The sequence below is a fragment of the Hyla sarda genome, chromosome 2 (assembly GCF_029499605.1).
Source record: "Hyla sarda isolate aHylSar1 chromosome 2, aHylSar1.hap1, whole genome shotgun sequence".
NCBI classification, from domain to species: domain Eukaryota; kingdom Metazoa; phylum Chordata; class Amphibia; order Anura; family Hylidae; genus Hyla; species Hyla sarda.
In genome coordinates, this window is record NC_079190.1 from 500,964,935 (window position 1) to 501,034,309 (window position 69,375).

The 69,375-nt window shown below is 43.6% G+C and overlaps 1 protein-coding gene across 3 annotated transcripts; it reads left to right on the forward strand.

Annotated features, from left to right (window-relative positions):
• The first annotated feature begins 6,048 nt into the window (after positions 1–6,048).
• LOC130357220 (cilia- and flagella-associated protein 251-like) lies at positions 6,049–60,649 on the forward strand. 3 transcript variants are annotated; one of them, XR_008889137.1, is made up of 15 exons: positions 6,049–6,090; positions 6,175–6,255; positions 26,763–26,794; positions 31,445–31,480; positions 35,261–35,314; positions 50,483–50,545; positions 52,085–52,117; positions 52,629–52,667; positions 52,826–52,879; positions 53,040–53,708; positions 53,830–53,877; positions 57,605–57,653; positions 58,420–58,464; positions 58,828–59,018; positions 60,509–60,649. XR_008889137.1 is itself a non-coding variant. In XM_056559825.1 (14 exons), the coding sequence occupies exons 2-14, from the start codon at positions 6,226–6,228 to the stop codon at positions 58,829–58,831; spliced, it is 1,146 nt and encodes a 381-aa protein (XP_056415800.1). In that variant the 5' UTR covers positions 6,049–6,090; positions 6,175–6,225; the 3' UTR covers positions 58,832–59,023. The 3 variants fall into 3 exon arrangements, 2 of the variants coding, with proteins under 2 accessions (XP_056415800.1, XP_056415801.1); XM_056559825.1 differs by lacking the exon at positions 60,509–60,649 and having other exon boundaries at positions 57,615–57,653; positions 58,828–59,023; XM_056559826.1 differs by lacking the exons at positions 58,828–59,018; positions 60,509–60,649 and having other exon boundaries at positions 58,420–58,469.
• Positions 60,650–69,375: the final 8,726 nt, after the last annotated feature.

Consider the following 69,375-nt stretch of genomic DNA (forward strand, 5'->3'; position numbering starts at 1 on the left):
GGCACCATCACTGACATCATACCATTTGTTTTCTTCCTGGAGCGTGTCCTGCGAAGAGTGCTGGGTCAGGCTGTAGATGAGCTTGAAGAGGAAGAGTTGTGGTCACCATCACCACCAGATGATGCCTTATCAGCATCGCTTGCTGGACCTGCGGCAATGCTGGAAGAGGATTGTGAGGAAGATGAGTAAGAGGAGGAATGTGGCTTTGAGGACGAGGAGGAAGACCAACCACAACAGGCATCCCAGGGTGCTCGTTGTCACCTATCTGGTACCTGTGGTGTTGTACGTGGCTGGGGGGAAGGTCATACCTTCAGTGAGATCACTGAGGACGAGGAACGGGACATGAGTAGCTCGGCATCCAATCTTGTGCACATGGGGTCTTTCATGCTGTCGTGTCTGTTGAGGGACCCTCGTATAAAAAGGCTGAAGGAGAATGACCTGTACTGGGTGTCCACGCTACTAGACCCCCGGTATAAGCAGAAAGTGCCTGAAATGTTACCGAATTACCTCAAGGCGGAAAGGATGCAGCAGGTCCAAAATAAATGAAAAAGTATGCTTTACACAGCGTATAAGGGTGATGTCACAGCACGGGAATGGGGAATCTAACAGGGGAAGAGGTGAAAGTAATCCTCCTCCTCCCACGACCACGCCGGCAAGGACAGGACACTTTACAGACGTGTTGTTGATGGAGGACATGCAGAGCTTCTTAAGTCCTACGCATCGCCACAGCCCTTCGGGGTCCACCCTCAGAGAACGACTTGACCGACAGGTACCAGACTACCTGGCCTTAACCGCAGATATCGACACTCTGAGGAGTGATGAGATGAGCTGACTTGGGCTAAAAATGGTCCACACGCTGCTGTATTTTACCTCTGAATGCCGGATGACTTGCGTGACTTATGCGCCACAGACTAGAGTTCAAGCCGCAATGTTTTAGGGCACTTTCTGCCTGGGAAACAAACATGAATTTTTCTGTCCACTGCTACAGCAGCAGCTGCAACAATACCTAATTCTTCAGGCATGTGTACATGCCAAATTTTTCTGGCCTCTGGTGCTGCACTGTGGCTTCAAAACCAAACCAAAAAAAAAAGGCACATAACAGGGATTAAACTGATAGGAATAGTGCTACTTAACACACCACTCCTATCTGGTGGCACATTACATTGCACGCGCAGTGCCCCAAATTTGAAGTAGGAGGACCAACCAAGCATCTTTTTACATCTCTTGGTTCCTAAAATCAATGCCATATACACGTCCCCTGATAGGGGACGTAACAGGGATTAAACTGATAGGAATAGTACTACTTAACACAACTTAAGCATGTTATTCCAAACAATTTAGGAATGTTAGATGATTTATGCCCTTTATGGATTAGAACCAGACTCTGCATCAACTATCTAATTTTCCATGGGAGTTTTGCCATGGATCCCCCTTCCGGCATGCCAAAGTCCAGGTATTAGTCCCCTTGAAACAACTTTTCCATCACTATTGTGGCCTGAAAGAGTCCCTGTGGGTTTTAAAATTAGCCTGCCTATTGAAGTCTATGGCGGTTCGCCCGGTTTGCACGTTCCCGAACATTTGCGGAAATTCGCGTTCGCCGTTTGCGAACGGAAAATGTTATGTTCGCGACATCACTTGTCATAGACCTATTATCACTTCTGTATAGACCAGGAATATTAGGAGATAGATAGATAAATAGTAATAATCCAAAAGACAGCGGCACTCCAATGGATGAATCAAGTGAGGTTTATTGCACAAAAATGTGAGGCAACGTTTCGACTAGCTCACCTAGTCATTATCAAGCCATTGAGCTAGTCAAAACGTTGCCTCACGTTTGTATGCAATAAACCTCATTTTATTCATCCATTGGAGTGCCGCTGTCTTTTGGATTACTACTATTGGGGTTCCTGACCCGGAGCGGACACAGCAGGCACAAGCCTTTGTCGGGACGTGCAGCCTCTTTGTTTGGACTGTAGAAAGATAAATAGATAAATGGATAAATAGATAGATAATATAGATAGGTAGATATAGGTAGCATTTACACAAAGCAAAAATAACTAAAAATATATCGAAAATGTGAATTTCACAAATATAGGACGAATATACGTCCATAGATTTGCGAAATATCACGAATTCGAATATGGAATATGCCATATTATTATAATTTTTTTTTTTTTTTTTTGTGGGATCTGATAGGTACCCTTTAAGTATTTAGACATTGTTCATTATGCAGTATAGAAAACTCCAAAAATTCCTCAATATATTTGTAATGTAAAATAAAAAAAAAACTCATGGGGGTAGTGGTACCTGGGACAAATGGGAATCCTTGAAGGAAGTGGGAATCACAAGGTATTGGAGACAACATGGGAACTGGATCAGAGTGAAAAGGAGGTAATGATTACATCACAGGAGGAGGGGGGTGATAAAGTGTGTGTAGCTGATGTACGGGCAAAAAATCTAACAGTGCGAGGGGCACATCTGCCTTGGTCAGCTTGGGAGCAGATAACACAGCTGGTGCTCAGGGTGTAGGCTCAAAGCAGTCAGATCTAGTGCCATGAGGCACCATCATGTAGAAGTGCCTTTACAGCCAGGCACAGTGCACCTCTTTAAAGGGGTACTCCACTGGAAAACATTTTTTTTTTTAATCGGTTATACAGATTTGAAAATTACTTCTATTAAAGAATTTTAATCCTCCCAGTACTTTTCAGCTGCTGCATGTTCCACAGGAAGTTCTTTTCTTTTTGAATTTCCTTTCTGGCAGACCCCAGTGCTCTCTGCTGACACCTCTGTTCATATCAGGAACTGTCCAGAGCAGGAGAGGTTAGCTATGGGGATTTGCTTCTACTCTGGACAGTTCCTATAATAGATAGAGGTGTCAGCAGAGAGCACTGTGGTCAGACAGAAAGGAAATTCAAAAAGAAAAGAACTTCCTGTGGAGCATATAATGGCTGATAAGTACAAATCTGTTTAACTTTCTGGCACCAGTTTTTTCCAGTGGAGTACCCCTTTAACCCCTTAACAACACAGGACGTATATTTACGTCCTGCGCCGGCTCCCGCGATATAAAGCAGGGTCATGTTGGGTTGGTCCCGGTGGCCATCAACGGCCGGGACCCGCGGCTAATATCGGACATCACCAATCGTGGTGATGCCCGGTATTAACCCTTGATCGCTGCGTCTGAAGTGAAAGTGAAACCTTCCTGGCAGCTCAGTCAGGCTGATCGGGATCACAGCGGAGGAGGGTCCCTACCTGCCTCCTCGCTGTCCAATCCCAGAATGACTGCTCCGTACCTGAGATCGAGGCAGGAGCAGTCGAGTGGCGATAACACTGATCAATGCCATGCTATGGCATAGCAGTGATCAGTGTAGGAAATCAGTGTGTGCAAAGTTATAGACAAAGCCAAACCTATACAAGTAGAGTATCCTTATAATCATATGGACCTACAGAATAAAGAGAAGGTATAATTTTTACCAAAAAATGCACTGCGTTTTGTTGCACAATGATTTTTTTTTTTGTTTCACCGTGAATTTTTGAGTAAAATGACTGATGTCATTACAAACTTGAATTGGTCCTGCGCCGGCTCCCGTGATATAAAGCAGGGTCATATCTGGTCGGTCCTGGTGGCCATCAATGGCCGGGACCCGTGGCTAATACTGGACATCACTGATCGTAGTGAAGCCTGGCATTTACCCTTCAGGCGCAGCGATCAAAGTTGATCGCCGCTTCTGAAGTGAAAGTGAAACCTTACCTGCAGCTCAGTCAGGCTGATCGGTCAGTATGGTCAGGAGGAGGGTCCCTACCTTCCTCCTTGCTGTCCGATCGCCGAATGACTGCTCCATGCCTGAGATCCAGGCAGGAGCAGTTGAGCGGTGATAACACTGATCAATGCTATGCAATGGCATAGCAGTGATCAGTGTAGGAAATCAGTGTGTGCAATGTTATAGTCCCCTAAGATAAGTGAAAATAAAGTGTTAATAAATGTGATTTAACCCCTTCCCTAATAAAAGTTTGAATCACCCCCCTTTAAAAAAAAAAACTATGTAAATAAATGTAAATATATATGGTATCGCTGCATGTGTAAATGTCCAAACTATAAAAATATATCATTAATTAAACTGCACGGTCAATGGCGTACGCGTAAAAAAAGTTCCAAAGTACAAAATAGGGTATTTTTGGTCACTTTGTATATCATAAAAAAATGAATAAAAAGCGATCAAAAAGTCAGATAAAAAAAATGGTACCGATAAAAACTTCAGATCACATCGCAAAAATTTGCCCTCATACCCTCCCGTATGCGATAAAATAAAAAAAGTTATAGGGGTCAGAAGAGGACATTTTTAAACGTATTAATTTTTTTTGCATGTAGTTATGATTTTTTCCAGAAGTACGAGAAAATCAAACCTATATAAGTAATTTTGGTTTCACTGTAGACTTTTGGGTAAAATGACTGATGTCATTACAAAGTAGAATTGGTGGCGCAAAAAATAAGCATCATATTATGGATTTTTAGGTGGAAAATTGAAAGAGTTATGATTTTTAAAAGTAAGGAGGAAAAAACTGAAAAACGTTGAGTCCTTAAAGGAGATCTGTAGTGTTCTGAGCTTATCCCTATTCTAAGGATAGGGGATAAATTATAGATCACGGGCAGGGGGGGGGGGGGGGGGTGCTCCGAGCGCTGGGGCCCCCCGCGATCTCCTGTATGGCGCTGGGGCAATGTACAGGAAAGGGGGCGTTCCTTCACCGCATGATGCGGCAGCCGGTATGCTGGGAGTTGAAGTTTTGCAACAACTGGAGGGCCACAGTTTGAGACCCCCTGATATAAATAAATAATATATATATATATATATATATATATATATATATATATATATGTATATATATATATATATATATATATATATTTCATCTAATATTCAAAGAAAAAAATATTTATGGATACAATAACTCATATATAGAGAGAAGAAGAAAAAATGAAGAAAGGAGAAAAAATGAACAGAAAATACAAAACGATGAAGGAAAATAAGATAAAGAGATTCCCCTTTGGCTATGTAAGTGTTTTAAACCTTTTAGCTGATATCCAAGGTTTCCAGATCTTTACAAAGAACTGTTGTGCGTTGGTTTCTGTACGACATTTCTCCATTAAAGGGGAACTCAGGAACATAAGTACCTATCCTCCTCTCCACAGGATAGGGGATAAGTGTCTGACCATTGGGAACCCCCGCGATCTCTGCTCTGTGCATGGATTACTGTTGACCACCACACGAAGCGTTGGCCGACACGTCCCTCCATGAAGCTCTATGGGAAAGATACACGAGCGCGGTATATCCAGCTCTTCAATAGAGATACATGGAGGGGGGTGTCGGCCACCGCTCTGTGCAATAAATGGGGGCCCAATACTTTATGAGGGCAATGTAGGGGGGATTTACACAATATGGGGGTAATGAAAGGGGGTCTAATTATATATGGGGGCAATAAAAGTGGGCCTTATACTATATGGGGGCAATGTGAAGGGGTTTTAAGCAACATGGGGGCAATGAAAGTGGTCCTAATACTATATAGGGGCAATGTTGGGGGCCTAATACCATATGGGGGCAAGGTTTGGAGCCTAATTCCATATGGGGACAATGTTTGGTGCCTAATACTCTATGGGGGCAATATTTAGGGCCTAATACTCAATGGGGGTAATGTTTGGGGCCTAATGCTCTATAGGAGGCAATGTGAGGGGGCCTTATGCTATATGGGGGCAATGGAAGGTGAGGCTTATGCTATATGGGGGCAATGTAAGGGAGAAAAACACTATACAGAGACACAAAGTGGCCTAATACCATATGTGGACAATGTATGGGGGCAATGTGATGGGACCTAGTACTATAAAGGGACCCAGAGGGGACTAAAACTATATGGGGCAGTGTAATTTATATTAGTGTAATACATATACATTGTATATACTGCACAGTGTTATATGCTATCTACAGGTCAGTAGTGGATGATGAGAGTGATGATGTCATAGAAGTCTGGACAAGATGACATGGTATAAGGAGCTGCGGCCCGGAATGTTCTTTGAGGGTTCTACTGTATGTAGAGGAGGAGGTAGGTCCACGCTGTCTGTCCCCCCTGATCCGCCATTATTCAATTTTTAAAAATTAATTTCTTCATTTTCTTCTGTGAATCCAGTGACAAAGCGATTTTCAAGCAATTTGCAAGTGATTTTAAGCAATCAAAAAAATGGCGCAGATTTCCAGCAAGCCCATGGAGGTAAGTCAGATGATGTCCAGAAGGAATGTCCAGAGCGGGGTCACACCTTGCGGCCATTTACCTGCCTGAGCCCCCCCTCCCCCCCTCCAGACTTACCTATAGTCAGCAAAAGAAAAAATGCATCAAATCTCGTAAAATAAAAACTTTATTTCCTCCCGATCCAGCACAAAGGTTCTGGAGACGGCCCGGTCTGTTTACAGGCTGTCATGATTACCGGCCTCAGCATCATGTGACCTTGTAATATTACCGGCCTCAGCAGCATGTGACCTTGTATTATTACCGGCCTCAGCATCATGTGACCTTGTATGATTACCGGTCTCAGCATCATGTGACCTTGTATGATTACCGGTCTCAGCATCATGTGACCTTGTATGATTACCGGCCTCAGCATCATGTGACCTTGTATGATTACCGGCCTCAGCATCTTGTGACCTTGTATGATTACTGGTCTCAGCATCATGTGACCTTGTATGATTACCGGCCTCAGCATCATGTGACCTTGTATGATTACCGGCCTCAGCATCATGTGACCTTCTAAATAACCGTTAAGTCATGTGACCGCTGATGGTTGGGGTCACTTGCTGCAGTCTCTACACTGAGACAATACTACCAATAATCCCCAGGGGAGAAATGATCCCGCTACACCATGACCACATACTACCACCCCCTGATGGCTGCATAATACCCCCATACTGTTACTGGATACAAAACAGTGACAAAGCCATTTCCAAGGGATTAGGAGAAAATGTCGCAATGTCCAAAGCGGGTGAAGTGAATAGAGGCCGCGGAGTCTCCATTCTGATCGGACAGCAGGGTTATATCCACCAATCACATACTTACATTTGGTATGTATAGAGCTGGGGGTTTGGTGCAGGGCGGATGCTTCTCTTTGGGGACATCAAGTTGTCACATATATATATATATATATATATATATATATATATATATATATGGGGATATTTATGGCGCCGTCTAATAGGAAGATTCTCTGTGTTTCCCATAGCAACCAATCACTGCTTAGCCCATAGCAACCAATTACCGTTCTGCTTTCATTTTACCAGAGGAATATATTACACAAAAGCTAAGCTGTGATTGGTTGCTATGGGCTGAGTGGTAATTGGTTGCTATAGGCTGAGCTGTGATTGGTTGCTATGGGCTGAGTTGTTAATGGTTGCTATGGGCTTACCTTTGGTTGCTATGGGTAACACAGTGACACTTATAAGATGGAGCCATAAATCCCCCCATAGTTTTTTCCTTTGTTCTATTTATTGTGTTTATATAATGTGAGATTTATCTTCAGGACCTTCTGGATTGTTCCATTATATACAGTTTGGGGGAAGATTTATTAAGCCTTGTGTAGAGGAGCGGGGGAGGCATTGCCATAGCAACCAATCAGATTCCAGCTTTCATTTTCATAAGGTCTCTGAATAATTAAACCTTGGTTACTACCGCACAAGCACAAGGTTTAATAGATCTCCCCCATTGTGTTGTTTACTTTATAATACAATATATTTACAGCAAAGACACAGATAGATAGATAGATAGATAGATATGAGATGGATAGATAGATATGAGATAGATAGATAGATATGAGAGAGAGAGATAGAGATAGATATGAGATAGATAGATAGATAGATAGATATGAGATAGATAGATAGATAGATAGATAGATATGAGAGAGATAGATAGATATGAGATAGATAGATATGAGATAGATAGATATGAGATAGATATGAGATAGATAGATATGAGATAGATAGATATGAGATAGATAGATATGAGATAGATAGATATGAGATAGATAGATAGATACCGTATTTATTGGCATATAACACGCACTTTTTAGGCTAAAATTTTTAGCCTAAAGTCTACCTGCGTGTTATACGCTGATAAGCCGCTGCAGTTCAATGATTTAGATAGATAGATAGATAGATAAATAGATATGAGATAGATAGATAGATATGAGATAGATAGCTATGAGATAGATAGATAGATATGAGAGAGATAGATAGATGTGAGATAGATAGATATTAAATAGATAGATAGATATGAGATAGATAGATATGAGATCGATAGATATGAGATAGATAGATATGAGATAGATAGATAGATGGATATGAGATAGATAGATAGATAGATATGAGATAGATAGATATGAGATAGATAGATAGATAGATATGAGAGAGATAGATAGATAGATATGAGATAGATAGATAGATATGAGAGAGATAGATGGATGTGAGATAGATAGATATTAAATAGATAGATATGAGATAGATAGATAGATATGAGATAGATAGATATGAGATAGATAGATAGATGGATAGATATGAGATAGATATGAGATAGATAGATAGATAGATATGAGATAGATAGATAGATATGAGATAGATAGATATGAGATAGATATGAGATAGAAAGATATGAGATAGATAGATAGATATGAGAGAGATAGATGGATGTGAGATAGATAGATTTTAAATAGATAGATATGAGATAGATAGATAGATAGATATGAGATAGATAGATATGAGATAGATAGATAGATAGATGGATAGATATGAGATAGATATGAGATAGATAGATAGATAGATATGAGATAGATAGATATGAGATAGATAGATATGAGATAGATAGATATGAGATAGATAGATAGATATGAGATAGATAGATATGAGATAGATAGATATGAGATAGATAGATATGAGATAGATATGAGATAGATATGAGATAGATAGATATGAGATAGATAGATATGAGATAGATAGATATGAGATAGATAGATATGAGATAGATAGATATGAGATAGATAGATAGATACCGTATTTATTGGCATATAACACGCACTTTTTAGGCTAAAATTTTTAGCCTAAAGTCTACCTGCGTGTTATACGCTGATAAGCCGCTGCAGTTCAATGATTTAAAGTGGGCGCTTTAAATCAATGAACTGCAGCAGCTTTGCAGGTCCAGAGGCCGCCACCGCTGCCGGCTTCTCTCCCCCTGCCTGCCCTGGGGTCTAGAGCCCTGCTGCCGGCCCTTCTCTCCCCCTGGCTATCGGTGCCGCTGCCCTTTCTCTCCCCCTGACTATCGGTGCCGGCGCCCCATTGCCGGCGCCGATAGCCCGGGGGAGAGAAGCGGTGCCGGCAATGGGGCAGCGTCGCCGATAGCCAGGGGGAGAGAAGGGGCAGCGGCGCCAATAGCCAGGGGGAGAGAAGGGGCAGCGGCGCCAATAGCCAGGGGGAGAGAAGGGGCAGCGGCGCCAATAGCCAGGGGGAGAGAAGTGGCAGTGGCGCCAATAGCCAGGGGGAGAGAAGTGGCAGCGGCGCCGATAGCCAGGGGGAGAGAAGGGGCAGCGGCACCCATTGCCGGCGCCGCTGCCCTGTTGCCTCCCCCATCCCCGGTTGTATAATTACCTGTTGCCGGGGTCGGGTCCGCGCTGCTTCAGGCCTCCGGTGTGCGTCCCCTGCGTCGTTGCTATGCACTGCACTGCATGGCGCATGACGTCAGTGCGCCGCACCGTGCAGTGCATAGCAACAACGCAGGGGACGCACACCGGAGGCCTCAAGCAGCGCGGACCCGACCCCGGCAACAGGTAACTATACACCCAGGGATGGGGGAGGCAACGAGGCAGCGGCGCCGGCAATGGGTGCCGCTGCCCCTTCTCTCCCCCTGGCTATCGGCGCCGCTTCCCCATTACCGGCACAGCTTCTCTCCCCCTGGCTATCTGTGCTGGAAATGGGGCGCCGGCACCTATAGACAGGGGGAGAGAACGGGCAGCGGCACCGATAGCCAGCGGGAGAGAAGCGGCGGCAGCAGGGCTCTAGACCCCAGGAAAGGCAGGGGGAGAGAAGCGGGCAGCGATGGCCTCTCTCCCCCTGCCTTTCCTGGGGGTGTATCGGGGTATACACATGCACACACACACACCCTCATTTTACCAAGGATATTTGGGTAAAAAAAATTTTTTTACCCAAATATCTTTGGTAAAATGAGGGTGCGTGTTAGATAGATAGATAGATAGATAGATATGAGAGAGAGATATGAGAGAGATAGATAGATATTAGATAGATAGATATTAGATAGATAGATATTAGATAGATATGAGATAGATAGATATGAGAAAGATAGATAGATAGATATGAGATAGATATGAGATAGATAGATAGATATGAGATAGATAGATAGATAGATAGATAGATAGATATGAGACAGATAGATAGATAGATATGAGATAGATATGAGATAGATAGATATTAGATAGATATGAGATAGATAGATATGAGAAAGATAGATAGATAGATATGAGATAGATATGAGATAGATAGATATGAGAGAGATAGATATGAGAGAGATTAATAGATATGAGATAGATATGAGAGAGAGAGATAGATATGAGATAGATAGATAGATAGATATGAGACAGATAGATAGATATGAGATAGATATGAGATAGATATTAGAGAGATAGATAGATTTGAGACAGATATGAGATAGATAGATATTAGATAGATAGATATGAGAGATAGATAGATATGAGATAGATAGATAGATAGATATGAGATAGATAGATAGATAGATATGAGATAGATAGATAGCTATGAGATAGATAGATAGATAGATAGATATGAGATAGATAGATAGATACAACCAAAGAATAAGTTGGCCAGCACTATTGATTCCAATCTATTGTAAAGACAGGTGCAGGCTGCTGGGCTAAATATACAGCAACAGGAGAATACAGCAACACACTGCTAGCACAAAGATATAGATGAAACATGAGTATATAGATAAAACATGATTATATAGATAGAACATGAAAAGCTATACAGCTGTAATGCAATAAATGAGGATATGAAACTATGAAATTATGAGGTACTTAGCTTGCAAATTTGGCGCCAAATAGCGTGGACCGTCCCACCACGGTAAGGTGACCTCATTCTGGGACGGACCCTACACTATGATTATGCCTCTGTGTGAACAGTACAACAGGCATTGCAAGGTCTGAAACATCCAAGGCCCCTAATATACACCTAATAGAGGTGGATGGGGTGTATGTGTAATACAACCAAAGAATAAGTTGGCCAGCACTATTGATTCCAAACTATTGTAAAGACCTGGCTTACAGGTGCAGGCTGCTGGGCTAAATATACAGCAACAGGGGAATACAGCAGCACACTGCTAGCACAAAGATATACATACAACATGAGTATATAGATACAACATGAGTATATAGATAGAACATGAAAAGCAATACAGCTGTAGTGCAATAAATACTATACTCATGTTTTATCTATATACTCATGTTGTATCTATATCTTTGTGCTAGCAGTGTGCTGCTGTATTCTCCTGTTGCTATATATTTAGCCCAGCAGCACCTGTAAGCCAGGTCTTTACAATAGTTTGGAATCAATAGTGCTGGCCAACTTATTCTTTGGTTGTATAACACATACAGGGGAGTGGCTACCTCCATGTTGGCTCATGCACCCCACCCACCTCTATTAGGTGTATATTAGGGGCCTTGGATGTTTCAGACCTTGCAATGCCTGCTGTACTGTTCACACAGAGGCATATTCACAGTGTAGGGTCCGTCCCAGAATGAGGTCACCTTACCGTGGTGGGACGGTCCACGCTATTTGGCGCCAAATTTGCAAGCTAAGTACCTCATAATTTCATAGTTTCATATCATCATTTATTGCATTACAGCTGTATAGCTTTTCATGTTCTATCTATATACTCATGTTTTATCTATATACTCATGTTTCATCTATATCTTTGTGCTAGCAGTGTGCTGCTGTATTCTCCTGTTGCTAGATAGATATGAGATAGATAGATATGAGATAGAAAGATATGAGATAGATAGATAGATATGAGATAGATAGATATGAGATAGATAGATAGATATGAGATAGATATGAGATAGAAAGATAGATAGATATGAGATAGATAAATAGATAGATAGATAGTGTAGAACAGCACATCCCTTTTCCTTTGTATAGGTTTCGTTTGTGCACAGGACCGGACTGGCTCACCAGGATACTGGGATAATCCCCGGTAGGCCGTTCTCCCTGTGGGCCAGCAGTGGCCGGACTGCCGCCCAGGGCCGGATCTATAATTATTTAGGCCGTTTTAGACTTGCAGGAGCGGCTGATGACATCACAGGTCTGACGCCGGCAGCATGTAATGAGGTCACTGCACCCTCTGTATGGGACCTCAGAGGTCACCAGCGCGCTCCCCCTGTCTCATAGGCTGCAGTCTGTGGGGAGAGAAGAGGAGAGGACACTGGAGGAATGTGTCCTGGGAACCATGCTGGGGAGACTGCAGAGCAAGATGGAGACTGGCAACTCTGAGTGCAGCTCTGGAGGTGACTATAGTATAAGACAGCAGAATAGTAAGTGCAGCTCTAGAGGTGACAGGAGGATAAGACATGATGTAACAGCAGAATAGTAAGTGCAGCTCTAGAGGTGACAGGAGGATAAGACATGATGTAACAGCAGAATAGTAAGTGCAGCTCTAGAGGTGACTGGAGGATAAGACATGATGTAACAGCAGAATAGTGACTTCAGCTTTGGAGGTGACGAGTATAAAATATGATGTTAAATCAGACTACTGAGTGCAGCTCTGGAGGTGACTTGAGTATTAGACAGCAGAATATTAAGTGTAGCTCTAGAGGTGACTAGAGGAAAAGGCATGATGCAAGAGCAGAATAATGGCTGCAGTTTTAGAGGTGACAGGAGGATAATACATGATGTAACAGCAGAATAGTGAATGCAGCTCTGGAGGTGACTGGTGGATAAGAAATTAAGTCACAGTAGAATAGTGGCTGCAGCTCCAGAGGTGACTGTAGGAAAAGACATGGTGTAACATCAGAATAGTGAGTACAGATTTGGAGGATAAGAAATTATTTTACAGCAGAATAGTTGCTGCTGCTCTAGAGGTGATTGGAGGATAAGGCATGGTGTAACAGCAGAATAGTAAGTGCAGCTCTGGAGGTGACTGGAGGATAAGGCATGATGTAACAGCAGAATAGTGGCTGCAGCTCTGGAGGTGACTGTAGGATAAGACATGGTATAACAGCAGAATAGTGGCTGCAGCTCTGAAGGTGACTGGAGGGTAAGACATGATGTAACAGCAGAATAATGGCTGCAGCTCTGGAGGTGACTGGAGGATAAGACATGGTATAACAGCAGAATAATGGCTGCAGCTCTGGAGGTGACTGGAGGATAAGACATGATGTAACAGCAGAATAATGGCTGCAGCTCTGGAGGTGACTGTAGGATAAGACATGGTGTAACAGCAGAATAATGGCTGCAACTCTGGAGGTTACTGTAGGATAAGACATGGTATAACAGCAGAATAATGGCTGCAGCTCTGGAGGTGACCGGAGGATAAGACATGATGTAACAGCAGAATAATGGCTGCAGCTCTGGAGGTGACTGTAGGATAAGACATGGTAAAACAGCAGAACAAAGGCTGCAGCTCTGGAGGTGACTGTAGGATAAGACATGGTGTAACAGCAGAATAATGGCTGCAGCTCTGGAGGTGACTGGAGGATAAGACATGGTGTAACAGCAGAATAAAGGCTGCAGCTCTGGAGGTGACTGTAGGATAAGACATGGTATAACAGCAGAATAATGGCTGCAGCTCTGGAGGTGACTGTAGGATAAGACATGGTATAACAGCAGAATAATGGCTGCAGCTCTGGAGGTGACTGTAGGAGAAGACATGGTGTAACAGCAGAATAAAGGCTGCAGCTCTGGAGGTGACTGTAGGATAAGACATGGTATAACAGCAGAATAATGGCTGCAGCTCTGGAGGTGACTGTAGGATAAGACATGGTATAACAGCAGAATAATGGCTGCAGCTCTGGAGGTGACTGTAGGAGAAGACATGGTGTAACAGCAGAATAATGGCTGCAGCTCTGGAGGTGACTGTAGGATAAGACATGGCATAACAGCAGAATAAAGGCTGCAGCTCTGAAGGTGACTGTAGGATAAGACATGGTGTAACAGCAGAATAATGGCTGCAGCTCTGGAGGTGACTGTAGGATAAGGCATGGTGTTACAGCAGAATAATGGCTGCAGCTCTGGAGGTGACTGTAGGATAAGACATGGTATAACAACAGAATAGTGGCTGCAGCTCTGGAGGTGACTGGAGGATAAGACATGGTATAAGAGCAGAATAATGGCTGCAGCTCTGGACGTGACTGTAGGATAAGACATGGTATAACAGCAGAATAATGGCTGCAGCTCTGGAGGTGACTGTAGGATAAGACATGGTATAACAGCAGAATAATGGCTGCAGCTCTGGAGGTGACTGTAGGATAAGACATGGTATAACATCAGAATAATGGCTGCAGCTCTGGAGGTGACTGTAGGATAAGACATGGTATAACAGCAGAATAAAGGCTGCAGCTCTGGAGGTGACTGTAGGATAAGACATGGTATAACAGCAGAATAAAGGCTGCAGCTCTGGAGGTGACTGTAGGATAAGACATGGTATAACAGCAGAATAATGGCTGCAACTCTGGAGGTGACTGTAGGATAAGACATGGTGTAACAGCAGAATAATGGCTGCAGCTCTGGAGGTGACTGGAGAATAAGACATGGTATAACAGCAGAATAATGGCTGCAGCTCTGGAGGTGACTGGAGGATAAGACATGGTGTAACAGCAGAATAATGGCTGCAGCTCTGGAGGTGACTGTAGGATAAGACATGGTATAACAGCAGAATAATGGCTGCAGCTCTGGAGGTGACTGGAGAATAAGACATGGTGTAACAGCAGAATAATGGCTGCAGCTCTGGAGGTGACTGGAGGATAAGACATGGTGTAACAGCAGAATAGTGAGTAGTGAACAGTAAATGCAGACACACACACCTTACCTTTTCAATCTGTCTTCTTCCTCTGTGCAGTAAGGCTTAACCCCTTAAGGACCAGGCCATTTTACACCTTAGGACCAGAGCGTTTTTTGAACATCTGACCACTGTCACTTTAAGCATTAATAATTCTAAGACGCTTTTACCTATCATTCTTATTCCGAGTTTGTTTTTTCGTGACATATTCTATTTTTTGTTATTGGTAAAATTTTGTTGATACTTGCATCATTTCTTGGCGAAAAATTCCAAAATTTGATGAAAAAATTGAAAATTTTGCATTTTTCTAACTTTGAAGCTCTCTGCTTGTAAGGAAAATGGATATTCCAAATAATTTTTTTTTTATTCACATATACAATATGTCTACTTTATGTTTGCATCATAACATTTTCGAGTTTTTACTTTTGGAAGACACCAGAGGGCTTCAAAGTTCAGCAGCAATTTTCCAATTTTTCACAAAATTTCCAAAATCACAATTTTTCAGGGACCAGTTCAGGTTTGAAGTGGATTTGAAGGGTCTTCATATTAGAAATACCCCATAAATGACCCCATTATAAAAACTGCACCCCCCAAAGTATTCAAAATGACATTCAGTAAGTGTTTTAACCCTTTAGGTGTTTCACAGGAATAGCAGCAAGTGAAGGAGAAAATTCACAATCTTCATTTTTTACACTTGCATGTTCTTGTAGACCCAATTTTTTAATTTTTACAAGGCGTAAAAGGAGAAAATGTATACTTATATTTGTAGCCCAATTTCTCTCGAGTAAGCACATACCTCATGTGTCTATGTAAATTGTTCGGCGGGCGCAGTAGAGGGCTCAGAAGCGAAGGAGCGATGAGGGGATTTTGGAGAGTACGTTTTTCTGAAATGGTTTTTGGGGGGCATGTTGCATTTAGGAAGCCCCTATGGTGCCAGAACAGGAAAAAATACCCACATGGCATACCATTTTGGAAACTAGACCCCTTGAGGAACGTAACAAGGAATAAAGTTATTTTATTTTGTGTTATTGTAGTGTAGTGTTTTTAGGGTACAGTCACACGGGCGGGGGGTTACAGCGAGTTTTAGCTGCCGCGCAAAATTTGCTGCACTGCAAACTTGCAGCCTGATACTCGCTGTAAGCCCCCTGCCCATGTGAATTCACAGGGGGGGGGGGGGGGACCTCCAGCTGTTGCAAAACCACAACTCCCAGCATGCACAGTCCATCAGTGCATGCAGGTAGTTCTAGTTTTGCAACAGCTGGAGGCACGCGGGTTGGGAAACACTGAGTTAGGAAACAGACAATGTTTCCCAACCAGTGTGCCTCCAGATGTTGCAAAATCACAACTCCCAAACATTCTCAGGCATGCTGGGAGTAGTAGTTCGGCAACATCTTTAGAGCCAGATGTTGCCGAACTACAACTCCTAGCATGCTTGGAGTTGTAGTTTTGCAACATCTGGAGGACTACAGTTTGCAGACCACTAATACAGTGGTTCCCAATCTGTGCCCTTCCAGATGTTGCAAAACTACAACTCCCAGTATGCCAAAACTGTCCAGGCATGCTGGGAGTTGTAGTTTTGCAACATCTGAAGGGCCAGATGTTACAGAACTACAACTCCCAGCATGCCTGGACAGTAAAGGCATGCTGAGAATGTGTAGTTTTGCAACATCTGGAAGGGCACAGTGGTCTCCAAACTGTGGACCTCCAGATGTTGCAAAACTACAACTCCCAGCGTGCCCAGACGCCAAGGGCTGTCTGGGCATGCTGGGAGTTGTAGTATACAGGGTCCCATTACAGCATTGCATGTCGTTTTACGGTAACGTGCATTGCTGTAAAGGGCCCGACCGCGGCTGACGATCAACTCACCTGTCGCCGCTGCCGCCGTCTGGATCCGGGTCTTCAGGGACGAGGTAAGTACCGGGGCCGGTCCCCAGCACTCCCCCGTCCCCCGCCGCGTCCTCCGGTCTTCCTCCCGTCCTCTCCGGACTTCAAGGGGCCGGGCAGGGCGGGAGGAAGTAACCGCCCCCCCTCCTGCGATTGGTCGGTTAGTTAACCGACGGATCGCTCGGTTAGTTAACCGACGGATCGCAGGGGATCGGAGGAGGTGGCAGGTTTGTCACCTCACTCCTATACTCCAGCATGGTCCTGGCTGTCTGTGACAGCCGGAATCATGCAAAATTACCGGGCGGTCGGGTCCCAGAGACCCGATCAGCCCGGTATCGCCGCAGATCGCAAGGGCGATTTCCCTTGCGATTTGCGGCGATCGCCGACATGGGGGGCCTACATGGCCCCCTCGGCGTTTGCCCTGGATGCCTGCTGAAGGATTTCAGCAGGCATCCAGTTCCGATCTCTGCCCGGCGAACGGCAGAGACCGGAAAAGGCCATGACGTTGTGGAACGTCATTGGTCCTTAAAGCCCAGGGTGCCATGACGTTCCACAACGTCATTGGTCCTTAAGAGGTTAAAGGGGTACTCCCGTGGAAAACTTTTTTAAATTTTTTTTTTTAATCAACTGGTGCCAGAAAGTTAAACAGATTTGCAAATTATTTCTATAAAAAAATCCTAATACTTTTTAGGGGCTATATTCTACAGAGGAAATGCTTTCTCTGATGTCATGACCACAGTGCTCTCTGCTGACCTCTGCTGTCCATTTTAGGAACTGTCCAGAGCAGAAGAAAATCCCCATAGCAAACCTATCCTGCTCTGGACAGTTCCAAAAATGGACAGCAGAGGTCAGCAGAGAGCACTGTGGTCATGACATGAGCGAAATCTAAAAAGTAAAGCACTTCCTCTGTAGAATACAGCCCCTAAAAAGTACTGGAAGGATTAAGATTTTTTATTAGAAGTAATTTACAAATCTGTTTAAGTTTCTGGCACCAGTTGATTTGAAAAAAAGTTTTCCGTGGGAGTACCCCTTTAACCCCTTAACGACGCAGGACGTATATTTACGTCCTCCGCCGGCTCCCGTGATATGCCGCGGGGTCACGCGGTGTCCCCGCATCATATCGGGTCGGTCCCGGCGGCTATCAACAGCCTGGACCCGCGGCGAATACAGGACATCACCGATCGCAGTGATGCCCTTTATTAACCCTTCAGACACGGCGATCAAAGCTGACTGCCGTGTCTGAAGGTAAAGTGAAAGTATCCCGGGTGCTCAGTCGGGCTGCTCGGGACCGCTGCGGTGAAATTGCGGCGTCCCAAACAGCTTACAGGACACCGGGAGGGACCTTACCTGCCTCCTCGGTGTCCGAACGACGAATGACTGCTCCGTGCCTGAGATCCAGGCAGGAGCAGTCAAGTGCCGATAACACTGATCACAGGCGTGTTAATACACGCCTGTAATCAGGATGAGAGATCAGCGTGTGCAGTGTTATAGGTCCCTATGGGATAACAATGATCAGTATAAGACATCAGTGTGTGCAGTGTTATAGGTCCCTATGGGATAACAATGATCAGTATGAGAGATCAGTGTGTGCAGTGTTATAGGTCCCTATGGGATAACAATGATCAGTATGAGAGATCAGTGTGTGCAGTGTTATAGGTCCCTATGGGACCTATAACACTGCAAAAAAAAAGTTAAAAAAATGTGTTAATAAAGGTCATTTAACCCCTTCCTTGATAAAAGTTTGAATCACCCCCCTTTTTCCCTTAAAAAAAATAAAACTGTGTAAATAAAAATAAACATATGTGTTATCGCCGCATGCGTAAATGTCCTAACTATAAAAATATATCATTAATTAAAAAAAAAAAAAAAAAAGTGTATTTTGGTCACTTTTTATACCATTAAAAAATGAATAAAAAGTGATCAAAAAGTCCGATCAAAACAAATATTGTATCGATAAAAACTCCAGATCACGGCGCAAAAAATGAGCCCTCATACCGCCCTGTATGTGGAAAAATAAAAAAGTTATAGGGGTCAGAAGATGACATTTTTAAACGTATACATTTTCCAGCATGTAGTTATGATTTTTTCCAGAAGTACGACAAAATCAAACCTATATAAGTAGGGGATCATTTTAACCGTATGGACCTACAGAATAATGATAAGGTGTCATTTTTACCCAAATATGCACTGCGTGGAAACGGAAGCCCCCAAAAGTTACAAAATGGTGATTTTTCTTCAATTTTGTCGCACAATGATTTTTTTTTCCGTTTCGACGTGAATTTTTGGGTAAAATGACTGATGTTACTGCAAAGTAGAATTGGTGACAAAAAATAAGCCATAATATGGATTTTTAGTTGGAAAAATGAAAGGGTTATGATTTTTAAAAGGGAAGGAGGAAAAAACGAAAGTGCAAAAACTGAAAAACCCTGAGTCCTTAAGGGGTTAAGGACCTGCGGGTCATGTGACTCGGGTCCCTAATTATTCTCCTACACAGATTGTGAAGGAGAAAAGTCCCTGCACTCAGGTAAGATATAATGCCCCCTCCAGGTCCTGTATCGGGACATCACAAACCCCCTTACTTGAGAAAATTTGTCCTCGACATAGGTCCCCTAATGTAGAGGGACGGAATGGCCATAGGGCCCGGATGCAGTCCTGGGCAGTAATACAAATGTCCATGTGCAGGCTGAGATGAAGAACAAAGATAAAGTCTCTGTACATTTGAGTAGTGTCCGTATATGCTCCAACAATATATAAACAGGATTTTCTTGGGTTTGAGTCACCAACAGGATGAACAAGATATAAAACAGGATAGGATGAATTTATCTATATACCCCTTTTGGTATTTCCACTTTACTTTATTGTATTATGCATTGATTGCCTATGCATGAAATAAAATGACATAAGACATTTGACTGAACATTCGATTGATAATGATTACTTTTTTTTCTTCTGACTGACTATTGTTATGATTCGGCTAGCTGGATGTGGATCCTCTGTGTCAGCGAGGGATTGGCGGGGAATGGTTCTAGGGATGCTACTGGTTTTCACCAGAGCCCGCCGCAAAGTGGGATGGTCTTGCTCCGGCGGTGGCAACCAGGTCGTATCCACCGGCAACAGCTCAACCTCGCTGACTGCTGAGAAGGCGTGTGACAGAAGGACTAGGCAGAGGCAAGGTCAGACATAGCAGAAGGTCGGGGCAGGCGGCAAGGTTCGTAGTCAATGAGGATAGCAGGAGATCTGGAACACAGGCTTTGGACAACACTAAACGCTTTCACTGGCACAAGGCAACAAGATCCGGCAAGGTAGTGCAGGGGAAGTGAGGTAATATGGACAGGGAGCAGGTGGAAGCTAATTAGGCTGATTGGGCCAGGCACCAATCACTGGTGCACTGGCCCTTTAAATCTTAGAGAGCTGGCGCGCGCGCGCCCTAAGGAGCGGAGCCGCGTGCGCCAGGACGTGACAGCCGGGGACCGGGACAGGTGAGTGCCTTGGGACGCGAATCGCGAGTGGGCGCGTCCCATTATGCGAATCGCATCCCCGCCGGCAATGTCAGTGCAACACTCCCGGTCAGCGGATCTGACCGGGGCGCTGCAGAGAGAGGAACACCGCGAGCGCTCCGGGGAGGAGCAGGGACCCGGAGCGCTCGGCGTAACAGTACCCCCCCCCCCCTTAGGTCTCCCCCTCTTTTTGTCGGGATGTTTCTTCATCGGGGATGAGGCCTGTATGAGGGATTTTTGAGTCTCTTTCCAGATGGTGGAGAAGTCCCGGGAAACCTCATCAACAGCGAGCAAACCAGAAGGCGTGGGAGTGGGGAGGGGGGGAAGAGGGTCAAGCTGGGCACGGGACAAAGTGTTACCAGGACGGGGACTATGAGGAGGAGACACAGCATAATCCTGATAGGCCTTGGGGAGACCAGGTAGAGAAGGAGACACTGAGGTTTGACTGACGGGACTGGGAGCAGACGTGAGGCAATTTTTATGGCAAGAAGCACCCCAGCTCTTGATCTCCCCGGTGGTCCAATCAAGGGTAGGAGAGTGGCGTTGGAGCCATGGCAGACCAAGGAGGACTTCAGAGGTGCAGTTGGGCAAAACAAAAAGTTCAATTTTTCGTGATGCCGTCCAATGCTCATGAGCAGGGGTTCTGTGCGGTAACGCACAGTGCAGTCCAATTTCACTCCGTTGACCAGGTCGCGGGAGGGAGGAGCAGGGACCCGGAGCGCTCGCCGTAACAACTATTAATACTGATACTCGACTATAAGTATGTATAATAACGGTGATGCTTCCACATACTGTAATAAATCTCACTATCATTTTTTTTTTTTAACATACCTGAAATATTATACCACATATCGGTTTCTCATGTTATACACTGGTTGCGGATTGGGTTGCCTGAGGCTTTCTGCCCAATGCCTTAGCTACTAGGGTCTATCGGTACTACACACTTACCCTTAGAACTCTTTGACCTAGATAACAATTAAGCATACTGTTACCTTTTTGGATACGTGTATTTTTTTTTGTGAAGGGTGACATTTATTGTTACTCCCAGAGGAGCTGGGAGGGCACCTTTAAGTAACTACTATAATACCTGGAAGAAATACGTACTTGTGTACAGGAATTTTATATTTCTGTACAATACCATTCACATTTTGACATTTGAGGTCATCAGACATTTTATTGGTAAGAACTCAAGGGCTACCTAAGAGCAGCACAACACATGAAATATTCAGGTAACCTTTATCTGCGGTTTGAGTGCAACATTTTGTGCACAAAAATATATTACTATGAGGATATTTACAATAAACAGACACGCAAGGATCAACAGTCCACCTACGTTTTGAGTCCTCAATAGAACACGGCTGTTGCCAGGGCCGGGTGCAAACTTACAAGGATCTCCTCAGGCAAGGAGTCTCTCGGCCTGGTGACGGGCACAAGCTTAGATGGTTACATTGCTGAACAGGTGAACTTCTTGGCACAGTCCTGACAGGCACTTCTTCTTGAACAGGTTACAACTGGAAAAGTCTGTAGGAAAAACAAAGGTACTGGTGTACCAAACAGTTAATGGCAAGCAAAAATGATGATTTTAGAAGGGAAATTTTCTTGATTCCCAACCTCGCCTATCAGTGTGCTTCCTGCTCTGTGACATGTAGCGAGGAGCACGAGGTTGGGATTCTCTCAAAGGGTTTATAGCAGTGTCCCATGAGACTTTGGTGAGTCAAGACTGTGATACTAAGGGGTTAACGCTCACCGCAAAATTAATAGCAGCCGCTGAGGCCACTGGTACTACCGTTGGTGCTGGTTGATCCGGCCTCACCTCCTTGGGTGGAGTAGGCCACGGTACTTTAGTCGGTGCGTGTTGGTTAGACCACACTTCCGGGCAGGGAGTAGGCCTAGGCACATCTATTGGTGTCTGTTGCTTAGGCCTCACCTCCTCAGGGGGAGTAAGCCTGGGCACGTTTTCGGTCACAGACGCTTCAGAATAGGACCTCGGCATATGTTTAGGGTCCATGATGGGTACTTTGTACTCCTCCTCTTCACAGGCGGTGTTAGGCAGCCTCATTGGCCGAATTCCATGGTGATCTGCGTCCCAGTCGTCCGATGGGAAGTATGTGAAGGGAATTTGTGTCAGATTTTTGGGCCTGGTGACTGCTGCAGCCCATTCATCCCACAGACTCTTTACTGGGGTGTACTCCACAATCTCCCCCCGCTCCAGGGAGTGGTATCTTCTGGGCAGTTAGTCCCGCTGGACGGCCCTCCTATTCACCAGTACGGTCCCCCCATGTCTGCAATCCTGGAGGGTACCAAAACCTCTGGCCTTATCAAATTTAACCACGGTGGCGTGTCGGCGCTCCAAGGGTGGCTCACCCTCTCGTGGGTAGTTCAGCATTCTAATGTACAGAGCTTCAAACTTCTTGGTGTCTTTCTGCTGCTCTGCTCGGACTTCATAAGGGAGGCATTTCGGCCCCTATCTCTCCCTGTGCTCAGCCTTTAACTTCTCAATGAGGCTGTCGACTTCAGCCTCCCTGCGGGCCCTTTCTTTCTCAGCTGTGGGGACCAGTGGACCGGAACTTCCCTGGCTGGGGAAGAACATGGTCCCACATGTACTGAATTAGTGCAGGCTTATCGCCGAACACCCATTTTTGGAGTGGGGGTGATCGCGGGCGTGCACTGGGCAGAGTCACTTGGGACAAGGGGACCTCTCTCTCTCTGGAGGAAGAAGAGAAAGCGGCTTCCGCCGGAGTACTCACGTCCGAATCCTCAGTTGGAATCTCGGCCCAGGATCCCCATGTCCGGTGGTGAGGGGACAATCTCACCGGTGATGCCGTTGCCGATGTCCCAGGTGATGCCCCTTTCGGGGTAGCCGGCCACTCATCGTCCTTGGGTAGCGGTGGTAGGTTGCAGGCCTCCTCGGCCCCAAGGGACAACTGCTGCAAGATCCTGGAAAAGTTGCGCTGCGGCCGCTGAAACTTTCCTTTACTCCGGCGCCATCTTGCTGCTCTCCTCACGTGTTGAGGTGTGCTCCGCCATCTCTGTACACCTCGCTGCCATCTCGAGACTGAAGAGGACTGGCCGCGTGGATTCTTTTATGGGAGGCTTCAACAAAATGGCCACCAGCCGGAAGAACATCGGTGCAGCTCTGACTTCCTGTCCCCCGGCAAACACAAACAGAAGATTATAGTTCCACCTCGACATTGGAACGTGTTCTTGATGTCCACGCCGAGGGGCGGGTCGCGGACTAGCGCGGGACATTTTCGCACGCTTCTTGTTGCAGAGGAGAGCGCAGCATAGCTTCGCTGCGGATTTTGCACATGGCAACAGAAAAACAATCTTCAACTCCCCCCTTACTTTTTCTTGCGCCCCGGTTAAGCACAATCTCAACAGTTAAGTCCCGTACACTTCTGGGCACAATTTTAATCGCTGCGTGCGATCATTCCGGACAGTTCATAAAGCACATTTCTGAATAGGGGGAGGACTATGGCTTTTGCAATTACAGTATACACCCGTTTTTTGTTGCGGGTGGTCAGAGTGGCAAAGTTCTTAAAGGCACACACCCGTATCCTGTTCGTAAGACGCCAAAAGATTTGTGGTGTCTGGGTTGTTGAAATGTTAGTGCAGGGTCTGGTGGTAATAACCCTTAGTTGTCGTGATGCCAGGGTGAGGTTTGCTTAGAGTTAATGGTCCTTCCGCCAACCGTACCAGAAACGTCAAGGAATAATATGGAATGTCCACAGCAGGTTTTATGAATAACTGAAGAACTTTATTTTAAGATTTTATGCAACGGTCTTTATACATAACAGTCTTTTAAGAGGTAACCGGGATGTAAGTTCCTCACAGGTTTTGCTGGGACTTGAATTAATGAGCTTTTTTATGTAGGCCACTGTGCTACTTATTATAATATTTTAGCTGGTAGTAGTCACACAGGATTTGGTAGATTGAGCTTTTGGTAACTCACGGTTTAGTGGCTGCAGGTGCTTAGGCTTTGGCCTAGCTGACTTGAGGCTTGTGCTGAGATTTGTGCTGCTTGATAGTCCGGAGATAAGAGATGAGCAGGAACAAGAGAGAAAATTGATGGACAACAGCCCCTTATATAATAAGGAGGCTGGACTAAGCTCATTGGTCAGCAAACCTGTAAGTCCTGACCCATTGAACTCTGGGTACATCACATGGCCCAGGAAGGTCCTTAAACATTAGTACAAACATAATTATAAGTCACATGACCTGATGAATGTCCTATACATTTATATTACCTATGTTACTAAATATTGTATATTTACATTTACATGAGGCGACCAGGGTAAGTCCTATGGGAATGGAGGGACTCTGGCTGAGGGGACTTTAGACAGGGACAGGACCAGGTCCTGTACCAGGACACCACAGTGGTATATATACTTTTTGTATGTATAAAACATGTTCAGGCTCAGGGCCTAGGGCAGCCTTTAAATATGGCGGAGTGAGCAGTCTTGTGTGGACGCCATCCTACAGCACATCACAAATTGCACATAGTAACACTGACAGGACACTGTGGGGTATCCTTCGGTGTCCTCTCTGGTCCCGGCTCCGATCCTCTTCCTGTGAGAGATCCTGACGCTTGGACCCAGAGTGTCACACTGCCCGACAGTGATTGTCTGAGTGGCAGTATAACCCTCTGGCCACCGGGGGCAACTGTGAGAGCACTAGAGATAAGTGAAGGTTTATATAAAGAAGAATGGACACACTTCTAAAAACCCCATCCTGCTGGATTAACCCTTTAACTACTGTATTGGGCACAGAAGGGGCCTAACTGCTATATTGGGGCACTATTACAATGTGGGGCAATATTGATGGAAAGTTTTATTAGAATTATTGGTCTCAGTATACAGGATTTGGTCAGTAACAGTAGATATGTGTAAATATGTATATTTTATAGTCAGTGTTTGAAAAAAAAACTGGGTGAGCCGGTCGAATCGTTCCTTGTTGTTAGAAACATTTTTTTATTTATTTTTTGCTATTTAATAAACTCTTGGATTTTTTTTCACCAATTATGTGTGCAGTGGAAGATTTCTATTGCCATGCTAGATAGATAGATATGAAATAGATAGATATGATATAGATAGATAGATAGATAGATAGATATGAGATTGATAGATATGAGATAGATAGATATGAGATAAACAGATAGATATGAGATAGATAGATAGATAGATAGATATGAGATAAATAGATATGAGATAGATAGATAGATAGATAGATATGAGATAGATAGATAGATATGAGATAAATAGATCGATATGAGATAGATAGATAGATATGAGAGATAGATAGATAGATATGAGATGGATAGATAGATAGATATGAGATAGATAGATAGATAGATAGATAGATAGATCGATATGAGATAGATAGATATGAGAGATAAATAGATAGATATGAGATGGATAGATAGATAGATATGAGATAGATAGATAGATAGATAGATAGATAAGAGATGGATAGATAGATAGATAAATATAAGATAGATAGTGTTTTTTTCTGGAAAAAAAAGATGAATAGTTACTATACAAGAAAATACAAATAATATTAACAGGCTTGACATAAATCTCCCCCTTTGTGTTGTGAACTTTATAATAAAATAGATTTCCAGCAATGACATAGATAGGACAAGAGGACAGTGCTCCACAGTGCTCCTGGGGTCTTATCTAAGGGCCCCAGAGGGACATCTCATCTAAGGGCCCCAGAGGGATGTCTCATCTAAGGGCCCCAGAGGGACATCTCATCTAAAGACCCCAGACGGATGTCTCATCTAAGGGCCCCAGACGAATGTCTCATCTAATGGCCCCAGAGGGACGTCTCATCTAAGGGCCCCAGAGGGATGTCTCATCTAAGGGCCCCAGAGAGACATCTCATCTAAGGGCCCCAGAGGGATGTCTCATCTAAGGGCCCCAGACGAATGTCTCATCTAATGGCCCCAGAGGGACGTCTCATCTAAGGGCCCCAGAGAGACATCTCATCTAAGGGCCCCAGAGGGACGGCTCATCTAAGGGCCCCAGAGGGACGTCTCATCTAAGGGGCCTAGAGATTCTTGTCAAATCCTCTGAATCCTCCACTATGTCCTCTCTATGGGGTCTCCCTGTGGTCTCTGATGTCACCTGAGTGGATTCTGTGAGATAAGCGACATGACAGGTGTCTGGCGGCCCCTTATCTCCTCTGATATGAGGCTCCTATGTCTGTGAGGTCGGGGCTGTCAGTCTTGTCTATAGCAGCAAAGTCTTTATTACAACTAATAGAATATTGTCTCCACAGATTCCATCGTCTGATGAGGAGGACATCGTCCTGTAAGTGAATCCTCATTATACCTGCAGGCTCTATAGCGCCCCGATAGGTTATTATGGGGTTAGGGGTCTTCTCTTCTAGTTTGGGTCAGTTCTTCTATGTGATGACATATTGTTCTCATTGTAGCCAGGAGTTGTCAGGCGGATGGTGGGGGTCCCTGTAATGGAAGCCCCAACAATGAGTTCAGTCTAGAGGGGGAATGGAGGATAACAATGGGGCCCCCAGAGCTAATGTAGGGGGATGGAGGATGACAATGGGGCCCCCAGAGCTAATGTAGGGAGGATGGAGGATGACAATGGGGCCCCAAATCTAATGTAGGGAGAATGGAGGATGACAATGGGGGCCCCAGAGCTAATGTAGGGGGATGGAGGATGACAATGGGGCCCCCAGAGCTAATGTAGGGAGGATGGAGGATGACAATGGGGCCCCAAATCTAATGTAGGGGGAATGGAGCATGACAATGGGGCCCCCAGAGCTAATGTAGGGAGGATGACAATGGGGCCCCCAGAGCTAATGTAGGGGGAATGGAGGATGACAATGGGGCCCCCAGAGCTAATGTAGGGAGGATGGAGGATGACAATGGGGCCCCAGAGCTAATGTAGGGTGAATGGAGGATGACAATGGGGCCCCAGAGCTAATGTAGGGTGAATGGGGGATGACAATGGGGCCCCCAGAGCTAATGTAGGGGGGATGGAGGATGACGATGGGGCCCCAGAGCTAATGTAAGGAGGATGGAGGATGACAATGGGCCCCCAGAGCTAGTGTAGGGAGAATGGAGGATGACAATGGGGCCGCCAGAGCTAATGTAGGGAGGATGGAGGATGACAATGGGGACCCCAGAGCTAATGTAGGGAGAATGGAGGATGACAATGGGGCCCCCAGAGCTAATGTAGGGAGGATGGAGGATGACAATGAGGGCCCCAGAGCTAATGTAGGGGGAATGGAGGATAACAATGGGGCCCCAGAGCTAATGTAGGGGGGATGGAGGATGACAATGGGGGCCCCAGAGCTAATGTAGGGGGAATGGAGGATAACAATGGGGCCCCAGAGCTAATGTAGGGGGGATGGAGGATGACAATGGGGGCCCCAGAGCTAATGTAGGGAGGATGGAGGATAACAATGGGGCCCCAGAGCTAATGTAGAATTTACATTGTAACAACGATCCCAGAGTCACATAGTCACCATGTAGATCAGTGTCACATAGTCACCATGTAGATCAGCGTCACATAGTCACCATGTAGATCAGTGTCACATAGTCACCATGTAGATCAGCGTCACATAGTCACCATGTAGATCAGTGTCACATAGTCACCATGTAGATCAGTGTCACATAGTCACCATGTAGATCAGCGTCACATAGTCACCATGTCGATCAGTGTCACATAGTCACCATGTAGATCAGCGTCACATAGTCACCATGTAGATCAGTGTCACATAGTCACCATGTAGATCAGTGTCACATAGTCACCATGTAGATCAGTGTCACATAGTCACCATGTAGATCAGCGTCACATAGTCACCATGTAGATCAGCGTCACATAGTCACCATGTAGATCAGTGTCACATAGTCACCATGTAGATCAGCGTCACATAGTCACCATGTAGATCAGTGTCACATAGTCACCATGTAGATCAGTGTCACATAGTCACCATGTAGATCAGCGTCACATAGTCACCATGTAGATCAGTGTCACATAGTCACCATGTAGATCAGCGTCACATAGTCACCATGTAGATCAGCGTCACATAGTCACCATGTAGATCAGTGTCACATAGTCACCATGTAGATCAGTGTCACATAGTCACCATGTAGATCAGCGTCACATAGTCACCATGTAGATCAGCGTCACATAGTCACCATGTAGATCAGTGTCACATAGTCACCATGTAGATCAGTGTCACATAGTCACCATGTAGATCAGTGTCACATAGTCACCATGTAGATCAGCGTCACATAGTCACCATGTAGATCAGTGTCACATAGTCACCATGTAGATCAGTGTCACATAGTCACCATGTAGATCAGCGTCACATAGTCACCATGTAGATCAGCGTCACATAGTCACCATGTAGATCAGCGTCACATAGTCACCATGTAGATCAGTGTCACATAGTCACCATGTAGATCAGTGTCACATAGTCACCATGTAGATCAGTGTCACATAGTCACCATGTAGATCAGCGTCACATAGTCACCATGTAGATCAGTGTCACATAGTCACCATGTAGATCAGCGTCACACAGTCACCATGTAGATCAGTGTCACATGGTCACCATGTAGATCAGCGTCACATAGTCACCATGTAGATCAGCGTCACATAGTCACCATGTAGATCAGTGTCACATAGTCACCATGTAGATCAGCGTCACATAGTCACCATGTAGATCAGTGTCACATAGTCACCATGTAGATCAGCGTCACATAGTCACCATGTAGATCAGTGTCACATAGTCACCATGTAGATCAGCGTCACATAGTCACCATGTAGATCAGCGTCACATAGTCACCATGTAGATCAGTGTCACATAGTCACCATGTAGATCAGTGTCACATAGTCACCATGTAGATCAGTGTCACATAGTCACCATGTAGATCAGCGTCACATAGTCACCATGTAGATCAGCGTCACATAGTCACCATGTAGATCAGTGTCACATAGTCACCATGTAGATCAGTGTCACATAGTCACCATGTAGATCAGCGTCACATAGTCACCATGTAGATCAGTGTCACATAGTCACCATGTAGATCAGTGTCACATAGTCACCATGTAGATCAGTGTCACATAGTCACCATGTAGATCAGCGTCACATAGTCACCATGTAGATCAGCGTCACATAGTCACCATGTAGATCAGCGTCACATAGTCACCATGTAGATCAGCGTCACATAGTCACCATGTAGATCAGCGTCACATAGTCACCATGTAGATCAGCGTCACATAGTCACCATGTAGATCAGTGTCACATAGTCACCATGTAGATCAGTGTCACATAGTCACCATGTAGATCAGCGTCACATAGTCACCATGTAGATCAGCGTCACATAGTCACCATGTAGATCAGTGTCACATAGTCACCATGTAGATCAGTGTCACATAGTCACCATGTAGATCAGCGTCACATAGTCACCATGTAGATCAGTGTCACATAGTCACCATGTAGATCAGTGTCACATAGTCACCATGTAGATCAGCGTCACATAGTCACCATGTAGATCAGTGTCACATAGTCACCATGTAGATCAGCGTCACATAGTCACCATGTAGATCAGCGTCACATAGTCACCATGTAGATCAGTGTCACATAGTCACCATGTAGATCAGCGTCACATAGTCACCATGTAGATCAGTGTCACATAGTCACCATGTAGATCAGTGTCACATAGACACCATGTAGATCAGTGTCACATAGTCACCATGTAGATCAGTGTCACATAGTCACCATGTAGATCAGTGTCACATAGTCACCATGTAGATCAGCGTCACATAGTCACCATGTAGATCAGTGTCACATAGTCACCATGTAGATCAGTGTCACATAGTCACCATGTAGATCAGCGTCACATAGTCACCATGTAGATCAGCGTCACATAGTCACCATGTAGATCAGCGTCACATAGTCACCATGTAGATCAGTGTCACATAGTCACCATGTAGATCAGTGTCACATAGTCACCATGTAGATCAGAGTCACATAGTCACCATGTAGATCAGTGTCACATTGTCACCATGTAGATCAGTGTCACATAGTCACCATGTAGATCAGCGTCACATAGTCACCATGTAGATCAGTGTCACATAGTCACCATGTAGATCAGTGTCACATAGTCACCATGTAGATCAGCGTCACATAGTCACCATGTAGATCAGTGTCACATAGTCACCATGTAGATCAGCGTCACATAGTCACCATGTAGATCAGTGTCACATAGTCACCATGTAGATCAGCGTCACATAGTCACCATGTAGATCAGTGTCACATAGTCACCATGTAGATCAGTGTCACATAGTCACCATGTAGATCAGCGTCACATAGTCACCATGTAGATCAGTGTCACATAGTCACCATGTAGATCAGTGTCACATAGTCACCATGTAGATCAGTGTCACATAGTCACCATGTAGATCAGTGTCACATAGTCACCATGTAGATCAGTGTCACATAGTCACCATGTAGATCAGCGTCACATAGTCACCATGTAGATCAGTGTCACATAGTCACCATGTAGATCAGTGTCACATAGTCACCATGTAGATCAGTGTCACATGGTCACCATGTAGATCAGTGTCACATAGTCACCATGTAGATCAGCGTCACATAGTCACCATGTAGATCAGTGTCACATAGTCACCATGTAGATCAGTGTCACATAGTCACCATGTAGATCAGTGTCACATAGTCACCATGTAGATCAGTGTCACATAGTCACCATGTAGATCAGTGTCACATAGTCACCATGTAGATCAGCGTCACATAGTCACCATGTAGATCAGTGTCACATAGTCACCATGTAGATCAGCGTCACATAGTCACCATGTAGATCAGCGTCACATAGTCACCATGTAACACAATGTAGGGATCAGTCGTCCTGGATTCTGGGATGTGATCGCTGATCTCTAATGGTCTTTCTTCTTTTATTTCTACCACAGATTGATGCAGATAAAGAACAGTGCCCCGGCGTTCAGGTATACTTCCTCCTCTTCCTCCTCCCCCAGTCTTACACTATTCGGCTATGTTTTCATGGTGATCCACAGACAGTGAAGCACCAGCAGAACTTGCCGGCACTAGGACCCCTCGGAAATGTGGCGTCTCTGGCGGGAAATTTTGCCATGTGAACGATGAAGGAGAAAACCATTGGAAACAATAGGAGTCGACTGCTGCCGAATATCTGTGCGGAATATTCCTGTGGAATTGGGAAGGACATTCTGCCATGTGAAGATGAGATCAGGAATGGTCCTCATGTCAGGGACATACATACGAGAGGTGTCCCTGCTGAGGTCTATGTATGGTCCTGACCAGGGACGTGCACAGACATTTTGAAGGACAGGGGCTCAAGTAAAAAAAGAGGGCACTTTTCATAATTTAAAAAACGTCTTCCAGACTTAATGGGCAGATGTGCTCTGGTTCTTACACTGAAGAGATGGACACCACAGTAATATATACTTACATTCTACAATATACAAGAGTTGGCAAAAAAAAGAATTATAAATATACAAAGACGTCCAGGCATAGCACAGCATACAGGATGGAGGCAGGGAAGCTCCGCCTCCATTGCGCACAAGACTGACTTCGCATACTAGCAATGTGGGGCAATACCTAGAAAATGGAAAGACCAATTTTTGTATACATGCACTGTAACCTAGTTTATTGGGCTTAGTGCGAGTAAACAGCCTGTCAGTTTCTCTTTAATTATATACCGTACCCCCCCCTTAATTCCCTATATACTGTGCCACCATTCATCTATTAATTCCGTATATACTGTACCACCATTCATCTATTAATTCCCTATATACTGTGCCACCATTCATCTATTAGTTCCCCATATACTGTGCCAGCATTCATCTATTAATTACCAATATACTATGCCACCATTCATCTATTAATTCCCTATATACTGTGCCACCATTCATCTATTAATTCCCTATATACTGTGCCACCATTAATGAACTATATACTGTGCCACCATTCATCTATTAATTCCCTATATACTGTGCCAACATTCATCTATTAATTCCCTTTATACTGTGCCACCATTCATCTATTAATTCCCTATATACTGTGCCAACATTCATCTATTAATTCCCTATATACTGTGCCACCATTAATGAACTATATACTGTGCCACCATTCATCTATTAATTCCCCATATACTGTGCCACCATACATCTATTAATTCCCTATATACTGTGCCAACATTCATCTATTAATTCCCTATATACTGTGCCACCATTCATCTATTAATTACCTATATACTGTGCCACCATTAATGAACTATATACTGTGCCACCATTCATCTATTAATTCCCCATATACTGTGCCACCATACATCTATTAATTCCCTATATACTGTGCCAACATTCATCTATTAATTCCCTATATACTGTGCCACCATACATCTATTAATTCCCTATATACTGTGCCACCATTCATCTATTAATTCCCCATATACTGTGCCACCATACATCTATTAATTCCCTATATACTGTGCCAACATTCATCTATTAATTCCCTATATACTGTGCCACCATTAATGAACTATAAACTGTGCCACCATTCATCTATTAATTACCTATATACTGTGCCACCATTAATGAACTATATACTGTGCCACCATTCATCTATTAATTCCCTATATACTGTGCCACCATTCATCTATCAATTACCTATATACTGTGCCAACATTCATCTATTAATTCCCTATATACTGTGCCACCATTAATGAACTATATACTGTGCCACAATTCATTTATTAATTACCTATATACTGTGCCACCATTAATGAACTATAAACTGTGCCACCATTCATCTATTAATTACCTATATACTGTGCCACCATTAATGAACTATATACTGTGCCACCATTCATCTATTAATTCCCTATATACTGTGCCACCATTCATCTATCAATTACCTATATACTGTGCCAACATTCATCTATTAATTCCCTATATACTGTGCCACCATTAATGAACTATATACTGTGCCACAATTCATTTATTAATTACCTATATACTGTGCCACCATTAATGAACTATATACTGTGCCACCATTCATCTATTAATTCCCTATATACTGTGCCACCATTAATGAACTATATACTGTGCCACTATTATTTAACTATACTGTGCATATTTTCTGCTGCAGATTTGCTTTAACAGATTTCTCTTCCCATTGTCAATGGGAAGCAAAATCTGCAGTAAAAATAGGCACGTGTGAACGCACCCTAAGGATCTATACACAGTGCCAGCATACATAAAAATATAATGTTCCAATATAATGAAATATATACTGTGCTTCCATAAATTCCCATATATACTGTGCTTACATTCCTCCAATAATTCTCTAATAATGTGCTTCATACAATACATACAAGCACATAACATAAAGGCACATACAGTACATAGGTAATATACACACATACATAGAGACAGTGACACATACATACAGGTACAAATATACATTAAGAAACATAAATACACAGACACACATATAACATGGAATATATACTAAAAGATATAGCCAATAAGCACATCATACATACAGGTACACACATACAATCACTAACAGATATATACACACATACAAAGATTCACTTTCTCATATATATAGGCATATACATAGAGATAGACACACACACATACATACACACACATACATACACATACGCACATACATACACATATATGCATACATGCACACATACATACACACACATACATACACATATACATACATACATACACACACATATACATACATACATACATACACACACATATACATACATACACACATACATACACATACATACACATACGCCCATACATACACATATATGCATACATGCACACATACATACACATATACATACATACATACATACACACACATGCATACATACATACATACACATACACACACATATACATACATATACACATACATACATACACATATACATACATACACACACATGCATACATACACATACACACACATCCATACACATATACATACACACATGCATACATACATACATACACATACACACACATATACATACATACACACATACATACACATACATACACATATACATACATACACACATACATACACATACATACACACATACATACATACATACATACACATATACATACACACATACATACATACATACATACATTCACTTGCTCACATATATAGGCATATACATAGAGATAGACACACACACACACATATACACACACACATGTATACACACACACATATATATATATATACACACACTGACATACAATCACTCACATATATTTACAGTTACTTACAGTAATGGCTGCATAGACTGAAGTGTGTGGGCGGACATGCTGTGGGCGGGGCTCCTCTCTGCCTCCCCTGTTCCTGTCTCCTCCGTGTGGAGAGAAGCAGAGAAATGGCAGATAATGACAGGGTGAGTGGCGCCCCCTTGCTGCAGGGAGGGCACAGCACCCTCCATTAAACCACTTACAACTCCCCAGCAACGGATCCTTTTTACTGCACCTGTCACCCTGAGTCTACACCTCCTTTTGTGAGGGCACTAGAGGGGCAGGTGAGGAAAAGGGCAGGGGCTCCAGCCCCCTTTCACTCCTATGTGTGTCCCTGGTCCTGACTGATCCCGGGATTACACAGGAGATTCTCTCAGGGTTTGATCTTCTCTGTTGTATCTATGATTCTCACCAGATCTGTATTCTTCTATATTTTAGACCCGGAAGATTCCCAAAAAAGGTTTCTAAAATGCCGTACATAAGCGAAGTAACGTAAGTATTTAAAGAGTAGCTATCACTAAATTACATTTCCCTATTCCCCCTCCCCATCTGTCCCTGACACCAACTACATCTATCCCTGTCTGTATTTCTGCCCAAATCCCCATAAAAATACCTTTAGAAGAACGGCTGCAGGAGCTCAGAGTTGAGGTCTCTGGTGAGGGCAGGAAGTGTGTGGCCCCGGCAGGCGCGACGTCATCTGAAGCCTGGCCGGGGCTCGCTTCCGCCCATCTCCTCTCTCTTTCCTGCAGCTCGCACGCTGCAATGAATGAGGAGAGGGAGATGCAGGGGAGCGGGGATGTTTAAATGTTGTACGCCGCGCGCATGAGTGCTGTACTCGCTCTCTGCCTGTGTAGGAAACAGGCAGAGAGCGAGCACAATGCTCGTGCGCGCGTGGCGTGCGAAATTTAAATGTCCCCGCCCACCTTGCATCTCCCTCTCCTCATTCATGTGAACGCGCTTTTCGGACCACGCTGGGCCACTCTCCCCGGCCAGCGTTAGTCCGAACGTGATGAACGTCAGGGGGGAAAAGTAATCCTGAGCCATATAGGGTGACACCTAGTGGCCAGGTTTACAAAAAAAAACATAAAACAGGATTTTTTTTTAAATTAAATATATTAGACATTTTTTTTTTTAAATAAAATATTTTTATTTACATAATCTATTTAATATTTTTTTTATGAGAGTACCCATTTAAGAATTTATTCTGTCACATTGGACATCCACAGAAATAGCAATACTGAGTCCCCCCAATATCCCTCCAGTATATGTGATATATATCTCCCTATATCTATATATCCCAAATTATATATGATATATCCCCCAGTATATATAATATATCCCCCGGTATATATGATATATACCCCAGTATATATGATATAACCCCCAGTATATATGATATATCCCCCAGTATATATGATATATCCCCAATTATATATGATATATCCCCCAGTATATATAATATATCCCCCAGGATATATGATATATACCCCAGTATATATGATATAACCCCCAGTATATATGATATATCCCCCAGTATATATGATAGATCCCCCAGTATATATGATATATCCCCCAGTATATGTGATATGTCCCCCAGTATATATAATATATCCCCCAGTATATATGATATAACCCCCAGTATATATGATATATCCCCCAGTATATATGATATAACCCCCAGTATATATGATATATCCCCCAGTATATGTGATATATCCCCCAGTATATATGATATATCCCCCAGTATATAGAATATATCCTCCAGTATATATGATATATCCCCCAGTATATATGATATAACCCCCAGTATAAATGATATATCCCCCAGTATAAATGATGCATCCTCCATTATATATGATATATCCCCCAGTATATATGATATATCCCCCATTATATATAATATATTCCCCAGGATATATACCCCAGTATATATGATATAACAGTGTGAATTCGGGTAGAAAAACATGATATAACCCCCAGTATATATGATATATCCCGAGCATATATTATTTATCCCCCAGTATATAGAATATATCCCCCAGTATATATGATATATCCCCCAGTATATATGATATATCCCCCAGTATATTTGATATATCCTCCGGTATATATGATATATCCCCCCAATATATATGATATATCCCCCAGTATATATATGATATATGCCCCGGTATATATATGATATATCCCCCAGTATATATGATATATCCCCCAGTATAAATGATATATCCCCCAGTATAAATGATATATCCCCAGGTATAAATGATATATCCCCCAGTATAAATGATATATTCCCCAGTATAAATGATATATCCCCCAGTATATATTATATAACCCCCAGTATATATCATATATCCCCCAGTATATTTGAAATATCCTCCGGTGTATATGGTATATCCCCCCCAATATATATGATATATCCCCCAATATATATATGATATATCCCCCAGTATATATTATTTATCCCCCAGTATATGTAATATATCCCCCAGTATATATATGATATAACCCCCAGTATATATGATATAACCTCCAGTATATATGATACATCCCCCAGTATATATGATATATCCCCCAGTATATTTGATATCTCCTCCAGTATATATGATATAACCCCCAGTATATATGATATATCCCCCATTATATCTGATATATCCCCCAGTATATATATATGATATAACCCCCAGTATATATGATATAACCTCCAGTATATATGATGTATCCCCCAGTATATATGATATATCCCCCAGTATATATGATATATCCCCCATTATATCTGATATATCCCCCAGTATATATAAGATATAACCCCCAGTATATATGATATATCCCCCAGTATATATGATATAACCCCCAGTATATATGATATATCCACCATTATATCTGATATATCCCCCAGTATATATATATGATATAACCCCCAGTATATATGATATAACCGCCAGTATATATAATATATCCCCCAGTATATATGATATATCCCCCAGTATATTTGAAATATCCTCCGGTATATATGATATATCCCCCCAATATATATGATACATCCCCCAGTATATATATGATATATCCCCCGGTATATATGGTATATCCCCCCCAATATATATGATATATCCCCCAGTATCAGGGGCGTAGGAAACCCCACAAATCTGGGGGGGATAGCATTGTAACTTGGTGTGGCTTTAAAAAAAGGCAGAGCCATAAAAGGGGAGGGTCTAAAAGGGGCGGGACCACTCAATTTTGCATGACAATACAGGCTCCTCATCACAGGTACCTTCAGGGAGCAGTGAATTCATGAGATAGGGCTCCGTCAGGACTGTGGGAGGTAGGCTGTGTGTGTGAGGTCAGGACGAGGGGTTAGTGTAGGCACCATTGACACCTTGATGAAACAGGGTGTACATGTATGCCGTGGTAGCAGTCTGGGTGTATGAAGTGCGCTTACAAGCTGAGCTCTCTTCATTTATTGCTAATGCCGGACATCAGTGATCACTTCCCTCCCTTCATAAAAGTGTAAACAAAAATAAACATATTTGGTATCGCCACATGTGGAAATGACAGAACTATTACAATATAACATTAATGAAACTACATGGTGAATGGTATAAACATAAAAAACTTCCTAAGTCCACAATCACCATACATATTACCATACTATTACTGACCAAATCCTGAATACTAAGACCAATATTACCAACAATATCAGTATACATGGAGCGAATTATACCAGCACACAAAGACTGGATAAAACCACCATACTGAGTAAAAACCACAACATACAGACTAACAATACCAATAATACCAAAATATTAACAATAACAGGACCAAATAATACTGCATCATCAGGAACACACTTTAAAGGGGTAATCCGGTGGAAAAAATGTTTTTAGGTCTTTATAAGTCAACTGGTGCCAGAAAGTTAAACAGATTTGTAATTACTTCTATCAAAAAATCGTTACCCTTCCTGCACTTTTTATCAACTATATTCTACAGAGGAAATTATTTTCCTTTTGAATGTCCTTTTTGTCTTGTCCACACTGCTCTCTGCTGACACCTGATGCCTGTATCATGAACTGTCCAGAGCAGCATAGGTTTGCCATGGGGTTTTTCTCCTGCTCTGGACAGTTCCTGTTACGGGCAGCAGTTGTCAGCAGAGAGCACTGTGGACAAGACAAAAAAGAAATTAAAAAAGAACAGAATTTCCTTTGTAGCATACAGCTGCTAAAAAGTACAGGAAGGGTAAAGATTTTTTAATAGAAGTCATTACAAATCTGTTTAACTTTCTGGCACCAGTTCATTTAAAAATAAATAAAAAAGTTTTCCACCGGAGTACCCCTTTAACTTTCTGGCACCAGTTGATTTAAAAAAATGTTTTCCTAGTGGAGTACCCCTTTAAGATAAAAAAAAGGTTGCATCCTTAAGGGGTTAAAATAAAAAAAGGTTGCATAGTCTAAAATCACCTTGGTAAAATGGCTCCCCATCTGTCGCAAAGCTGCAGGCATGATGAGAGTTGTATTTTTGTAACAGCTGCAGAGCCACAGATTGGGGCACAGTTCTACCCATCATCAATGCAGAACATACAAGTGACCCCAGATCTGATGGGACAGTCAGACAGATACACAATTATATAATGACTCACAGGAGACGTCTTCTCTGTTGTCTGTCCTTTTCTTCTTCATCTGGTCCAGATGCCTTGTCTTCTTCCATCTTCTCTGCAGTCTGATGCCCGGACATCAATGGTCACTTTATCAGCAGATCTTCATCCTCTGTATGACAACAATAATCATTATAACCCTGCCAAGCATCATTCCCCCTGAAAATCATACTGCCAGACAGAATGCCCCCTAAAAATAATCCTGTCAGACACTGTTACTTCTGTTTGGCAGAATCCCACCCCTGTACTGTCCTCCTCCAGACCCATCTTTCCCCTGCAGATCCCTAAGGGCTCCTCCACACTGTGGATATTCAGTGGTGAAATTTCCGCTTGCAGCAGCCAAAGCCATTGGTGGATGGAGTGCATGGACGTATACCATGTTTATTAAGATTGCCGGAGATTGCCGAAGGGGGCGCTCCAGCTCTGCCATAGAGTTGCATTGAGGGGGCGTGTCACCCGCCGCTTCATGAGGTGGTCAACATGACCCCTTCCCATGGGCTGTTGGGGCCTGTACAGGAGATCGCGGGGGGCCCCAGGGAGCATTTAATTCAATAAAGTCTGCGGGCAGAACTGGGGGGATTCCCCGATGATCTGTCCCCCCCCCGCATGATTTTCTGGGGGGATGTGTCTCCCCCCCCCCCCCCCCCCGGTTCCTACGCCCCTTCCCAGTATATATGATCTATCCCCCGGTATAAATGATATATTCCCCAGTATAAATGATATATCCCCCAGGTATAAATGATATATCCCCCCAGTATAAATGATATATCCCCCCAGTATAAATGATATATCCCCCAGTATAAATTATATATCCCCCAGTATAAATGATATATCCCCCGGTATAAATGATATATCCCCCGGTATAAATGATATATCCCCCAGTATAAATTATATATCCCCCGGTATAAATGATATATTCTCCGCTATAAATTATATATCCCCCGGTATAAATGATATATTCCCCAGTATAAATGATATATCCCCCAGGTATAAATGATATATCCCCCCAGTATAAATGATATATCCCCCCAGTATAAATGATATATCCCCCAGTATAAATTATATATCCCCCAGTATAAATGATATATCCCCCGGTATAAATGATATATCCCCAGGTATAAATGATATATCCCCCAGTATAAATTATATATCCCCCCAGTATAAATTATATATCCCCCGGTATAAATGATATATCCCCCAGTATAAATGATATATCCCCAGGTATAAATGATATATCCCCCCAGTATAAATGATATATCCCCCCAGTATAAATGATATATCCCCCAGTATAAATTATATATCCCCCAGTATAAATGATATATCCCCCCAGTATAAATGATATATCCCCCAGTATAAATGATATATCCCCCAGTATAAATGATATATCCCCGGTATAAATGATATATCCCCAGGTATAAATGATATATCCCCCCAGTATAAATGATATATCCCCCCAGTATAAATGATATATCCCCCAGTATAAATGATATATCCCCCAGTATAAATGATATATCCCCCAGTATATATATGATATAACCCCCAGTATATATGATATAACCTCCAGTATATATGATATATCCCCCAGTATATATGATATATCCCCCAGTATATATGATATATCCCCCAGTATATATGATATATCCCCCATTATATCTGATATATCCCCCAGTATATATATAAGATATAACCCCCAGTATATATGATCTATCCCCCAGTATATATGATATAACCCCAGTATATATGATATATTCCCCAGTATAAATGATATATTCCCCAGTATAAATGATATATTCCCCAGTATAAATGATATATCCCCGGTATAAATTATATATCCCCCCAGTATAAATGATATATCCCCCAGTATAAATGATATATTCCCCGGTATAAATGATATATCCCCCCAGTATAAATGATATATCCCCCAGTATAAATGATATATCCCCCGGTATGAATGATATATCCCCAGGTATAAATGATATATCCCCCCAGTATAAATGATATATCCCCCAGTATAAATGATATATCCCCCGGTATGAATGATATATCCCCAGGTATAAATGATATATCCCCCCAGTATAAAAGATATATCCCCCCAGTATAAATGATATATCCCCCAGTATAAATGATATATCCCCCAGTATAAATGATATATCCCCCAGTATAAATGATATATCCCCGGTATAAATGATATATCCCCCGGTATAAATGATATATCCCCCGGTATAAATGATATATCCCCCCGGTATAAATGATATATCCCCCGGTATAAATGATATATTCCCCAGTATATATGATATATCCCACAGTATAAATTATATATCCCCGGTATAAATTATATATCCCCCCAGTATAAATTATATATCCCCCAGTATAAATGATATATCCCCGGTATAAATGATATATCCCCCGGTATAAATGATATATTCCCCAGTATATATGATATATCCCACAGTATAAATGATATATCCCCCGGTATGAATAATATATCCCCCAGTATATATGATATATCCCCCAGTAGAAATGATATATCCCCGGTATAAATGATATATCCCCCAGTATAAATTATATATCCCCCAGTATAAATTATATATCCCCCGGTATAAATTATATACTCCCCGGTTTAAATTATATATCCCCCGGTATAAATGACATATTCCCCGGTATATATGATATATCCCCAGGTATAAATGATATATGATATATCCCCCGGTATAAATTATATATCCCCCCAGTATAAATTATATATCCCCCAGTATAAATGATATATCCCACAGTATAAATGATATATCCCCCGGTATAAATTATATATCCCCCCGTATAAATGATATATTCCTGGTATAAATGACATATTCCCCAGTACAAATGATATATTCCTGGTATAAATGATATATCCCCCGGTATAAATGATATATCCCCCGGTATAAATTATATATTCCCTGGTATATATGATATATCCCCAGGTATAAATGATATATTCCCCCAGTATATATGATGTATCCCCCCGGGTATATACGGCTTCTTCTATCTAATAACTGGGCACAGAGGTCATTATCAGGACCATCCCCAGAACTGAGGAGCACGTGGAGCTGCCGTCTACACATACAAAGGGCCCCAGTAATATAAGTCCTGATGGCGGCCACTGAGCCCTGTTACTGGATAGAAGAAGCCGTATGTTCTATTGTAGTATATAGTGATAATGGGCGTTGATATAAATCTGTAACTTATATATCATATCTACTTATATGTAAATCACCACTAAGGGACATCCTCAACATTATAGTATATAGTGATAATGGGCAGTGATATAAATATAAATCTGTAACTTATATATCATATCTACTTATATATATATTTCTCTATCGGCTCCATTGGGGGACACAGACCATGGGTGTATGCTGCTGTCTCTAGGAGGCTTGACACTATGGCAACCAAAAAAGTCAGCTCCTCCCAGCAGGATATACCCGCCTCCAGGCCCTGAGGTAATCAGTTTCAGCTTAGTGTCTGTTAACCCCCTCTCGCCAACGGTCAGCGCTTGGAGTTGTGCCTCATGGGTCCGGGTACCCCTACCTTCCTGTTCGCCTCACTATGAGCTTGGCTTGCTGCAGGTGATAATGCTGACTGGAGACTACAGTCTGAACACTTCATAGGGAAGCCTTCATGAGTATTCCCCCCCCCCCCTTTTTTTTCTATCAGGTGGCGGATTTTCAATCTCTGGAAACCCCCAGTATTTAGCCCACTATTACATTAGGTCAGGGAGGAGGGTTTTTTCCCTCCTTTTGTCTGCTTGGGGGTCCCTTTCTTTATTATAAGGCTGGGGGACAGAGCAGTGGTGTTTGTACATTTATAGCGGCTTGCTACTAAGCCGCGGCGGTTACTTTAGTTTTGTGCTATGGGCGCTTCTTCGGTCCGGCCGCACATAGCGCTCTATTATGTCTCTCTATCGACAGCGGAGGCTGCCGGAGGTACTTCGCCAGCTCCTTTCCCCTCTATTGGGGCTGGGAGCGGGCGCCATTATCGCCTCAGCTGCATTTTTTCGGCCGGCTGGGACGCATTAGCACCGCCAACCCAACCCGTCAGTGTTTCTCTGAGCGGGAACTTGTTCCCACGGCCGCACATTCTTCTTCGGCAGTGGAGGCTGCCGGAGGTACTTTGCCCGCTCCTTTCCCCATTAGTTCGCATATGCAGTGCATATGTGCTGGGGACCGGGAGCGGGCGACATTATTACTCAGCTACATTTACTTCAGCGGACTGGGGCGCAGTAGCTCTGCCCACCGGCCCGTCGGTGCTTCTCTGTGCGGGGGCTAGTTATCTATTGGCGCTGTGCGTGTGCAGAGGGGAGTATTCAGGGCCATTCAACAGCGCCCTTGGTTTAGTACGGTCCCCTCTTGCCATTGGTGCAATGTTCTGCATCTCTCCTCAGCCTGCCAGAGTTTAAAAAAAAAAATTCAATAAAAAAATAAAACTTCACAGCAGCTGCCTTGGGGGCTCAGACCGGGGTTTTTTTTACTTGTCCTAGCCCAGACCTGTTCCTCCTTCTAACAGATGACTAGGTCCCTGGTTTCCTTTTACACTCTAAGGGTTGTAACACGAAATTACTGGTTCTGTTAAACCCACTTGTTCTGCCTGCACCACTGCTCCCCCAGAACCCCCTGTTATTTATACTTAGGATGCCCTTCCAGACCCTGTGGGTTCGGCCATCCTTCCAGTCTGGGTATTCCCCGACTTGGCTCAGGTCTCCCGGTATGGGGTGACTGCCTTGAAGAGGTCCTCCCTTCACGGAGGGTCCCGTTCTCCCCCTGTTCTGATGCTCTCGCAGCATCATAAGGATGTTTCATCTCTCTCATCCCCTGAGTCTTGGGCAGGCACGGGAGCTCCCCTCACAGGCATCACCCCGTTGCTCCAGCTTGTAGCTCGTCTTTGAGATAGCAGGTTCTTCCTGCTTTTGCTTCTGCCTGGGTGTCAAAAGCCCTTTCAGTATGGTCTCCTAACTCCGCCAGGGTAGTCTTCAAGATCCTTCCGGAGGATTTATTTAATCTAGCTCTCCCATGCTCCTCATCTGGAGATTTTCTGTGTTCTGCTTCCATGCGCAGCCACTGTGCTGCCTTTGCCACAAGCTACCTGGTAGCCACCATGTGGCTTAAAGCATGGAATACCGACCCCACCTTCAGGAAGTGAGGCGACGGGCGGAAAAGAGTTCTCTTTTACCTCTGGATAAGGCTCACAGAACCGCTTTCCGTCGGAAATCCTCCGCCTTCCGGTTCTGTGGACCTTTGGTACCAACAAAGGGTGCAGCCAGACACCTTCACGGGAAGGGGGCTTCCTCCTTCTGGACCCGTCCCTCCTGGAGGTCGGCTATCCGTTCCGGCCGTTTGGCGGCCCCATCAGGCAACCGTAGGCGTTCCTCGGCCTGAAGGGTCGCCCCCCACCCGCCGACCTTTCTCGGGTAGTTGGTCGCCTCTTACTCTTCCAGGAATGCTGGACCACGCACATTCAGGATCCCTGGGTCAGGGATGTAGTAGTCAACGGATACAGGATCGACTTTGCTTCCCTTCCATGGGATTGCCTTTTTCTTTCCTGGACCCTCCGGTTCCCATCTCTAGCGAAGGCAGTTCGGAGCGTGCTCCAGCTCCTTTTTGTCCAGGGAGTAATTGTCCCGGTTCCTTCAGGGGAACGTTTTTGAGGTTTATTCCAACCTCTTTGTGGTCTCCATGAAGGCGTTTCTGTTTGCCCAATCTTGGTTCTCGAGTATCTCAGCCAGCATTTTCTGCTTTCCCATCCCGAATGGAGTCTCTCCGTTCGATGCTGGCGTCCGTGGTTCTAGGGAAGTTTTCTTTCCTCGGTGGACATCAAGGATGCCTGCCTCCATAGCTCATTGTTTTCCGGTCTTCAGCGGTACCCCCACCTTGCAGTTTCGGACGGTCATTTTTCATTGTGGCTCTCCATTTTGGTCTGGCCACCTCTCCGCGTACCCTTACCAAAGTCCTGGCGCCTGTGATAGCCCTTTTACGGATAACAGTTGCTTCCGTAATTCCTTACTGGACGACCTCCTGATCAGAGCTCCAGCCAGGGCCCGGATCCTGGAGAGTCTTAGTCTCAACCTTCAGACCTTATCTCACTTTGGTTGGATGGTCAATCGAGACAAGTCCAACTGTTCTCCTGGGGCTCCAGCTCAACGCGGCCTCTGCCCGCTTTCGACTCTGCCGAGTAATTGGCTGACTGTCTTATCTAGAGTCTAATGACTTCGGCACCCTGCTCCAGTTTCCATTTGCTTTTGCATAGATGTCCTGGGTCGGTTGGTGGCGGCCGTGGTCGCCATGCCATTTGCCCAGTTTCATCACCGAACTCTTCAACTGGTGATTTTCTTCCGGTGGGACAGGTCTCCATTGTCTCTCGACCGCAAGATCGTTCTCTCTCGACAGTCTTGTCTGTCCCTTTTATGGTGGCTTAGTTTCCTCCCTGTCTTTCAGCTGTGCTCCTTCCTGCCCCACCCTGCTAGTCTGTCGGGCTGGGGAGGTATTTTCAGGGACCGTCCGGTCTGGGCCTTGGTCTCCCTAGAGCCCTTTTCCCCTTCAACATGTTGGGGCCTAGGGCAATTTTTTCCTTGCTTGTTTCTTGGGAAATTCCCTTCTGGGCGGAACTCGGGTTTCCGGCCATCTTTTCTATCTTCCTTCCGGCTGTTCCTGGGCTGTGGTCTTCTCGGCCGGTCCTCAGTCATCCAAGGCAAGTGGTCCCCACATCCGGGGGTGTTTACAGTGATCTGCAACCCCTGGGGCGCTCCTGGTGTGGACCACTGCTTGTCCCGCCACAACCGAAGCGTTCCTCTTTCGTTACCCAGCCTGGCCCCGGCGGGCGTGGTATGTCATCGTGGTCAGGTTCCTGCACAACTCAATGCTACGCCTTCCCTATTTACCATCTCTGCCTTTGCTGGCGTGGCGGTTGAGACAGCGGTTTCTGAGGACCTGCGGCTTCTATTCCCAAGTGGTTTGCACCATGCTGAGGGCTCACAGGCTTTCCCCTGCAAGATTTGCCTCCATACCTGATGGTCTTCTTTTCTTTGGTGTGAAACTCAGCCCTTGTTTCTCCGGTCATAGTTTTCCCTTCCGACCCCTTTCCAGTCGGAGCTTGCCCAAGGGTTGGCTTTTCAGTTCCCTTAAGGGTCAAAGGTTCGGCCCTTTTCCATTCTTTTTTCAACGTCCCCTGGCGTTCAATTATCATGTCCGAACCTGGTTCAGGGAGTGGCACACCTTGCCCTCCTTCTCAGTCCCCTTCTTTCCCTTGGGACTTACTCTTGGTCTTAGGTGCTCTGCAAGGCGCCCCCTTTTGTACTTCTCGGGGACATTTCTCTTTGCCTCCTTCCCCAGAAGGTGGCGTTCCTTATTGCTCTTACCTCTCTTCGGAGGGTGTCAGAGCTGGCAGCTCTCTCCAGCCGTTCTCCCTTCCTGGTTTTATACCTGGACAAGTTGTTTTCCATCCAGGTCTGTCCTTTTTACCTCAGATGGTTTTGACTTTTTCATCTCAATGAGGACACCGTATTACCGTCCTTTTGTCCGGTCCCTTCTCATCCCTGGAAGCGTCTTTTTTTTGTGGTGAGGGCTGTTCAGACTTATCTCTGTCTCTCTTTCCTTTCGGCAGTGTGGCTCCCTTTTTTCGTTTCCCCGGAAAGTAGTCGTACAGGACAACCTGCTTCTGCGGCCACCATTTTTTTTAGGTGGATCCGGTCTGCTATTTATGAGCTTACCGCTGCAAGAGGAAGATCCCAGATGCTACTCTGAGCTGTAAGACGTTGCAGGTGGCGGTGGTCCAACCGTCCACCTGTCTGATTCCTTACCCACCCAAGGGACGGCTTTGGTATGTCCCATGGTCTGTGTCCCCCAATGGAGCCGATAGAGAAAAGGAGATTTTTTATGCTTACCGTAAAATCTCTTTCTCGAAGGATCCATTGGGGGACACAGCTCCCACCCTTTTTTCTGGTGTTCCTATTTCAGTTATCTGTCCGAGGGTGTGTTCAGTTGCTTTTCTTCTGATTGCTCGGACAGTTTGTGGTTTTTTCTTGACCTGTCAGTCTTCTTCTATTGCTCTGGGACTAAAACTGATTACCTCAGGGCCTGGAGACGGGTATATTCTGCTGGGAGGAGCAGACTTTTTTGGTTGCCATAGTGTCAAGCCTCCTAGAGACAGCAGCATACACCCATGGTCTGTGTCCCCCAATGGATCCTTCGAGAAAGAGATTTTACGGTAAGCATAAAAAATCTCCTTATCACCACTAAGGGACATTGTAGTATATAGTGATAATGGGCAGTGATATAAAACTGTAACTTATATATCATATCTACTTATATATAAATCACCACTAAGGGACATCCTCTAATAGAGATGAGCGAACTTACAGTAAATTTGATTCGTCACGAACTTCTCGGCTCGGCAGTTGATGACTTTTCCTGCGTAAATTAGTTCAGCCTTCAGGTGCTCCGGTGGGCTGGAAAAGGTGGATACATTCCTAGGAAAGAGTCTCTTAGGACTGTAACCACCTTTTCCAGCCCACCGGAGCACCGGAAAGCTGAACTAATTTATGCAGGAAAAGTCATCAACTGCCGAGCCGAAAAGTTCGTGACGAATCGAATTTACTGTAAGTTCGCTCATCTCTATCGTCTACAGTGTAGTATATAGTGATAATGGGCGGTGATATAAAACTGTAACTTATATATCATATCTACATATATACTGTATATATATATATATATATATATATATATATATATATTTATATATATATATATATATATATATATATATATATCACCACTAAGGGACATCCTCTACATTGTAGTATATAGTGATAATGGGCGGTGATATAAAACTGTAACTTATATATCATATCTACATATATACTGTATATATATATACATATATATATATATATATATATATATCTATATATATATATTTATATATATCTATATATATCTATATATATATATATATATATATATATATATATGTATATATATCACCACTAAGGGACATCCTCTACATTGTAGTATATAGTGATAATGGGCGGTGATAGAAATCTGTAACTTATATAACATATCTACTTAAATGTAAATCATCACTAAGGGACATCCTCTACATTGTAGTATATAGTGATAATGGGCGGTGATAGAAATCTGTAACTTATATAACATATCTATTTATATGTAAATCCCCACCACTAAGGGACATCCTCTACATTGTAGTATATAGTGATAATGGGCGGTGATAGAAATCTGTAACTTATATAACATATCTACTTATATGTAAATCACCACTAAGGGACATCCTCTACATTGTAGCATATGGTGATAATGGGCTGTGATATAAATCTGTAACTTATATAACATATCTACTTATATATAAATCACCACTAAGGGACATCCTCTACATTGTAGTATATAGTAATGATGGGCGGTGATATAACCCCTTAGCGACAATAGACGTAAATGTACGTCATGGTGACGTGGTACTTAGCGCACCATGACGTACATTTACGCGCCGCCATAGTTGCGAGCACCAGAGGGATGCTCGCGACATGCGCGGCAGGTCCCGGCTGCTATCAGCAGCCAGGGACCGCCGGTAATGGTGGACATCCGCGATATCGTGGATGTCCGCCATTAACCCCTCAGATGCCGTGATCAATACAGATCACGGCATCTGTTGCAGTGCGGTACTTTGAATGGATGATCGGGCGCAGCGCTGCCGTGGTGATCCGATCATCGAGCATGGCGGCCGGAGGTCCCCTCACCTGGCTCCGGACGTCTCCCGGGGTCTTCTGCTCTGGTCTGCTCGATCTCACACCAGAGCAGAAGACCCCGGGAGATGGCCGTAGCCAGGTGAGGGGACCTCACCGATAATACTGAGCAGTGCTGTGTCCTATACATAGCACTGAACAATATTAGCAATCAACTGATTACTATGAATAGTCCTCTATGGGGACTTAAAAAGTGTTAAAAAAAAAAAAAAAAGGCAAATAAAAAAGTTTAAAAAATTATAAAAATCCCCTCCCCCAATAAAAAAGTAAAACGTCCGTTTTTCCCATTTTACCCCCCAAAAAGCATAAAAAAAATGAATACACATATTTGGTATCCCAGCGTGCGTAAAAGTCTGAACTATTAAAATATATTGTTAATTATCCCGTACAGTGAACAGGGTAAATGTAAAAAAAATCTAAGTCCATAATTGCTGCTTTTTTGTCACATTTTATTCCAAAATAAATTTATAAAAAATTTATAAAAAGTAAAACCTAAGCAAAAGTGGTACTGATAAAAACTACAGATCATGGCGCAAAAAAAATGAGCCCTCAGATCGTCCCATATACGGAAAAATGAGAAAGTTATAGGTGGTCAAAATAGGGCAATTTAAAACATACTAATTTTGTGAAAATGGTTTGAGATTTTTTTTTAAGCGGTACAATTATAGAAAAGCATATAACATGGGTATCATTTATTTTTTCCTTCTTTTTTTTATTTTTTATTTTTTTTACTTTTTATTTAATTTCAAGGTTACATACATTCAAAACAAATAGCACATTCCCTTAATAATAGGGAAACACATTACCTAGTTAAAATAACTAGGAGGAAAGGAAGCGAAAGGAAAAAAATAAAAAGTTTAATCCTATTGACCCACAGAATAAAGAAAACATGTCATTTTTACCATAAAGTGTACATCGTGAAAACAAAACCTTCCAAAATGTGCTAAATTGTGGTTTTCTTTTCAATTTTCCCACATAAATAATATTTGTTTGGTTGCGCCGTACATTTTATTGTAAAATAAGTGATATCAATACAAAGTACAATTGGCGACTCAAAAAACAAGCCCTCATATGGGTCTGTGGATGGAAATATAAGAGAGTTATGATTTTTAGAAGGCGAGGAGGAAAAAATGAAAATGCAAAAATAAAATTGGTCTGTTCCTTAAGGGGATAAAGATATAATACCTAATACCCTCATACCTAGGTCTCTTTCTCTTTTTTTTTCCAGAGAACTTCGAGGGGACATCCCACCAGCCCGAAAGAGGAAGAAAAGAAAGAGGAGACAAACTAAGTAATCTAAGACCATTCTTATTATTTCTTATTGAGACACAAATGGGGGCATTTATCATTGTAGGTGTAAGTGAAGCATTTATCATTGTAGGTGTAAGTGAAGCATTTATCATTGTAGGTGTAAGTGAAGCATTTTCTACACCTTTTTGTTTGTGTGCTGGTGATGTGTAGGAGCACCAAATGTATTAAATGGTCACAGAGCAGGTCACATTTTCTGAAATTTCACTCATACAGCAAAAAGCTAAGCTAAGTCTGGGCTGGTGTAGTTTAGCGACTTTTTGGTGGTTTTCCCCCCCTTTTTTTTGCGCCTTTTTACAAATAGGCGCAGTTCAAAAAACCCGTCCATATCATGTGTATTGCCAAAAATCAGTGGATTGCATCTTAAAATCAGCAGAAATGTGTAACCCAAATGGTGCAAAAAAGGACACTTGCTCCAAAATAGTGACAAATGTAGAAAGAAAAAAAGGTTAAACACAATAACAAATGCCGGCCAATAATTTTTCCTTAGAGAGAATGTGTCCCAGGTTTTGTGCCCAAGAACCCCCAGCAGTCGTTACACTGGATGATAATAGTATTGTATAGATGTCCTTGTGTAAGCTGCCTGATGCTGCATAATGTACAGTATGGGCTTATAACAAAGGGGGCGCTGTATGTTACCTACAGGTGAGGAGTCATGCCTAGTACATAAATAGCGCTTGTCCCACCCCTGAGGAGCGGGAATGACAGTCACACTGGACACCAGGAGGGAACAACACACACCCCTGCCTAGAGCATGAATAGAGCTTGTCCCACCTCTGAGGAGCGGACATGACAGTCACACTGTACACCAGGAGGGAACAACACATGCCCCTGCTTAGTACATGACTAGAGCTTGTCCCACCCCTGAGGAGCGGGCATGACAGTCACACTGTACACCAGGAGGGAACAACACATGCCCCTGCCTAGAGCATGAATAGAGCTTGACCCACCCCTGAGGAGCAGGCATGACAGTCACACTGTACACCAGGAGGGAACAACACATGCCTCTGCCTAGAGCATGAATAGAGCTTGTCCCACCCCTGAGGAGCAGGCATGACAGTCACACTGTACACCAGGAGGGAACAACACATGCCCCTGCCTAGAGCATGAATAGAGCTTGACCCACCCCTGAGGAGCAGGCATGACAGTCACACTGTACACCAGGAGGGAACAACACATGCCTCTGCCTAGAGCATGAATAGAGCTTGACCCACCCCTGAGAAGTGGACATGACAGTCACACTGTACACCAGGAGGGAACAACACATGCCCCTGCCTAGAGCATGAATAGAGCTTGACCCACCCCTGAGAAGTGGACATGACAGTCATACTGTACACCAGGAGGGAACAACACACACCCCTGATTAGGAGGGAAAAGTAGGGCTTTGTTTTTACCTTATTTACTAAAACTGCCTAAAAATAAAACTATATTTGTTGCCCATAGCAACCAACCAGGGCTGTGATTAGTTTATTTGTACTTTTGCTTCTCTCCCCATCTCACACTCATCTTTTCTCACTTTCAGCTCTTCAGTCGCATTGGATGCAGACACTATAAGGTATGTATATCATCATAATGCACAAAATAGTTAGCAAAGACATTTTGTGGACCCTAGCACAAGATCTGTTTTGTCTATAGAGCTAAAGCCGACAGCAGGGGACCCTCTACTACCCAGAGTATACAAGGGAACTGAAGAGAATTCAATTACCTTATATATAATTCTGGGCATCTCCAATACAGGGCCGACCGCCATAGACTTTATGGTGCGGTCAGTGACTTGTAGCTGACAGATCCCTCCAGGAATGATCTCAGACTGCAGGGGGCGCCACAGGAGGAAATGGTGACATGCAGGAAGCTGCTGTTTGGCTGCTCACATGTCACTTCCTGTGCATGGAGGAGAGATCAGTGGAGGAACCTGGAGGCGAGGAGCTGATTCATTGACAGGCTGCAGAGGTTGTGTCACTAAATCTTGACCCCATCTGCTCCTATAGGACAGGTTTAGGGCCCCACAAGAGAATAGAAATCTTCTGTATAATAGTTACTTATTTGTGTCCTCTTTTTCTTCACAGATTCAAGACTAAAGTGATAACAACGAAGCGAGCCTTCAGGTATTTCTCCGGAATCCTCCATCATCCTCTAGTGTTAGGAGATCAGGGGCCCCTATAGTGAGAGCTGAAGGATCATCTGGGGGCCACGTCTTATACATGACACATTCTGGACATTTCTCTAACAATGATTATAACTGGAGCTTTATTTTCTTCCATAGACCAGATCAATATCCGAAAAAGGTCTCCAGAGCAACACCACTGCAAAACATCATGTGAGTGTAGAGGAGGAGCAGGGGCCGCCACCGCTGCTTATCCTACAGCTTCTTCTACTTATTCTACAGAATATAAGGGGCCACAATGCAGATCTATCCATGAATGATTCATTGTCAGTAGAAATATCCAGATCATGTTCTCTCTGTTCTATCCCAATAGTGAAAGAGCTGCAGAGGAATGGGAGGCCAGAAAACCAGAAAATACTGTGGAGAAGATGGATGGAGGGATGGAAAGATCGGAGAAGAAGGAGTATGGAGGAATGGAAAGATCAGAGGAGAAGGAGGATGGAGGAATGGAAAGATCAGAGGAGAAGGAGGATGGAGGAATGGAAAGATCAGAGGAGAAGGAGGATGGAGGAATGGAAAGATCAGAGGAGAAGGAGGATGGAGGAATGGAAAGATCAGAGGAGAAGGAGGATGGAGGAATGGAAAGATCAGAGGAGAAGGAGGATGGAGGAATGGAAAGATCAGAGGAGAAGGAGGATGGAGGAATGGAAAGATCAGAGGAGAAGGAGGATGGAGGAATGGAAAGATCAGAGGAGGAGGAGGATGGAGGAATGGAAAGATCAGAGGAGGAGGAGGATGGAGGAATGAAAAGATCAGAGGAGAAGGAGGATGGAGGAATGGAAAGATCAGAGGAGAAGGAGGATGGAGGAATGGAAAGATCAGAGGAGGAGGAGGATGGAGGAATGGAAAGATCAGAGGAGGAGGAGGATGGAGGAATGGAAAGATCAGAGGAGAAGGAGGATGGAGGAATGGAAAGATCAGAGGAGGAGGAGGATGGAGGAATGATGATACAGAAAGAGACAGCAAGAGAGGAAGAGACTGTGTAAGTAGAAATATGCTGGAGGGTTATATACCCCGGGGGCACATACTTATGGGGTCTTTGTGAGGCTTAGAAGAATTATTCTGGATGAGATCACATATAATATCTTGTGTTTCTTTTTCAGGATTTTTAGAACACCAAGTGGCCGGTCCAGACAACGACTGAGGGACATGTGAGTAATAGAAGGAGGTCACATCTGTCTCCTCCATCTTCTTCTGGTCATCTTCATTATACAAAATACAACATTCAGACACTGACTCCTCCTAGTGGCCCCTGGAAGGTTTTATCAGTGGATATTATGTTACATGGGGGGGCCCCGGCCTAGAATCTCCTTATCTCTACTTGGGAATATTGGGAGCTCAGGATCTCAAAGCTTTAATACTAATAAGTCAATGTCCCCCTGATATAGGAGGAGAGATGTGACAGGAGTCATAGTAACACTGGGATCACCCCTCATAGACATTGCAGAATTATAAGAAGCTCACAGAAATTTGGGGGCCCCTTACACAGAAATTCTGAAATTTTGGGGCCCCTTACACAGCTCATGATCTCTCCCCCCCCCCCTCCCCATGGTTTATACATAGTATCAGAAATATAAAATAATACCTCCACTTCAGGACAACATATCACTCCGGCAGTGACTAAATAATACCATCATACTGTACGGAAATAAAACCCCTATACACAGACCAGTTTCACTAATAACACCACTATACAAGGGACAAATAATTGTACCACACCATGAACACTACCACTACCACTATTATTGTTATTGAATAAAAATCACTATACACAGACCAAAGAGTAGTGTCACATACAGCACATCCGCAGCGTATTTGACTCTGCAGATGTGCTACCGGCAGTCACAGAGAGATTGCATAGTGTGCTCCCTGCTGTGGCCGGATAGCTCTGTGCGTCGGCTCATGACTGGCGGCGGGAAATCCGCCGCTACGAGTGGACACACAAAGCTACAGGGACTTTCTCTGTGACTGCCAGCAGTGCATCTGCAACTTCAAATACACTGAGGATGCGCCAAAAATGTCCCAACCCATAGAGTGTCCGTACAAAATATCACAAGCTGTCCACGTGTACTGCATACTGTATACAGTAAGTTATTATAGGTATATACTCACAGGGGGCGTCTCTTCTTATCGGAGCTGTTCACTTTTCTCTTTCTTCTCCATCTGTCCTGGGTCATCATGAAGACGTCTCCACTGAATCTGCCAGATTTTAGGATTCTCACCTGTACAAGCCGCCTATATGTATTACACTGCCTCATATAGTATTAGATTCCTCTGTGTCCCTGCATAGTAGTAGGCCCCCTCACATTGCCCCTATACAGCATTAAGAGAAGTAGGAAAAAGAACTCCAAGGATGGCGCTATCCCGAACAAATGGCATAAATGGCTTTCTAAATAAGCAAACCGCATTTTATTGTAAAAGACAGTTTATATGTAGATCCAAGGCAAGACGCGTTTCGGGTAATATCCTACCCTTTATCAATTGCAGATGTGTCATATCAGGCTCACAGCCTCTATATATGCGAGCCTGATATTACACATCTGCAATTGCAATCCCTTGGATACCCCGTATTTAGGAATGATACGCATAAACTCAAGGGTTATACAAGGTGAGAGTCCATAATTATTAATAGTTCCCCTTACATTGTCCCCATAGATTATTAATAGGCCCCTTTACATTGTCCCCATATATTATTAATAAGCCCCCTTACATTGCCCCCATATATTAATAGGCCCCCCTTACATTGCCCCCATAGATTATTAATAGGCCCCCTTACATTGCCCCCATAGATTATTAATAAGCCCCCTTACATTGTCCCCATAGATTATTAATAAGCCCCCTTACATTGCCCCCATAGATTATTTATCAGCCCCCTTACATAGTCCCCATAGATTAATTAGCCCCTTTACATTGTCCCCATAGATTATTATTAAGCCCCCTTACATTGCCCCCATATATTAATAGGCCCCCCTTACATTGCCCCCATAGATTATTAATAGGCCCCCTTACATTGCCCCCATAGATTATTATTAGGCCCTGTTAGATTATCCCCATAGATTATTATTAGGCCCCCTTTAAATTGCCCCCATATATTATTAATAGGCCCCCTTACATTGCCCCCATAGATTATTAATAGGCCACCTTACATTGCCCCCATAGATTATTAATAAGCCCCCTTACATTGTCCCCATAGATTAATAGGCCCCTTTACATTGTCCCCATAGATTATTAATAAGCCCCCTTACATTGCCCCCATATATTAATAGGCCCCCCCTTACATTGCCCCCATAGATTATTAATAGGCCCCCTTACATTGCCCCCATAGATTATTATTAGGCCCTGTTAGATTGTCCCCATAGATTATGATTAGGCCCCCTTTACATTGCCCCCATATATTATTATTAGGCCCCCTTACATTGCCCCCATAGATTATTATTAGGCCCCCTAACTTTGCCCCCATAGATTATTAATAGGCCCCCTTACATTGCCCCCATAGATTATTATTAGGCCCCCTTACATTGCCCCCATAGATTATTAATAGGCCCCCTTACATTGCCCCCATATATTATTAATAGGCCCCCTTACATTGTCCCCATATATATTTATTAGGCCCCCTTACATTGCCCCCATAGATTATTAATAGGCCCCCCCTTACATTGCCCCCATATATTATTAATAGGCCCCCCCTTACATTGCCCCCATAGATTATTATTAGGCCCTCCTTACATTGCCCCCATTGATTATTATTAGGCCCTCCTTACATTGCCCCCATAGATTATTATTAGGCTCTCCTTACATTGCCCCCATAGATTATTATTAGGCCCTCCTTACATTGCCCCCATAGATTATTATTAGACCCCCTTACATTGCCCCCATAGATTATTAATAGGCCCCCTTACATTGCCCCCATATATTATTAATAGGCCCTCTTACATTGTCCCCATATATATTAATAGGCCCCCTTACATTGCCCCCATATATTATTATTAGACCCCCTTACATTGCCCCCATAGATTATTATTAGGCCCCCTTATATTGCCCCTATTGATTATTAGGCCCCCTTACATTGCCCCCACTGAACAGAATAAAGCAGCTCTTGTCGCTCATCTTCTGTCGTAGCCTTCAGTGTATACAGCATCATTAGGAGCCGCTGCCGCACAGGAAGCCTGGGCTGGAGTTACAGGGCGGAGCCTCTGGCTCCTTCCTGTCGTGTTAGGTGTGCCGCCGCGAGTACAACAAGTGTTGAAAGTTGCAGCCACTTGGGGATTTGGGAGAGGTGTCCTGGATTCCCTTGCAGCCTCCCCTTCACAGGGGGTGCAATGGGGCCCGCAGGTGAAGGGGGCGGTTACCCCACTGCAGGGACCATACCACCACAGTTCCCTGCATGGAGTTAATGACAGGGGGCAGACATAGGGCTCCAGAGCCCCCTGGGAGCCCAGGCCCCTTACTGGGGTACTGGCTGTACCCCCCCCCCCCCCCTGATCGCGGCCCAGCTCTGCAAATGTCATCAGCCACATGGAGTTAAATATAGGGATGAAAGGGAATGTCTAGGAAAAAGCTGTAGATAAGGGGCGCCTTTCTGTTACAGAAATGTAGAGATGGTGGCCATATTAATTCCAGTATTAGCTCTGTTGGAGCCCCCTCTATGTGTCACCGCCTCTCTGTACCCCCCACCAGCTCCCTGATACTCCAGTATTAGGCTGTATGGGTGAGCGGAGCCCTATGGATACGTGTGATGGATACACCGGAAGCTTCCAAGCATATAGGGCAGAGGTGGGGGCTGATGTGTAATGTGAACAGAGCCCAGGGCCTATGTACAGATCACAGCCATGTCACCAGGGGGCGCCGCTCATCTCACAAACTTTTCTTGTTTTGTAGATTCCGCTCCATATTCTGCTGTTGTTGCTGCAAAACCAGCGACTAGAAAGTGAGTATCCAAGCCCCCTATAAGAACGTTCTATCCTCATATTCATCTGTCCAAAAGATATTTATCCCATTCCTGCAAAAAGCTGTGCCTATAATGGTCAGGAGCGGCTATAATATACAGCTGGGCGCTCACTGCAACTGCCGGGACCGACGCTAGCGCCAATCATGACCATTTAGCCCCCTAGATGCTCTGATCAATTGTGACCATATCTATCTATTTGCTGTATATCTGTCTATCACGTCGTCCCACTGCTACAGTCCAGACCGGAGGCCGGAGCTCCAGAGAACTTTACCCAAGGACCGTGAATATATAGCGGAACTGGGTTGTAGATGTAACTAGTCTGCGCCCAGCTATGGTACACAACCAAGCTTGAAATTGCAGAGTCTTATAACCATGGGATTGTGTAATGTAACGTCTTTACAATAGTTGGTGTTTTTTTGGCTGCTCCAGGTCTGTGGTTTACACTATCTGGGCACATTTCATTACTGTTTACTTTGGGATTGGGCAATATGGTGGTTAACAATGTTTACAATCTTAAGCACTTTATTACCCTGTTTACATATAGTGGGGTTTGTAGGTTCTACCTGCTGCCAAAGTTCAGGGGTAGCAGAAAACCTTGTGTACTATTTCCCCTGAGGAAGCTAATGCGATTGTTAGCAGAAACATATTGAGAGTACACATTTGCTACTTTTGGTTACTTACCTGTTAAACCTGAAAACATTTTAAATATTTCTTATATGGCAACTAATCTTCTTTTTTTCCCCAGAAAACAAATACAAAAAGAAAAAAAAATAGATAAAAAGAACAAAAGGTAAATCTCCAATCCATCATGTCTATCCATCTACTGTATCTCTGTCTATCATGTTGCCTCTTTTCTGTTTCTAGCTTTTTGTCTGGTTATCTCTGTGTGGATTTCTTAAAAAAAAAAAAAATGAAATATGCATGGCAACTAATGTTATGTTGTTTTTTTTTTCAGAAAAAAAAAAAAAAAAAGGTAAAGTTACAGTCCAGTACATCTATCTATCTATCTAGCTATCTATCTACTGTATCTCTGTCTATCATGTCGTCTCTTGTCTTTTTCAATGTTTTTCTCTGTTGGTATCTGTACGGATTTGTTACAATTGTTAAATATTTCTTGTATAGCAATTAATCTTTTTTTATTTTTTATTTTCAGCTAAAAAAAAAATAAAAAAAAAAAAAAAAAACTTGTGCACCATCTACCACCTACCTGACAGCTCAGAGTACTGTGCTCAATCTACCACCTACATGAAAGCTCGGAGTAACTGTGCACCATCCACCACCTACCTGACAGCTCAGAGTACTGTGCATCAGACAAAAAAAATAAAAAATAAAAATAAAAAAAAGGTAAATCTCCAATCATGTCTATCAATCTACTGTATCTCTGTCTATTGTCTGTCTCTATCTCTTTTTCTGTTTGTCTCTGTATGGATTTGTTAAAAAAAATTGTTAATTATTTCTTGTATGGAATCAAATTTTTTTTCTTCCAGAAAAAAAAAAAAAAAAAAAAAAAACCTGTGCACCATCCACCAGCTACCTGACAGCTCAGAGTACTGTGCACCATCCACCAGCTACCTGACAGCTTCAAGTACTGTGCACCCTCCACCAGCTACCTGACAGCTTCAAGTACTGTGCACCATCCACCACCTACCTGACAGCTTCAAGTACTGTGCACCATCCACCACCTACCTGACAGCTCAGAGTACTGTGCATCAGACAAAAAATCCAAAAAAAAAAAAAAAAAAAGGTAAATCTCCAATCATGTCCATCCATCTACTGTATCTCTGTATATTGTCTGTCTCTATCTCTTTTTCTGTATGTCTCTGTATGGATTTGTGAAAAAGAAAAATTGTTAAATATTTCTTGTATGGAATCCAATTTTTTTCTTCCAGAAAAAAAAAAAAAAAATAAAAAAAAAACCTGTGCACCATCCACCAGCTACCTGACAGCTCAGAGTTCTGTGCACCCTCCACCAGCTACCTGACAGCTCAGAGTACTGTGCATCAGACAAAAAAAATAAAAAATAAAACAAAGAAAAGGTAAATCTCCAATCATGTCTATCCATCTACTGTATCTCTGTCTATTGTCTGTCTCTATCTCTTTTTCTGCTTGTCCCTGTATGGATTTGTTAAAAAAAAAAATTGTTAAATATTTCTTGTATGGAATCACATTTTTTTCTTCCAGAAAACAAAAAAAAAAAAAACAAAAAAAAAAAAAAAAAAAAAACCTGTGCACCATCCACCAGCTACCTGACAGCTCAGAGTACTGTGCACCATCCACCAGCTACCTGACATCTCCGAGTACTGTGCACCATCCACCACCTACCTGACAGCTCAGAGTACTGTGCATCGGGCAAAAAATACAAAAAAAAAAAAAAAAAAAAAAAAAAATAAGGTAAATCTCCAATCATGTCCATCCATCTACTGTATCTCTGTATATTGTCTGTCTCTATCTCTTTTTCTGTATGTCTCTGTATGGATTTGTTAAAAAAAAATTGTTAAATATTTCTTGTATGGAATCAAATTTTTTTCTTCCAGAAAAAAAAAAAAAAAATGACAAAAAAAAATACCTGTGCACCATCCACCAGCTACCTGACAGCTCAGAGTACTGTGCACCATCCACCACCTACCTGACAGCTCAGAGTACTGTGCATCAGACAAAAAATACAAAAAAAATACAAAAAAATAAAGAAAAGGTAAATCTCCAATCATGTCCATCCATCTACTGTATCTCTGTCTATTGTCTGTCTCTATCTCTTTTTCTGTATGTCTCTGTATGGATTTGTTAAAAAAAAAATGTTAAATATTTCTTGTATGGAATCACATTTTTTCTTCCAGAAAAAAAACCAAAAAAAAAACCTGTGCACCATCCACCACCTACCTGACAGCTTCAAGTACTGTGCACCATCCACCACCTACCTGACAGCTCAGAGTACTGTGCATCAGACAAAAAAAAAAAATAAAAAAAAATAAAGAAAAGGTAAATCTCCAATCATGTCTATCCATCTACTGTATCTCTGTCTATTGTCTGTCTCTATCTCTTTTTCTGTTTGTCTCTGTATGGATTTGTGAAAACAAAATTGTTAAATATTTCTTGCATGGAATCTAATTTTTTTCTTACAGAAAAAAAAAAAAAAAAATCTGTGCACCATCTACCAGCTACCTGACAGCTGTAAGTACTGTGCACCATCCACCACCTACCTGACAGCTCAGAGTACTGTGCACCATCCACCATCTACCTGACAGCTCGGAGTACTGTGCACCATCCACCTCCTACTTGACAGCTCAGAGTACTATGCACCATCCACCACCTACCTAATAGCTCGGAGTACTGTTAACCATCCACCTCCTTTTTGACAGCTTGGAGTACTGTGCGCCATCCACCTCCTACTTGACAGCTCGGAGTACTGTGCACCATCACCATTCGGCACAACCTCTGAAGCAGTCAGCCTATTATTTCCACCTCCCTCCTCCTGAGGATCAAGCTCTTCTACAGAGCAGGAGCTGCTGATGCCGCATAGATTGTGACTCCATCTGACACCGCGGCTCAAACCGGCTACTGACAGCCTAATGCTACTGTACAACTTCTGTACTACTTGTCTACAAAGAGGAGGACAAGATGCTGCTGGGAAGACTCAAGAGATGTCTCCTGAAGATCACCAAGTTTGTTACCACAACGAGAGCTCCCAGAATGGCGCAGTCAGGTTTCATCACAAGACATCATCTAAATCAAGAAGAGCAACAGCAGGGCGCCCTCCAGTGGTAAGCCATACACCAATCTTCCCAGGTCCACTGCTTATGCTTGCCTCTCCAGCTAGTAGCCCTGCTTTAGCAGCCTCCATAGGCCATGTACTGTCCCAGCAGTGAGTGGTTTCACTAGATCTATACCAGACTGTGCTGAGCGGAGTGCGCCTGCTACTGCCCCTGCCAAGCCCACACCCATGAGGAGCACATGTAGAGACCCCGCCATGTATCTCACTGGACTCTTCTATTAATCTGAAGTGCAGCAAACACCTAGCGGTCTGGAATTCTTCTGGAGAAAACTGTCCTCAAGGGAAAAAGAGGCTTCACCAACTCTCATAGAAGAACGGAGCCCGGTATTCCATGGATAGAGACATTCACCATGACCACCGACACAGTAACCGCACATCCATTGTCTGCATTGGGGTGAGATGTTGACTTTATTAGGAAACCAGGGTCGGCCATGGGGGTGTGATCTGGAGGGGGGCGGGGATGGGGGGAAACTGGGGTAGAAAGATACTGCCCTGCGGGAAAGATAATACTCGATGGGCAGAATTATCCCGGGGGCAGAAATAATCCTTTGGGGAATAGGGCACTGGAAGGTGATGGGTATGAGGGGGGGGGGGGTGATATTGGGGGTAATACTGGGGGAGGTTGTATTGGGGGGTAATACTGGGGGAGGTTGTATTGGGGGGTGATACTGGGGGAGATTGTATTGGGGTGTGATACTGGGGGTTCAGTTCCCAATAATAAAGGCCCCTGTGAGTGGTGGGATAAACACCAATTAGACTATTTATGCAAATCTGCCTTTAGGCAAAATAATGTCATTTTACCCCCTCACTGAAAACTATTATTTCATATTTAAAAAAAAAAATATTTACTCTATAAAAACCGCTGGTATGGTGCTGACGGTTCTTACATATTATAAGTTATAACACTGTATGACTAACATCCAGCAGTTCTCCAGTATTTGTATGACTCTGTTCACATCAGTATTTGAAGATCTTACTGCACTAGTCCTGTATAATCATCGGGACAGACCAGACTAAGGAGGTCTAGATCATAGCTCCTGACATGTTTCTCCAGTACTCCGGCGTCATCAGGGACATTCAGGGCTATAACGGAGAAAACTTTTTTTGGGGGGGTTGTTTAGTGCTGGGGGGTATTTTATCACCCTTGTGGGTACGTCACTAAGAGGGGGTAGTCTATCACTCCTGTGGGTTCATCACAAACAGGTGGGACTAGTAGTTTAATACCCCTGTGGGTATGTTACTAAAATGTGGGTTCATCACTAAGAGAGGGGAGGTACTGTAGTTTATTACTTTTCTGGGTATGTCAGTAGAAAGGGGTAGTTAATCACCCCTGTGGCTACTTCACTAAAAGTTGGGTAGATTATTATCCCTGTGGATATATCACTAGGAAGAGGGTAATTTATTACCCCTGGCGATAATTCACTAGGGGGGGGGGGATGGCTTATTATCCCTTTTGGTACGTCATTAACAAAGGGATAGTATATTGACCCTGTGGGTACATCACTACGGGTTAAATAGTTTATAACCCCTGTAGGTATGTCACTAAGAGGTGGGTAGTATATAACCCCTATGGGTAGGCCACTAAAGGGTACATAGTGTTTTTCCCCTTTGGGTACAAATGGGGGATTAGTTTATTACCCCTGTGGGTACATCACTAGGAGGTGGGTATTTCATTTCCCCTATGGGTACATCTCTAGGAAGGGAGTGGTTTATTACCCCTGGTGGTACGTCACTAAAGGGGGGAGTTAATTTCCCCTGTGGGTACATCCCTAAGATGCGTGTTGTTTATTACCCCTTTGGGTACACCACCAAGAAACTTTTTATTGCTGTTGGTACATCACTAAAAATGGGGTAGTTTATTACCCCTGTGGGTAGCTTATTACCTCTGCGGGTATGCCACAAATGGGAGGTAGTTTATTACCCCTGTGGGTACGCCACAAATGAAGGTAGTATATTACCCATGTGAGCATGCCTCAAACAGGGGGAAAAGTTTATTAAACCTGTAGTTATACCACAAACGGGGGGGGGGGGGGGGGCTGATAGCTTATTACCCCTGGAGGGGGTTCTTACGCCTGTGGTCCCGGCATTGTGAGGGGGGGGGGGGGGGGGTAGATTATCACCCCTGTGGGTACTTCACTAAGAGGGGGATGAGAGTTTTTACCTTTGTGGGTCCATCACTAAGGGTGGGTAGTTTATTACCCCTGTGGGTACGTCAATAGAAAAGGGGTAGTTTATTACCTCTGTGCCTAGACCACAAACAGGGAATAGTTTATCACCTCTGTATGTACTTCACTAAAAGGTGGGTATGCCACAAACCGTGGGGGTGGATGGGTGGGGGGGTTAGTTTATAACCCCTGTGAATACTTCAGTAAGAGGGGGTAGTTTATTACTCCTGTGGGTATGTCACAAAAATGGGGATGGCGGGGTACATCACTTAGAAAGAGGTAGTTCATTCCCCTTGTGGGTATGTCACTAAGTAGTGGATAGTTTATTATCCCTGTGGGTATGCCAAAAACAGGGGGTAATTTATTAACCCTGGTGGTAAGTCCTGAGGGAGTAGTGCATTATCGCTTTGGGTATTTCACTGACAAACCCCTGTTAGTACGTCAATAAGAAGGAGACAGTTTATTACCCCAATGGGAGCATTACTAAGAGGTAAGTAGTTTATTATCCCTGTGAGTACGGTGTAAGAGGTGGGTAGTTTATTACCCCTGTGGGTAGGTTACTAAAGAGTGCAAAGTTTATTACCACGAAGTGTATGTCAATAAAAATGTATGTTTATTATCCCTATGAGTACATCACTAGGAAGAGGGTCATTTATTACCCCTGTGGGTACGCCACAAAAAGGGGAGGCTGGTAGTTTATTTCCCTTGTGGGTACGTTACTAGGAAACAGGGTAGTTTATTACCCCTGTGGGTACTTCAATAAAAGGCGAGGGGTTATTACCCCGGTGGGCCCATCACTATTTGAGGGGGGGGGGGGGGAGTTTATCGCCCCTGTGGTTACATCACTAAGAGGAAGTAGTTTATTAGTCTTGGGGGTACTTCATCAAGAGGTGAGTAGTTTATTACCCCTTTAAGTCTGTCACTAAGAGGTGAGTAGTTTATTACCCCTGTGATTGTGTCACTAAAAGGTGAGTAGTTTATTACACCTTTGGGTAGGTAGACCACAAACAGGTGGATATGGGAGTTTATTACCCATGTGGGTTTGTCACTAAAAGGGGGGGTTATTACCCTTTTGAATCCGTTACTAAGAGGAAGAGATAGTTTATCCCCCCTGTGGGTACTTCATTAAGAGGTGGCAGGTTATTACTCCTTTGGGTACGTCACTTAGAGAGAAGTAGTCTGTTACCCCTGTGGATACATCACTAAGTAGTGGATAGTTTATTATTCCTGTGGGTGTGCCAAAAACAGGGGGGTAGATTATTATCCCTTTGGGTACATCACTAAGAAAGGGATAATGTATTACCCCTGTAGGTATGTCACTTAAAGATGGGTAGTTTATTACCCCAATGGGTACATCACTAAGAGGTAGGTAGTTTATTGCCTCTGTGGGTTCGACACTATAAAGGGGATAGTTTATTACCCCTGAGGGTACTTCACTATGATGAAATTAATGTATTATCCCTGTGGGTATGTCACTAAGAGGGGGGTAGTTTATTATCCCTGTGGGTACATCACTAAGAGGAATGTTGTTTCTTACCCCTTTGGGTACGCCACCAAGAGTTGTGTCGTTTTTTACTGCTGTGGGTACGTCACTAAAAATGGGGTAGTTTATCACCCCTGTGGGTACTTCAGAATGTGGTGGGTAGTTTATTACCCTTGTGGGTACGCCACAAATGGGGATAGTTTATTACCCATGTGAGCATGCCACAAACAGGGGGAAAAGTTTATTACCCCTTTGGTTATGCCACAAACGGCAGGGGGGCTGATAGCTTATTACCCCTGGAGGGGGTTCTTACGTCTGTGGTCCCGGCATTATGAGGGGGGGGGATAGATTATCACCCCTGTGGGTACTTCACTAAGAGGGGTTAGTTTATTACCCCTGTGGGTATGTCACTAAAAGGGGGATGGGAGTTTTTACCTTTGTGGGTCCATCACTAAGGGGGGGTAGTTTATTACCCCAGTGGGTACATCAATAGAAAAGGGGTAGTTTATTACTTCTGTGGCTAGACCACAAACAGGGAATAGTTTATCACCTCTGCAGGTACTTCACTAAAAGGTGGCTATGCCACAAACCGTGGGGGGTTGATGGTTGGGGGTTGGGTTATTTTATAACCCCTGTGGATACTTCTCTAAGAGGTGGTAGTTTATTACCCCTTTCAGTATGTCACTAAGAGGTGGGTAGTTTATTACCCCTATGGTTGTGTCACTAAAAGGTCAGTAGTTTATTACTCCTTTGGGTAGGTACCCACAAACAGGTGGATATGGGAGTTTATTACCCATGTGGGTTTGTCACTAAAAGGGGGGGTTATTACCCTTTTGAATCCGTTACTAAGAGGGGGAGATAGTTTATCCCCCCTGTGGGTACTTCATTAAGAGGTGGCAGGTTATTACCCCTTTGGGTACGTCACTTAGAGAGAAGTAGTCTGTTACCCCTGTGGATACATCACTAAGTAGGGGATAGTTTATTATCCCTGTGGGTATGCCAAAAACAGGGGGGTAGATTATTATCCCTTTGGGTACATCACTAAGAAAGGGATAGTGTATTACCCCTGTAGGTATATCACTTAAAGATGGGTAGTTTATTACCCCAATGGGTACATCACTAAGAGGTAGGTAGTTTATTGCCTCTGTGGGTTCGACACTATAAAGGGGATAGTTTATTACCCCTGAGGGTACTTCATTATGATGAAATCAATATATTACTCCTGTGGGTATGTCACTAAGAGGGGGGTAGTTTATTACCCCTGTAGGTATATCACTTAAAGATGGGTAGTTTATTACCCCAATGGGTACATCACTAAGAGGTATTTCGTTTATTGCCTCTGTGGGTTCGACACTATAAAGGGGATAGTTTATTACCCCTGAGGGTATTTCATTATGATGAAATGAATGTATTACTCCTGTGGGTATGTCACTAAGAGGGGGGTAGTTTATTATCTCTGTGGGTACATTACTAAGAGGTTTGTTGTTTATTACCCCTTTGGGTACGCCACCAAGAGTGGTGTCGGTTTTTACTGCTGTGGGTACGTCACTAAAAATGGGGTAGTTTATCACCCCTGTGGGTACTTCAGAATGTGGTGGGTAGTTTATTACCCCTGTGGGTACGCCACAAATGGGGGTAGTTTACTACCCATGTGAGCATGCCACAAACAGGGGATAAAGTTTATTACCCCTTTGGTTATGCCACAAACGGCAGGGGCGCTGATAGCTTATTACCCCTACAGGGGGTTCTTACGCCTGTGGTCCCGGCATTATGGGGGGGGGGTACATTATCACCCCTGTGGGTACTTCACTAAGAGGGGTTCGTTTATTACCCCTGTGGGTATGTCACTAAAAGGGGGATGGGAGTTTTTACCTTTGTGGGTCCATCACTAAGGGGGGGTAGTTTATTACCCCTGTGGGTACGTCAATAGAAAAAGGGGTAGTTTATTACCTCTGTGGCTAGACCACAAACAGGGAATAGTTTATCACCTCTGTAGGTACTTCACTAAAAGGTGGGTATGCCACAAACAGTGGGGGGTGGATGGGTGGGGGGGGGGTTAGTTTATAACCCCTGTGAATACTTCTCTAAGAGGTGGTAGTTTATTACTCCTGTGGGTATGTCACAAAAACGGGGGTGGGGGGGTACATCACTTACAAAGAGGTAGTTCATTCCCCCTGTGGGTATGTCACTAAGTAGTGGATAGTTTATTATCCCTGTGGGTATGCCAAAAAAAGGGGGGTAATTTATTAACCCTGGTGGTAAGTCTTGAGGGGGTAGTGCATTATCGCTTTGGGTATATCACTGACAAACCCCTGTTAGTACGTCACTAAGAAGGGGGTAGTTTATTACCCCAATGGGAGCATTACTAAGAGGTAAGTAGTTTATTATCCCTGTGAGTACGGTGCAAGAGGTGGGTAGTATATTACCCCTGTAGGTAGGTTACTAAAGGGTGCAAAGTTTATTACCACGAAGTGTATGGCAATAAAAAGGAAGGGGGGTTGTTTATTATCCCTATGAGTACATCACTAGGAATAGGGTCATTTATTACCCCTGTGGGTACGCCACAAAAAGGGGAGGCTGGTAGTTTATTTCCCTTGTGGGTACGTTACTAGGAAAGGGGTAGTTTATTACCCCTGTGGGTACTTCAATAAAAGGCGAGGGGTTATTACCCCGGTGGGCCCATCACTATTTGAGGGGGGGGGGGAGTTTATCGCCCCTGTGGTTACATCACTGAGAGGAAGTAGTTTATTAGTCTTGGGGGTACTTCATCAAGAGGTGAGTAGTTTAAGTGAAGTCTTAGTACTTCACTAAGAGGGGTTAGTTTATTACCCCTGTGGGTATGTCACTAAAAGGGGGGATGGGAGATTTTACCCTTGTGGGTCCATCACTAAGGGGGGGTAGTTTATTACCCCTGTGGGTACGTCAATAGAAAAGGGGTAGTTTATTACTTCTGTGGCTAGACCACAAACAGGGAATAGTTTATCACCTCTGTAGGTACTTCACTAAAAGGTGGCTATGCCACAAACCGTGGGGGGTTAATAGTTGGGGGTTGGGTTATTTTATAACCCCTGTGGATACTTCTCTAAGAGGTGGTAGTTTATTACCCCTTTCAGTATGTCACTAAGAGGTGAGTAGTTTATTACCCCTATGGTTGTGTCACTAAAAGGTGAGTAGTTTATTACTCCTTTGGGTAGGTAGACCACAAACAGGGGGATATGGGAGTTTATTACCCATGTGGGAATGTCACTAAGAGGTGAGTAGTTTATTACTCCTTTGGGTAGGCAACCACAAACAGGTGGAAATGGGAGTTTATTACCCATGTGGGTATGTCACTAAAAGGGGTGGTTATTACCCTTTTGAACCCGTTACTTAGAGGGGGAGATAGTTTATCCCCCCTGTGGGTACTTCATTAAGAGGTGGCAGGTTATTACCCCTTTGGGTACGTCACTTAGAGAGAAGTAGTCTGTTACCCCTGTGGATACATCACTAAGTAGTGGATAGTTTATTATCCCTGTGGGTATGCCAAAAACAGGGGGGTAGATTATTATCCCTTTGGGTACATCACTAAGAAAGGGATAGTGTATTACCCCTTTAGGTATATCACTTAAAGATGGGTAGTTTATTACTCCAATGGGTACATCACTAAGAGGTAGGTAGTTTATTGCCCCTGTGGGTTCAACACTATAAAGGGGATAGTTTATTACCCCTGAGGGTACTTCACTATGATGAAATTAATGTATTACTCCTGTGGGTATGTCACTAAGAGGGGGGTAGTTCATTATCCCTGTGGGTACATCACTAAGAGGCATGTTGTTTATTACCCCTTTGGGTACGCCACCAAGAGTTGTGTAGTTTTTTACTGCTGTGGGTACGTCACTAAAAATGGGGTAGTTTATCACCCCTGTGGGTACTTCAGAATGTGGTGGGTAGTTTATTACCTCTGTGGGTACGCCACAAATGGGGGTAGTTTATTACCCATGTGAGCATGCCACAAACAGGGGATAAAGTTTATTACCCCTTTGGTTATGCCACAAACGGCAGGGGCGCTGATAGCTTATTACCCCTGGAGGGGGGTTCTTACAACTGTGGTCCCGGCATTATGAAGGGGGGGGGGGTAGATTATCACCTCTGTGGGTACTTCACTAAGAGGGGTTAGTTTATTACCCCTGTGGGTATGTCACTAAAAGGGGGATGGGAGTTTTTACCTTTGTGGGTCCATCACTAACGGGGGGTAGTTTATTACCCCTGTGGGTACGTCAATAGAAAAGGGGTAGCTTATTACCT

Excerpts from the sequence above, each read along its gene's own strand:
- LOC130357220 (XM_056559825.1), top strand. The coding sequence starts at position 6,226 with ATGGCGCAGATTTCCAGCAAGCCCATGGAG. Across the intron at positions 53,709-53,829 it reads GCAAGAGAGGAAGAGACTGT|GATTTTTAGAACACCAAGTG; the intron begins GTAAGTAGAAAT and ends TTTCTTTTTCAG. Across the intron at positions 53,878-57,614 it reads AGACAACGACTGAGGGACAT|ATATTCTGCTGTTGTTGCTG; the intron begins GTGAGTAATAGA and ends AGATTCCGCTCC.